The 60,948-nt window shown below is 39.4% G+C and overlaps 1 protein-coding gene across 1 annotated transcript; it reads right to left on the bottom strand.

Moving 5' to 3' along the window:
* Positions 1-1,656: 1,656 nt before the first annotated feature.
* On the bottom strand, positions 1,657-35,757 carry LOC131422898 (NXPE family member 3-like). Its single transcript, XM_058570532.1, has 5 exons — positions 35,689-35,757; positions 22,367-23,121; positions 15,545-15,624; positions 14,978-15,190; positions 1,657-2,189 (listed from the first exon to the last, which is right to left on the bottom strand). Exons 1-5 carry the CDS (start codon positions 35,755-35,757, stop codon positions 1,657-1,659), a joined length of 1,650 nt encoding a protein of 549 aa, XP_058426515.1.
* Positions 35,758-60,948: the final 25,191 nt, after the last annotated feature.

Below are 60,948 nucleotides of genomic sequence, written 5' to 3'. Positions count from 1 at the left end.
TTCTGGAATGTTCTCAGACATTATTTTTTCATACGTAGCCTCTGCCTCATTCCCTTTCTCCTCTTCTTTTTCTGGAACTTCAATCACATCTAACATCTATTTTATATTTTCCATGTATTTTTTTCTTTCTGGGATGAAATGGAATAAATTCTTCAGTTCCTACTTCCAGTTCATTAATTCTTTCTCCAACTATGTCCAGGCTTTTTAAATGTCCACTTAGTTTTTAATGAATTGTTACATTTTTCATTTTGGGAGTTCTGCTTTGCTCGTCTTCAAATATTCTTGCTTTTATCCACATTCTAAAGCCCTCTTTTCTTTTATTAAGGTGATTAAACATACTTATTTTATTTTTTTTCTGGTTATTCCAATATCTTAAGTTTTTGTAGGCTTGATTCTGCTGACTGTTTTTTCTGCTGTTTCTCACTCTTGGTGTCTTGTTTCTGGTGTGTTTCATGATTTGTAAATATGAGCAGCTCTTGTAGTATTATCTTGGAAGTATATGCTTGTATTATTATTATCCAAGTATAATCTTGTAGTATTATCCGTGGAAAATTCTTTGAGATCTGAGATAAATGTAGGTTTCTCCAGAAATCATATGTATTTTCTTCTGTAAGATGTCTAGAGGTAATGCAAATCTAGAACCACTTAACTTTGATCTAGAGATTTTTGAGCCACCCAAGTAGTGTCATGAGGACTGGCTTATGGGTATAAAGTATTAGTGGACACTTCCCTTGCCCTTTCTACATATCAATTTTCCCAAAAGTAGTTTTCACTGTGCTCCCTGGGTCTGGAGTTATAGCTCTGTATTACCCTTAGCCTGAAAATAGAGTCCTTTGAGACCCCAGTTTATCCAGGGCTCTCCTACTAGACTTGCTACTTTGGATAAACTCTTGGGCCTTGTCTTCTTCCCTTTGCAAGGCTACAAAACAGATACTAAACAATTAGACACAGGGGCCGGCCTGGTGGCATAGTGATTAAGTTCGCATGCTCTGCTTCAGCAGCCTAGGGTTCCAGGTTTGGATCCCGGGCATGGACCTACACACTGCTCATCAAGCTATGCTGTGGCAGCGTCCCATATACAAAGCAGAGGAAGATTGGCACAGATGTTAGCTCAGGGCCAATCTTCCTCACCAAAAAAAAACAAAAGAATTAGACACAAAGCTATACATGGGACAAAGTTGCATAAAACTAAATACATGCACATACAAATGAGTACAATAAAACTAGGGAAATCTGAATAAGATTGGTGGATTGTATCAATGTTAATATCCTGGTTGCAATATTGAACTATAGTTTTGCAAGATGTTACCATTGGGAGAAATTGAGTAAATGGTACAAGGGATCTCTCTGTATTATTACTTACATCTGCATAATCTACAATTAAACCAATAAAAATTTCCAAAAAAGGGAATTAAAAAGAAAGTATGTAAAATATTATCTCATTTATGTGAAATTACACATGTATACATGTGATGCATAGACAGATGTATGAACGGATGGTCACCATAATGTTAACAGTGATTAACCCTAGGAAGTAAGTCTTGGGGTAACCACTCTTCTCTGAATCATTGTTAGTTCGGGGTCCCATCGTTGCTGTGGTCCTCTTCACAGTTCTGATGGCCTCCGTCCATATAGCCTCAGGACCCGCAGAAGTGCTCAGGTGGGGCAGATGAAGGAGAGGAGGAAGTCCACCTCATTGCGGACGATGAGCCGTCCTGGGTGGATGTTGTCGGGCAGGGCCAGACTAGAGGTCATCTCCCAGGCGTCCACAAAGGCCACACGGAGGTCAGCAAAGGCAGCTCGGAGGAGCCGGTTCAGCTGAAGAGTAAACCAGTCACTGCCATACACGGACTTGTAGCCGGTGTTGGCCAGTTTGATGACCACAAGAGTGCGGGGTTCCCGGGCCAGCAGTGCAGCCACGGCTGCCCGGATCCCTGCCAGTCGTCGCACAAAGATGGACGGAGGGAAGGTGGTGAAGTGGGCACCCAGGCCCAGCACCACCACGGTGTGGGGGCCCCCGGCCAGGCCTCTCAGCTCCTGGGCCACAGAGTGCAGGGAGGCCACTGGTATGCGGAGGGAGCGCAGGGGCCAGCTGTGGGCCCGCCAGTGCAGCACGATGCCCTGAGTGGTCTCCACGGCCATCAGGGGCCCTCCCTGATATACAGCATGTAGATTCACTGGCTTCAGGGCTGTGGGGAGGATGAGAGAGGAGGCTTAGTGGTGACACAGGACTGTGTACCTATTGTCTTGTACAAATAAAAATTCTAGTCTCCACTTCCCAGGACATAAGCATTCTGTCCCTAAACCCTAATGCTTCCCCCCTAAATTTTCAAGGTTGCCAAGGATCTCACTATTATCCATCAAAACTCCTATTCAGTTTGCTTTTAATTCTCTAAGGCATTTGGCTTACCTGTGCTGGGTGACCTCTTCTGAAAACCTTCCTTTCTTGCTTTCTGTAACACTACATTATCCCATTTTTTTCTACCTTTCTGGTCATTCTTTGCTCAATAGTTGGCTTCCTATTTTCCTTGCACTCTGTAAAGGAAGGCGTTCCCTAAAATTCTGTCACTATTATCCACTTTTCTTTATCATCTACCCTTTGGGAATTTCACTTCTACCTCCTCAGTTTTTGTCTAAGAGCTGATGACTTCCTGAGCTTTGACTCTACACTTCCCACTGCCTATTCAATATTTTCTCTCTAATTTCCACCATTGCCTTGAACATTGCCTTGATAAATGAATCTATCATCTCTGCACGCATCTTTCTCTCTATGTCCTGAACTTCCCCTCACCATCCCACGTCAGTCAGCCTTTAGTCATATCTGATACCTCTCTGTGTCTTGCAAGTCCTATTCACTATTCATTTTTAAGGTTTCCTATGTCCAACTCTTGCATCCAACTTTTAGTTCATGCTGTTAATAACTCTTGGCTACATTCATCTAACAATATTCCAAACATACAAATTGGCACTGTTCTGGGTACTTTTGTATACAATGGTGAAAAAGAAATGAAAGTCTTTGCCCTCATAGAGCTTGCTGTCTCTTGGGTGAGAGAGATTTCCTGATGCAGAAGGGAGGTTGGAAATGTTGAGAAACCGAAAGGTTGGTGCTCCTGGAGCACAATGAATGGCATTAGGTGAGGTTAGAGATATAGGCAAGGTCAGGTCATGTAGTCTCTTGTAGAGCATGTTAATGATTTTCACGTTTGTCCCAAGGAAAATTAGAGTCCACTGAAGGTGAGTAACACAATCCAATTTGCATTTTAAAAAGCTCATACTTGGGCCGGCCCCGTGGCTTAGCGGTTAAGTGCACGCGCTCCGCTGCTGGCGACCTGGGTTCAGATCCCAGGCGCACACCGACGCACCGCTTCTCCGGCCATGCTGAGGCCGCGTCCCACATACAGCAACTAGAAGGATGTGCAGCTATGACATACAACTATCTACTGGGGCTTTGGGGAGAAAAAAGGAGGAGGATTGGCAATAGATGTTAGCTCAGAGCCGGTCTTCCTCAGCAAAAAGAGGAGGATTGGCATGGTTGTTAGCTCAGGGCTGATCTTACTCACAAAATAAATAAATAAAACTTAAAAAAAAAAAAAAGCTCATACTTGCTCTTTTCTGAAAACCTGCTGTGGAGGTAGGGGGACTAAGAAGTGAAATGGGAAGCCCAGTTTAAAGGACTTTACAATAGGCTTGATAATGGTCAAGGATGGAGAGAAGTAGAGATAGAGGGAAGAGAGTGGTTTCCAGATTTACATATACATATATTTTTTTCTTTTAGTAGCTAAATTTTTCCACCTTTATCGAAGTATAATTGAAAAATAAAATTGTATATATTTAAGGTGTATGACATGAAATTTTGATATACATACACATTGTGAGATGATAACCACAATTAAACTAATTAACATATCCACCACCTCACATAGTTACCTTTTTTGTGTGTATGATGAGAACGCTTAAGATCTACCCTTTTACAAATTTCAAATATGCAATAGGTATTATTAACCATAGTCACCATGCTGTACATTAGATCTCCAGAACTCATCCCAAATAACTGAAACAGGTATATTTTTGATGTAGAGTAGACAGGATTAGATAATTGGTTGGATGCTAGCATCAAAGAATAGGAGATATCAATGAGTCCCCGATTTCCAGTTTTAGCAGTTGGGAGATAATGGTACTCACTATGTTTCAGGAAGTCTGGATTACGTTTTAGTGATTGGGGGAGGAGGAAGGTGATCCAGAAGTTAGTGCTATATTGAATTTTTGGATGCTTGAGAGGCACCCACATGGAGATATCAAGTTGGCAGCTGGAGTTCAGAAGAGATGTCTGGGTGAGAAAGATAAATTTGGAATTCATTGTAATTACGCATGGTATCAGAGCCATAGGAATAAGCAAGATCACTTAGGAAGATCATGATGAGGGAGAAAAGAAGAAAGTCCAAGAATAACCTCAAAGAACTTCATTATTTAGAGGATGGGTAGAGGGGGAGACTGAGAAGGAAAGACCAGAAAAATAAGAGGATACCAAGTACAAGTAGTGATATAAAGGCAATTAAATAAATTGTTTATATTTGAATGAGTTGGATCTTTCATCTTTTCAACTGAGACAAAAATCCAAACTTCAAACAACATAGCCTGTTGAAGCTATGAGGAAGTGTAAGATGTTGGAAGTGTAAGATGGGGAATTCTGGCGATATCGAACAAATTTACATTTACATTTACTATTTGATATATGCCACTACTAGGAGTCTACCCTACAGGATCACTTGAAAAAATAACAAATACCACATGTATGAGTTTATTCATGGTGGCATTGTTTATAATAGCAAAAATTTGAAAAAGACCAGGTGCCCAGAAATGAGGGACATTCATAAAATGAGTCTTGTACAGCAATAAAAAATGTACTGATAAAGAGATATATGACAAATATATTAAGTGGGGAAAAAAGGTGCAGAATGGTCTATGCTGTAGGTTACCTTTTGCTAATGGGTGTACTATGGGATTTGGCCCAACTACCCTGATGAAGACAACAAAAAAAAGGAATAAAAAAAGTTTTAAAAAATTATCAAGAGAGAAGAAGGAAAGGATTGCAGCACAAAGAGACGGATGAGGGCTGATTCTGAACTGGGGTTATTTGTGAGTCAAGACAGCAGAGATATGAAGCTCTGCTTTTGCCATTCATTCTCAAGAGGTGGAGTGACCATGGGTCAAAGCCCTTTGGCAATCAAGGAGGAAGACTTTAGTGAAATATTTTCTGCTTTTGGCCTGAGACCCTACAAGATTGACCTGGGATCATTTACCAATCCATGCAAATTCACTGAGAGGTGGAGATGTATTTTTGGTGGCTTCATAGGCTGGCACAACGGGGGTTGGAACTTAGAATCCACCAAGGGAGAAACCCTAATGTAACATTCCCTGTACTGGGCTAGAAACTGAAGAACTTTACTCTGGATGTTGGTGTGTACTGTACTCCCAGGCATTACCTAGATGGCCCACAAAACTTCAAACCTTGTTTCTAGACTGTAAGCGCTCTTAGATGTTTGCAGGAATGAAAACTCTTCTTCAGAATAAGATTACGTTGCCTTAGGTCTTATGTATACATAAAAGTATTTTTTCAAATAAAATCCTGATTCCAACAAATCTAGTAGAAAAAGATAAACCATGCAAATGGTAACCAAAGAAAGTTAGTATAGACTTTAAGGCAAACATCATTTCTAGAAATAAGAAAGTTTTCTTGATAATGATAAAAAATTCAATTTGCCATGAATGTATGGTAATTCTAAATAGCTATGCATCTAATAATATGGCATTAAATAAATAAATAAAGCAAATTTCAAAATACACACACACAGAGAAAAAACAGACAAATTCACAGTCATTCTAGGAGGTTTTTATACATATCCCTCAGTAATTGGTAAAATAAGTAGACAAGAGGTTAGTAATGATGTAGAAGATTTCAACAATATGATTTTAAAACCATTCCTATTTATAAAGCTGTCAATTGTAGAATATACATGTGGAACATTCACAAAATTGATTGTATACTGGGCCAAAAACAAGTCTCATTAAATCTCAAAAGATTTGAATTATGTGAAATGTATTCTCAGGCAACAGTGCAATTATATTAGAAATCAATAACAAGAATAGTATTACTGGAAAGCTATATCACGTTTATATCTCAGTTGAAACCAAGTTGAACTACAAATTCAATATAATCACAATTAAAATCTCAACAGGAATTTTTTTTGAAATTCCACAAATTGATTAAAAAGATTCACATGGAGGTGCAGAAGGCCCAAAAATTGCCAAATGCCCTTTTAAAGAGGAACAAAAATGTAGGTCTTGTCCACCAGAAATCCAAAATTATTACACAACTGTAGTAATGAAGACTGGGTGGTATTGGTTCTGATATAGACAAACAGATTCACTAAACAGAATAGAGAGCCCCAAAACAGACCCACCTATGGACACTTGATTCATGGTGAGGATGCACTGCAGAGCTATGGTAAGGACTGGCTGCTCAATCAATGGTGCCAGATCAATCAGATATCCAAATATCCACAACTTAAAAAGATAAAGTGTTATCTCATAAGTGATCAGAGAAATTCCAATTAAAATCACGAGGCACTATTACACACCCATAATTTTTGCCAAATGTTTCAAAATGATTATATCAAATGCTGGCAAGAGTGTGGAACAACAACTGCTGGCGGAAGAGTCAGCAGGTAAAACCACTTTTTAAAAATTGGCAGAATCCATAAGTCTCAAGACACACCTACGCGCTGATCAGCAAAACCACTGCCAGGTGACGCCCTGCAGAAGCACAGGCTCATGGGGAGTGAAGAGTGACACACACAAGGATATCGACAGTAGCATGTTTCGTGATAGCCTTATCAACAGAAGAATGTAAAAATACGGTGTGATATAATCAGACAGTGAAATGCCATGTAACGGTGAAAATGGACAAACTACAATTACATGAAAGAATATGGATGAATCTTAAATACATAATATTGAGCAAAAGAAGTCAGACACAACAGAATTCATAGTGTATGTTTTCATTTATATGAGGTTGAAAATCTGGCAAAATTCACATATATTGTTTAGGAATGCCCAATAAGTCGGCAAAACTATAAAGATAAACAAGGGCATAAATATTATAAAAGTTAGAATAATGAGCACATCTAGAATAGTGGGAGACAGAGAAGGAGTTATAACTTGGGCGAGACATGGTATCAGCGGGGCTTCTGGAGTGAGGGTCTTGTTCTCTTTCTTATTTTGGATGGAAGTTATATGGGTAATCATTTTATGACAATTTGTTAAACTGTTTTATATGTTTTCTCTGTCTTGTTATATTTTATAATAAAAATTTAAATAAAATCATGTACACCCATTAATATATATACATGCATACATACACACAAATTCTATTTGTAGAAAGAAATATCTGATGGATAAATAAGAAATCAACAAAATACTCACCATAGATGGAAGGGAAATGGAGTTTGAGAGGAAACCTCAATTATGGAAACCTCTTTGCATAATTTTCTGTAGTTTTGACTTTTGATTCATGTACATGCAATACATATTCAAAAACTAAATCTAAAAAAAAGTGCAATCCCTGAAACTGGGAACATAAATGAAAAAAACAAACCTAAATATTTATCAAATTGCTAACAACCACACAGAGAAAGAATTTGTTTCAAGTGACTTCACAACACAGTTCTTTGTACTTACTGAGGGGGCTGCATTCTGAGGACAAAAAGAATTACAAAGGAATACTGCAGTTTGCTCAGACACAAATTTCACACACTGTGATATGGTGGCTGTGTCTCTTAAATCTGTTTCAATCTATCAGCTCCCCCACCTCCACCTGCTTCTTTTTTTTTCCAATTGCAATTATTTGTTAAGGAAACCAGGTGGTTTGTTCTGTAGTTTCCCATAGTCTGGCTTAGAACATCAATAGTGTTTAACATTTTCCTCTAACCTCTGTATTTCCTATAAACTAGCAGTTAGATCTAGAGGTTTGATCAAATTCAGATTCCACTTTGGGGGACAATGTTTTTTTTGCGAAGCAATGCTTCACAGGTAATGATTGTGTGCTTCCATTAGGAGTCACATATTGTCTGGATATCTCTACTTTTTGTGATATGAGCAGCTATTGAGGATAACTAACTCCATTAATTCACTAGGGGTTACAAAATGATGCTATTTTCTTTTTTTGTGTGTGTGTGAGGAGGACTAGCCCTGAGCTAACATCCGCTGTCAATCCTCCCCTTTTTTTTCTTGAGGAAGATTGGCCCTGGGCTAACATCTGGCCCATCTTCCTCTACTTTATATGGGACGCCGCCACAGCATGGCTTAACAAGTGGTGTGTCAGTGTGCGCCCAGGATCCGAACCTGCAAACCCCGGGCCGCCGTGGCAGAGTGCGCGTACTTAACCGCTGCACCACAGGGCCAGCCCCAAAATGATGCTATTCTAATGTTATCATTCCTTCTTTATTTATTAGCTGGATTTTTTTTTTTTTTTGCTGAGGAACATTGGCCCTGAGCTGACTTCTGTGCCAATCTTCCTCTATTTTTTGTATGTGGGTTGCTGCCACAGCGTGGTTAACAAGTGGTGTAGTTCTGCACCCAGGAACCGAACCCGGGCCACTGAAGCAGAGTGTGCCCAACTTAACCACTAGGCCACCAGCTTGGCCCCTGGAATATTTTTATAAAGAGAAATTTCCCCTCACCAACTACTTGGTTACATAGGGAAGACAGGATAAGGACTTGATTCTTTCCCTTTACTTATCAGTTTTTAAAATAATAAGTTGGTTGGCTAAAATTCTCCAAAACGTTATCATTATAAATTCATGGACTTAAACATGTCTGTTGTGTTTCAATCCACAGCAGTTTTTGTCTTCGTTGATGGTCATATGTCCTTTTTTGTGTGTGTGCAATGGACGCCTCTTCAAGTTGGCTTCTGAGTTCTTTTGACACAATCTTGTTCGTCTATAAATGGATCTTTCAACTTCACTCAGGGGTTTTATTGTTACTTGTAATAGTGGTATTGTTTCTTTGAAATTACTTTTTTTTTTAATATGATAGGATACAGCAAACAAGTAATTGTGTTTGTATTGTTAGATTTTCAGTATAAGAGAAATGAGGTACAAATTTAAATTCAAATAAGAAAATAAAACTAATTCTAAAATAAATTTGAAATATCAGTATGAATTCATGATTTTTAATCTATCTATCATCTATCTACATCTTCTCTGTCTATTGAATGGCCGAGAAAAAATGTTAACCCCATAATAATGCGCACTTACAGTGCTCAGATATTAATTTCTAATTTCCCATGAATTCCTGGAGAATCAACAAATTTCAGGTCTGGGGCAGAATAGTACAAAGTGAGCCTGCGATAACTGTCAGAAATCAAAGAATCTTTCTAATGCTGGAGGTACATCAAAAAGGACACAGGAGCCAACTTGTGATTGGGCAGAGACTGTGAAAATTGGAATATTAGAGAAAATAATGAAAGAAAATAATTAGAGAAAATAATGATTTTAGAATAAAAGGTTGGTTTGATCACACCAAATCTATAAAAATCCATGTATCCATAATGATACTCAAAAAAAGATAGTCATTTGTCACCATTTTAAGACCATTTTAAAGCCCATTACAAAGCTCTTTTCTTTGTAAATTGGTAATTAAAGGGAAATAGTTTAATTTTTTCTTGCCTTCCCAAGAGAAGCTATCTTTCAAGCTAACCTATTAGCTCCAGTTAATTAGAGAAAGCATTATTTTTGTAAAAGAAGGCCGGCTAATAGAGTAGAAAGAACAATCGAGTTAGAAAATCACCCGTTTGTAATACTTATAAAATGATTGATACAGGCAATAATTGTCAGTTGTGTTAATATCATTAGGAGAATGGTTAATGGAGATTTCTGGAATTCATACAATGCCAAAATAACACCACTCTATTCCTTTCTGGTCCCAACGGGAAAACATAACTGTACTGTAGAGGGATCACTGATGATAAATAATCAGATACTATGCATCCCCCAACGTGCTGCAAACAGAATTTACAACATCACTTATGCAAACGTTCAAGTTGAATCTATCAAGCCTTTAACTCTAAATTCCAGTCTATAGGAAATACAAGAAATAGAGGACAAACTAAATGTCACCATAGGGAAGCAATCAGAAATATCCAGAGAATGAAATATTTGACAGGACAAGTGGTCCTGACTTTTCCATAAAGAAGGGTGAAGAAAAGAAAGGACTAGCCTGGACTTAAAGAAATCAAGGGACAAAACCAGGTCTTGGAATGGATCTTGGCTTTGAAAAAACAATTGTATAGACTTTTAAAGGACAATAGAGGAAATTTGATTATCAACTGGATATTAGAGTTAAGGATTATTATTCATTTTGTTAGGTGTGATAATCTTATTTTGGTTATATATATAAAACATTCTGTTTTTAAAAGATTTATACTGAAATATTTGGGGGTGGAATGTCATGATGTCTGTAATTGACTCAAATACTTAAGAATATGAAAACAAAGTAAAAAGTCACATGTTTATATGCTGATGGGAATGTGATGGAAATAACGTTGTTGAGAGGGAAGATGATTTAGGAGGGAGAGGGGAAACTGGCAGAGAGATGTCCTTGAACAGGGAAGAGGGGTGAGATCTGGAGCTGAAGTGGACGGGCCAGCTGTAGAGAGGAGCATGGAGAGTTAATTTACAAAAACAGGTGGGAAGACAGAGAATACTAATACAGATGCTGATAGGTGAGGAAATGTGGTAGGAGGCTGTAGAATTTCATTTCCAATTGCTCATTTTGTTCAAGAAAATGTTAGGTCATCAGCTGAGTGTGAGGTTGAGGAAGCTTTCAGGAGAGAGGAGAAGCTGTGAAGTAGTCAACTAGGAGAGTGATATGGTGGGACCAGGGCAGTGGCTCTCAAACTTCAGTACACATCACAATCAACTGGAGGGCTTGTTGAAACACAGGCTGAGCTCCTTCCCAGAATTTCTGGTTCAGTAGGTCTGGGGTGGGTCGTGAGAAGTTGCGGTTCTAACAAGCTCCCAGGTGATGCTGATGAGGCGGATCTGGGGATCACATTTTGAGAACCACTGTGACTTCTGTGCAGCATTAGGGCCGCTGGAGGTTTGTGGGCATGCATTTCAAGTGACAGCAGTCAGCATGGTTGAATGTTTTTCTCCAGGTGTGTTCAGGTGAACAGGTATAGTTGTAAAAGAGGCAGAGAGTTGAATGAGCCAGAGATTATTGCCAAGATCATCACATAGCTGCCTCCTTATCATTCTGGACTCAGCCCAAATGAAACTTCCTTAGAAGCACCTTCCCTGACCATCTAATCTATCTTCCTCTTCACTATCTTGCATTTTCATACTATTTTTTTTCACAGAACTTTTCACTATCTGGAACTGTATGTATATTTATTTTGTTAGTTGTTTCTGAGTCTTTCCACTGGAGTTTATGCAGAACATAACAGGAATCTTGATTTTTTTGTTTTGTTCACTGCCATATTCCTAGAACCTGGAACAGTTCCTGGACATAACAGGTGCTCAATAAATATGTATTGATGAAAAACAAGAAAGAAAGAAAAAAGAGAGAGAGAAAGGAGGGAGGGCGAGAAGAAGGGTAGGAGGGAGGAAAAGACAAGGAAAAACAAAAGACTACGCAAGAACCTAAATCATTGTATTAGTTTTAACTATGAAGAGGAAAATACATAATTATAAGAATATAAACACAGTTCACTGATATGTCTAAAATTAATGTAAATACATTGGAAAGATGGCAATGGGAGGCTAGCTAGTTGCTCACCACCCCATTTTCTTTTCCTAAAGACTGTGTTTCCCAAATTCCTTGTTTGGACCATGACTAGATTGTGGTGATTGGAACTTGGGCAATGAAGATGTACACCACTTCCGTGCCTGGACATAAAACACCCCATACAACCCTCCACTCTCTCTCTCTCTCTTTCTCTCTCTCTTCCTATCAGTGGGATGGGTGCAGAGGATCCAGTAGTGACCTCTGGGGAGGCCCTAGGGGACAATGGAGACATAGGATGAGAGGGACCTGGGTTCCAGAGTCACAGCTTCGAGAACAGCAGTGTGGAAGGCTGCTCCCAAACACTGACTGGATTTTGGGTGATTTCAAAATAAACTTTTATTGCATCAAACCACTGAAATTGCAGGGCTATTTTTATTACTGTAAAAAAGAGAAACATCAAAAATTGATTCATTAGGAATTACTAGTGTATCAGTCAGGGTCCAATCAGGAGAAAGAAATCACACATTAATTTGAACAGGGAAAGTTAACACAAAGAGTTATTAACTATAATAAGGTAAAGAAAATTCTAAAGAATACTATAGTGCTGAGGGAGAAGACCTGAATTGTGAAAGAATTTTTTGGCTAACTAATCTGCTCTGAAGTGGTATCCATTCTATGTATTCCATCTACTGAGTGTTTTTAAAGAGTATCTCCATTTGAGATACCTAACTGGTTCTTTGTAGTATAGAAAGAACTCAAAGTAACATATACATAAAATAAAATAAAATTGACTCCAGGAGGGATCTGAGCTTCCACTCCTATCTGGCAGCAAAACAGCAGAAAAAAGTGGAGTACAGAAATGTTAGTTGGCACCGTGCTCCCTGCCCCTGTGTCAGTAGGGCAAAGTGTGGAGCTGAACTTCCACCGTCACCCAGTGGCAATGAGGCTGTGGGAGTTGCTGCTCCATTTTCACTGTGGTGGCATCAACAGGGCCCAAAAGGGAGTTGAACATACATCCACCTGGACCTGCATGCTACACCTAAACAGAGTGACTGCCTGCTGAAAAGAACAATGGTAAATAAGATCCAGAGTCTCACAGCTTAACACTCAAAATGTCCTGTAAACAATAGAAAATCATTCATCATACCAACAACCAGGACAATTACGACTTGAATGAGAAAAGACAATCATCAGGTGCCAACACCAAGATTATTCAGATGTTGGAATCATCTAATAAGGATTTTTAAAGCAGCCATCATGAAAAATGCTTGATTGGGCCATTATGAACACTACATACATATTAGTTTAGTTAAAATTTAAAAGAATCACCTTTCCAAATATGGGCAAGAATACAGAGCAACTAGAAGGTCTATCCATGATGGCGGGGACATAAAATGATACAACAAGTTTGGAGAACAGTTTGGAAGTTTCTTAAAAAGTTAAACATACACTTATCACATGATCAAGCCATTCCACTCTAAGATATTTACTCAAGAGAAATGAAAGCATATACCCATACAAAGACTTGTACACAAATGTTCATAGCAGCTTTATTTGTAATAGCTAAAAATTAGAAGCAACCCAAATGTCCATTGACCGATGAATGGATATTCAAACGATGGTATATCCACACAATGGAATACTACACAGCAATAAATAGGGAAAGAACTATTGCCACACACAGAAATGTGGATGAATCTCAAAATAATTACGCTGAGTGAAAGAAGCCACACACAAAAAAGAGTACACATCGTATGGCTCCATTTATATAAAGTTCTAGCAAATGCCAACTAAGCTAAAGAGACGGAAAGCAGATGTGTGGTTGCCCGGGAAAGGAGAGTGAGAGTGAGGGAGTGGGAGGGGTGAAAGGGAGGGATTAGGAAGGGCCATGAGGAAACTTTTCTGGATGGTGGATATGTTAATTATTTTCTTTGTGGAAATTGTTTTCTGGGTGAACATATACGTTATAACTTTACAAATTGTACACTTTAAATATGTGCTGTTTATGGTTTGTCAATCACACCTCAACAAACTGTTTAAAATAAAGGGGAACCTCAAATTAGGCCTAGTGACTGAGGGTGACAATATGGCAAATTTCTAAACTTTACAGGAAGACAGGAGTGTATCTGAAATTCCTGTCCGAGATGGGAAATAAAAGCTTAGGTGGATTTTCCTCAAAAACATGGTAAGCAAGTGATACAACTAACCAGTTGCTAACTTTACAATTAAGTTCACAGAAATTATGATCACCGAACAGCCAGCCCAGTCCGACGGGCATTCTGGCTAGCTCTTCTGTTCTACCTTCCTCCTTCTCAGATATCGAGACTTGTAATATTTTTGTACTAGGCTGGCTGTACTAATTGGCTGCTTAGGACATACTTTTATTTAAAATAACTACTATAAATGTTAAGCATTGTTTTTCTTTTCTAAATGGGAGGTAACTCACAAGTCTTGTGATGGTTTCCTGTTTTCCGTTAATCTTGACTATGTAGAAAAATGGTTCACATGGAAGATTTGGGGTTGGATTAATTTAACTTTGGAGGGGCTGAGGAAACTACAAGCATTCAGCAGAAGTCACTTGGGTTTTCGGTGCTAAGAGAACCACAGCTCTGCCAGGCACTGGTTGAGACGCAGCAGCAAAGCAGAAAATAAAGAAGGAAGGAAGGAGGGAAGGGGGAAGGGGGGAGGTAGAAAGGAAGGGGAAGAGAAGGGAAGGGAAGGGAGGGGAGGGGAGGGGAGAGAAGGGAAGGGAAGGAAGGAAGAAAGAAAAGAAAGAAAGAAAGAAAAAAAAAGAAATTGAGGTGGACTGGTGGACGAAAGTTTGAACTTTTTATCCTTCACATGTTAATTCTACTTAAGAGAGGAAATGAGGGTTTTATTTAAAAACTAAATGGGGAGTCTTTTTCTGAATTATCAGAATTTGTATTCTTTAAAAGGTTTTCTTTTTTTTTTTATGCTGTCATTTCAGCTCACTACTTAACTTCTGGTAAACTAAACTGGAAAGCCAGCTCTCTGGTAATAATTACATCCTCCTAGCTCTAACTCCTTTGCTCACTGCCCTTGGAAAAGTCCCAGCATCCTGCCCACCCTCTCCACCACAAACACAGGAGTCTTGTCTCTCAAAGCCCTCCCTGTTCACCTCTTCCTACATGAGGCCCCAGGTGTCCTGTCCTCTCCCCTCAGGGCCACTCACAGGGCACGGTGTCACGCAGATACTCCCACCACTGCCGAAGTGTGGAGTCCCCCATCATGTGGACGACGTGGCCAGCCAGGCAGCCCAGGATGCTGTCAGCAGTGGAGAAGGAGCGGGCGGAGCAGAACAGTGAGTGCCACACATCTTGGTGGTAGAAGCCAGAGGGCTTTGGGGCTGGGAGCCCAGGACGGCATGCGGGCCGTGGGGACAGGGCTACAGGAAAGGGAAAAGCAGAACAGAGCTAACATTTATAGCTTACAAAATACCGGCTACTCTTCTAGGTGCTTTACATGTATTATTTCATTTACTCTCTTACAAAAATCCATGAAGTACTATTCTCATCTCCATTTACAAGTGGGGACACTGAGGCACTGAATTGTTAAGCAATTTACCCAAAATCAAGAATAGTGATGGGGAGAGACAGCATTTGAAGCCCCTTTACAGCCCATGTTACTAACCACTATACTACACTGCCCTGGCAGGGGGCTGGGGCTAAATCCCAGTCAAGGAATAGAACCTCTAAGTCTATCACCCCCCTGCCCCCCAGCATATGCAGGCCCCACTCACCCAGGCTGCTGTTCCCTGTGGCTGCCATTCTGATCTGGATTGGAGAAATGCCCCGAGGGAGCACCTTGTCTGTCACTTTCCTAGAGAAACACCAAGAGTGAGCATTCAGGTAGGGCGACCAGTGAAAGCTTGAGTCCAATATGGGCATATGATGGTTGACTTGTAATTTCTACTCTGCCTGAGTCCAAAAAGGGTTTGAGGTAGTTACAATACAATTAGCACATTTATGATTTGACGCAATTACAATAAAGAGTTAGAAAAAATGAAGGGAGGAAGAGAAAATCTTATCAGGTATCTGGGAGAAGGACCTTCTACTATCAACCCACCCACTGGCTCTCAGTTCACTAACAGTCCAGGTGATAAAGGAACACCCAAGCTGGAGCACGTAGTTCTTCTCTGACAAATGGGAATATACAAGCATGCCAGCAGAGACCAAGCTTTCCTGGCACTAAATTCTGGAAGGAACACGGAGCAGAATCATTTTTGTTACATAAATACTCAGAGAATGGGGATCATCACCCCCTACTCCTGAGGTGTGGGCTGGACAGAGTGATGTCCAGAGAGCGCAGTGTGAGAGCAGGGCGTGCGGAGAGTGGCTTTGCAGTGAGAACCTGACAAACTCTGCCTCAGCCAGGTGACTAGGTCAACATCAACACTCGTCAATCATGGTGATAGTATGTACCCTGGAAATGATGTGATGACAATGTAACTTTAGCTCTGTGATCTTCCTCCCAAAAACGCATAATCCAATCTAATCATAAGAAAAACGTCAGACAAGTTCCAATAGAGAGGAATATTACAATATAATTAACTAACACCCCTCAAACCTGTCAAGGTCATCAAAAACAAGGAAAGTATGAGAAACCGTCTCAGCCAGGAAGAGCCTTAGGAGACATGACAACTAAATATAATGTGGTATCTGGATGAGATCCTGGAACAGAAAAAGGACATTAGGTTAAAATGAAAGAGAACTAAATAAACTATGGACTTTAGTTAATAATAATGTATCAATATTGGCTCATGTATTATAGCAAATATACCACACCAATGTAAGATGTTAATAACAGGGGAAATGGGGGTGAAAGCAGATATGGGAACTCTCTGTATGATCTACTCAGTTTCTTTGTAAATCTAAAACTGTTCTAAACAATAAAGTCTAGTAATAAAAAAATTACACACATAGTTGTTTATCTAAGAGAAATGAAAATATTTGCCTGCAAAAGTCTTATACCTCATTGTTCACAGCAGCTTTATTCATAATAGCCATAACCTGGAAACAACCCCAAATATGCATCAAGAGGTGAATGGACAAACAAACTGTGGTATATACAGTGGAACACTATTCATCAATAAGAAGAAAAAATTACTGATATACAACAACATGGATGAATCTCAAAAACATTTTACTGAGCAAAAGAAGCCAAATACAAGAGTACACACTGTATGATTCCATTTTTATGCAATTCTGGAAAAGGCAAAACTAATATGTACTTTCAGAAAGCAAATCAGTGTTTGCCTGGGGCTAGAGATGGGTGAGGGAAATTGGCTGTGAAGGGACACAAGGGAATCTTAAGGGTGATGGAAATGTTCTGTATCTTGATTGTGGTGACAGTTATATGGGTATACACATTTATCAAAACTCATTGACCTGCACTTTTGAAACAAGTATATTTCGTTATATGTAAATTATACTTCAATAAAGTAGATTTAAAACAATTTTTTTAATCAAAACAAAAAACTCAGACAATAGGATTGTGAACTGCTGAGTAGGCTATAATTAAACAAATAGCTGTTAAATAACTTAATAAATATTTGTTGCACAAATGTATGAACTGCTGTCTCTAGAATTGATGAACTCCAGTCCTGGTCAGGCTGGAAATGCTATTGGGCAAGCATTTCATATGTTTCCACCCAGATGTCTCTCCCATTCCTCACAGCTGAGATTGGGTGCTTACCTCATCTTTCTCTCTTCACATCCCAGGGTGGGAGTGAGAGGGGTGGGGGCAGCACCTCCTTATTTACAGAGGAGTTCATTAAACATTAACCCACTTACCAGAAAGTATATCAACTTCTGCACCCATCCTCACTTCCTCCTTACCCTAGTCACAAGAAGAGGTGACACTGAACCCCAATGCTATCTCCCTCTGTATCGTTTAGATGGCACCGCTTTCCTTTTTTGCACCATCTTTAACTTCTTCCCTCGAGCTCTTTCTTTCCAGAATACAAACATAATCACATCTACTCCAGTGAATAAAGCCCCTCTTCATTACCTCTTCCTGTAGCTACAACTCCATCAGGTTCCTTTCCTTCACAGGACAACTTCGTGAAAGACTTATCTGCCCTGGTTATCTGTCTTCTTCTCCTACCTCCTATGCACATTTTAAAAGTTAGTTTATTGCGTATCCAACATCCAGCTCTATCAGATCTTAACATTTTGCAAGGTTTGAATTAGATCTTTCTTTAGAAAGCAATAAATCAATAGCTAAAAAAAAAATAGTGTTAACACCAGATGTTGGGGAGGTACAGAGAAACTGGACCTCTCGGACGTAGCTGGTGGGAATGTAAAATGGTACGGACACTCTGGAAAATAGTTTGGCAGTTTCTTATAAAACTAAATATCCACCAATAGCACAACCCAGCAATTGCACTCAGGCATTTATTCCAGAGAAATGAAAACTTATGTTCACATAAAAACCCATACATGAATATTCATAGACGCTTTACTCAGTCAAAAACTGGAAACAATCTAAATGTCCTTCAAAGGGTGAACAGTTAAACAAACTTATACAATGGAATACCAGGCAGCAATAAAAAGGAATGGATTATTGATACATGCAAATAATGTGGATGGATCTCAAAGGCATTATGCTTAGTGAAAAAAGTCTATCTCAAATGGTTACACACTGTATGACTCCATATATATAATATTCTTGAAATGACAAAACTATAGAGATGGAGAACAGATTGGTAGTTACCAGGTGACAGGGACAGGAATGGGAGGGTGTGAGTGACTATAAAGGGATAGCATGAGGGATTTCTTTTATGGTAATGAAACATTTCTATATCTTGATTGTGGTTTTGGTTACATAAGCCTATATACATGGGGTAAATTTGCAAAGAACTACACATACACAGGAATGCGTATAAAAACTGGTAAAAACTGAATAAGATCTGAAGTCTAGTTAACAGAATTGTACCATTGTCAATTTTCCTGTTTTCACACTGTACTACAGATGTACGAGATGTCATCATTGGGAGAAGCTGGCTAAAGGGTTCACAAGACTCTATATACTATTTTCACAACTTCCTGTGAGTCTATAATTATTTCACAATAAAAAGTTAAAAAAAAAAAAAAAAAAAAGATGGGGCCAGCCCCGTGGCTTAGCAGTTAAGTGCGCGCGCTCCCCTGCTGGTGGCCCAGGTTCGGATCCCTGGCGCGCACCGACGCACCACTTCTCCAGCCATGCTGAGGCCGTGTCCCACATACAGCAACTAGAAGGACGTGCAACTATGATATACAACTATCTACTGGGGCTTTGGGGGAAAAAAAGGAGGAGGATTGGCAATAGATGTTAGCTCAGAGCCAGTCTTCCTCAGCAAAAGAGGAAAATTAGCATGGATGTTAGCTCAGGGCTGATCTTCCTCACAAAAAAAAAAAAAGAAGAAAGTATCTCTTGTTGAATCTTAGTGTAGTACCAAGAAGAATGTCCACGATTATCTAACAGCACTATTAAAATACTCCTCCTTTTTTTTAAAAAAAAGAAATAGATCAGTAAAGGTACCACAGAGTCGCCCTCCACACTCCTGCCTTTTCCATTCTGCTTCTGGCAAGGATGCAGTCACTATCATAAGTGTTTCTGATTTTCATCCACATTTATACATTTGATATACATTTATGTATCTAAAATATTAAATAGTATTGTTTGCAAGTTTTGAAACTTTACATAAATGGTATCATATGTGTGTACTCTTACTTTACTCATGTTTTCAATATTTATAATTATAAAATTATAAGATATAGCTGTTCTTCATTCATTTTAGCTTCTTATGATTCCATTGTTTCAATACACTGTAATTCATTTATCCATCTCCAATTGATTGTCTCTTAGACAGTTTCTAATATTTTGCTTTTACAGACAATGGCTGCAATGAACATTCTTGTACATGTCCCCTGGGTCTCATGTGAGAAAGTTTCTTGACAATTTGTAAATAGAAAGCAAATCTTTGGATTGTAGGTTATATGCGTCTTTAATTTTACTACGTATTGTTAAATCACTCTCCAAAGTTGTTATGCCAATTGACACTCCCACCAGTAGCATATGAGATATTCCATTTCTACACATCCTCATCACACTTCTTTTGTCAGATTAAAAAGTTTAGTGAATATAAAAATTATTAAATAATCATATGGTTTAATTTAAATTTCCCTGATTACTCATGAAGTTGAATATATTTTTATATTTTTTCTTCTGTGGTTCTTGTTTATGTCTTTTCCCATTTTTCTCTTGAGCTGTATAATTTTTCTTATTGTTGTGTAAGAGTTCTTGTTTTTTAGTTAAGAAAACTTTTTTTCTTGTAATGATGGACATTTAAGATTTATTCTCTTAGCAACTTTCAAATATGCAATACAGTATTATTAACAATTGTCACCAGGCTGTACGTTACATCCCCATGACTTGTTTATTTTATAACTGGAAGTTTCTACCTTTTGACCCCCTTCACCCATTTCACCCACCCCCCACTCCCCACCTCTGGCAACCACCAATCTGTTCTCTGTTATCTATGAGCTTGGTTTTTGTTTTTGTATCTTAAATTCCACATGTAAGTGAGATGATATGGTATTTGTCTTTTTCTGGGTGACTTATTTCACTTAATATAATGCCCTCAAGATCCATCCATGTTGTTGGCAAATGGCAAGATTTCATTCTTTTGTATGGCTGAATAGTATTCCTTATAAGATTTCTTCATCTATTGTAAGTACTAATCCTGTATCAATTATGTGTGTCACAGATACCATCTTCCAGTCTATACCTTGACTTAAACTATGTTTATTGGACTTTTTGTAATTGGCAAGTTTTTGATTTATATATTGCCCAATTTATGAATATTTTCTTTTACGATTTGTGCCTTTGTTATATCTAAAATAATATTTTACTAACCCAAAATCATAAAGGTGTTATCTGCTATTATCTTCTTTAAGGTTTGCTTTTTCACATTTAGGTCTTTAATCCCTCTGGCATTGATTTTTTATGTATATACTGTGAGGTTCAGATCTAATTATACTCTTTTCTGTTTATTTACAATCCATTATGTTCCCATTGGTTTGAATGCCTATTATGTTTAGATAAAGTTAGCTATGTTCATGGATCTAGTCTCTTCCATGATTTATGTAACTATGCCTAAAAAAATGCTACAATGTCATGTAAAGAGACTTGCCTAAAACTATTTCACATAGAAAATTTGAAATCTAAAGAGATGAAAAAAAGGTATACCATGAAAATACTAAGTAAATGAAAGCTGTTATAGCAATATTCATATTGTAAAAATTAGAATTTAAGACAAAAAGCATGAAAGCAAAAGGAATAATTTACCAATAACATAAAACAATCATAAAGTTGAATGTACTTAACAACATAGCCTTGAAATGTATAAAGTGAAAACTGCCTGAAATTACAAAGAGAAATTGTCAAATCTACAAATGCAGTATAATACATTTATGTCTGAAACTAAGAGATTAAGCAGACAAACTATTAGTGAAGATATACGTGTTTGGAATTAAAAAAATAACAAGCTAAATCAAATAGGTTCAGAATTCCATTCTGAAGAAACAGAAAATATGAATTATTTTCAAGGAAACATAGAATATCAACAAAAAATTAGGCATTTGCTGTGTCACAAATAAATTCTCAACAACTTTGAAAGAACCAATGTCATAGAAACCGTATTTCTAGTCATAATGCAAATATGTTAAGAAAAAACAATACAACGGTAGCCACTCCCTACTCTATATTCAGAAACTAAAAATAATTCCAGAATAACTCATGAGTTAAAGAGGAACTCACTGTAGAAATTATAAAATACGTAAAACTGAATGAAAACGAAGCTCTCATATACAAAAATTTGTAGAACACAGCTCAAGCTGTAGTCAGACGGAAATTTAGTCTTAAAACTATTTTTATTCCACATAAGGAAGATTGAAATAGATGGATTAATTGTTCTGGATCATAAAACTAGAAAAAAGAAGGAAATCCTAAAAGAAATAGAAGGAACAAATGTTAAAGATACCAGCAGAAACAAATGAAATAGAATGAGACTCCATTTTCCTAGTAATACGGCAGACCCAGGTATTCACACCAACTCTTAACGTTGAGAATGACTAAAAATTCTGGACAAAATATTTTTTAAATCTATTTAAATAATTGAAGATCTAATAAAATAATAAAGAATTTTCAGATGAAAATCTAAGTGAAGACAGGAATTTAGACAAGTGAATGAAGCACTCAAGCCACTTTTGCCCTGAAGTCATTTGCTCTATCTTGAATACCTTATCTCTTATCTTCCCTGGAGAATTCCTATTTTGCCTTTAAACGGCAGATAAATTGTAACCTTCCCTAAATGGATAGCCTGACCAGTTTACTGTAGTATATGTCTGTTTAGAAATATCTGTCAAATAATAGGTGCTCAATAAGCACATGTTGAATGAGAGTATAAATAAATGAGTGATGTAAACTGAGGGAGGAGCATTGGGTCACAGGGACAATATTTAGGAGGAAGGATGTGGCTTAGGGTTGGGGCAGACATCCTAGATTATGGGTTTCTTACCATGCCAGCAGGGCCTCATCATGTGGTGTAGTCACTTTCAGGTAACTCCCACTTGAGTGCCCAACCAAAGAGTCGCAGGGCAGGGTAGGTGGTTGAGCACAGAACCAGAGCTCACTCGAATCCACATCTCTGTACTGGCAGGTAGGCCCTTTTGCTCCAGTTGACTGGGGGTCAACATTGCAAATCACAGTCTCTTCAGCTCCCGTGGGTCCTCTGAAATACCCTCTAAAATCAACTGTGGCCCTTTTCTCTCTCCAGATTCTTCGCAGAACCCCAACTGCCTCACTGGAATGGATCAGCCGCACTTGCACCTGAGCCTGCCCAGCCCAGAGCAGGGGGAAGGACAACAGGTATGTGCCATTCTCCAGATCCTGGACATCCCCAGGGACCCCGGCCTTCAAGTCAGGACCCAGCAGCTGTGCCCGAAACAGATCCCCACCATGGGTCTTGGGCCTGCCCCGGTGGTCTCTGGCCACAAGGATGACCTCCAGGTAGCCTCCCAGGGCATAGCTGGCCTGGGTAGGACCCCTTAGGTGGTAGGTGGAGTTCTGGGGGCTGGTGGAGGCCAAAAGGTCCCCTTCATCTCCTGGGGTTGGAGGCCAGTACAGAAGATGGGTCAGGTTGGCGAGCTCCTGGGGGAGAGAGGCCAAGAGGGAGGGAGATTCTGTGGACTTGGAGGCAGATTTAGAGGCAGGGCGGGGTTTTGGGGGCCGAGGGATGGTGCTGTCAGGCAAGGAGATCTTGAAATAGATGATCTGTGGGTAAAGAAAGAGAAATCTATCAGTGGTTTATGTTTGCCTCACTTTCTTCTGGGAAGGAGATTTCCATTCACCAAAGCTAGTCCCTTCTGCCAGGTAGGACCCAGGAGGCCTGTCCTGGCTGCACCATCAGGCTGTCTGTCACTCATCAGCCTGGTGTCTGAGTCACCACCATATTTATTTGAAAGGAGCACCTCATGTGAAGGTGAAGTTATGTCTCTGGTTTAGCTCACCTCTCTCCTTATCTCAGGCTTATTCCCTCCATTACCATCTTCCCTCCCTCCCACACACACCCACAGACATATGTGCAGGCCTGTACCCAACCCTCACATCTCTAGCTTTGCTCACCCCTCACAAGTCCTGCTTCCCTCCCAGAACCTGGCATTCTGAGTAAGTGTCCCCTTTTTTCTTCTTATTCCTTCTCTCCACAACTCCACTTCCACTGTCTCCATCCCAGATTTCCAATAGAGAGTCAGGGGTGGGTAATCCCTTTACTCAATGCTACAAGGATTATAGAAGAAGGGGGTGAGAACATCTCTTAGGGAGCTCCCTCTCTAATTGGGCTAAGTTGGCCAGAAGAAGAAATTCAGCCACAGAAACCATTGGAAAAATGAGAACCTTTAGAAAGGCACAGACATAGATGCAGATTGGAAAAAGGTATGAGATACGGCAGATTATTTTCTAGGAAGACATGGTGTTTGCTATGAGAAGGAGTCCCCTCCCAGAGCCCAGAGCAATCTGGTCTCACATGCTGAGAAACACAAAGTTACAAATACAGACCAGAGAATATAAGGATCCAAATACGAAGAGTAGTAGAGAAAGCGCATGTTTTGTGTGATTGTGGTGGTGGATGTGGGAGGGAGTCTTTGCACCTGGCCTGGTTAAATTCCAACAAACTCATCATAAATTGAAAATATCGTTGTCAAAAATGCATTTAATACGCCTAACCTACCAGACATAATAGCTTAGCCTCGCCTACTTTAAATGTGCTCAGAACACTTACATTAGCCTACAGTTGGGGAAAATCATCTGACACAAGGCGTATTTTATAATAAAGTATTGAATATCTCATGTAATTTATTGAATACCATACTAAAAGTGAAAAACAGAATGATTGGATGGGTACAGAATGTTGTATCAGTTGTTTACCCTCATGATCGTGTGGCTAACTGGGAACTGCGGTTTGATGCCACTGCCCAGCATCATGAGAGAAGATCATACCACATATCTCTAGGCCAGGACAAGATCAAACTTCAAAATTCAAAGTACAGTTTCTCTTGAAAGCATATCACTTTCACGCCATCATAAAGTTGAAAAATTGTAAATCGAAGCATTGTAAGTCGGGGACTGTCTGTAATAGAGTTAGAAGTGTGAGCTTAAGAGTCATCATCTTCTGTTTAGAAGGCTGTTAGTGCAGCTATGTCCAATGTCATGAGGCACAGGGATAACAAACACCCTTTAATTGTCTTCTAAATTGGCTATTTGCTTGCATGTATGTCTCCTCTGCTATACTGTAAACTATTAGAGGGAGTACTGCATTTTCTCAAGATCTGACATAATGGTTTGCAGGGAAGCCTCAGCGACTGGCTTAGGGATGAGAATGTGGCCCCTAGTCAAAAGGCAAGACAGGCCATTAGCATGAGGGTGAGGAGCACAGACGGAGGGAAGGCCTGTTCTGTGGGGCAGAAATAGTAAAAGAGGAGCCCAAATTCACAGGTGATGAGTTAACAAGAATTCTGACTTTGATGACTACATTAAGCTATATAATGACTCTCCAAGATGTCCTTGTCCTAATCTCCAGACCTTTTGAATATGTTACCTTATATTGCAAACCAGACTTCACAGATGTGATTCAGTTAAAGATCTTGAAATGGGGAGATTATCCTAGATTATCCAGCCCTCAGTGTAATCACAAATGTCCTTATAAGAGGGAGGAAGAGGGAGATTTTACTATAGAAGATAGAAGGTGATGCGATGATAGAAGCATAGGAACAGAGAGAAGAGAGAAAGAATTGAAGAGGCTATGCTGCTGGTTTGGAGACAGAGGAAGGGGCCATATGCCAAAGGATACAAGCTGCCTCTGCAAGTTGGAAAAGGCAAGGAAAGGGATTTTCCCTTGGAAGCTTCAGAAAGAATGCAGCCTTGTGGACCCATTTTAATAACTTCTGACCTCCAGAAGTGTAAGAGAATAAACTATGTTGTTTATGCCACTGTTTGTGATAATTTGTCACAGCAGCTATAGAAAGCTAATACAATTACTACTCAACTAATGAAGTCCCGAGGAACTGAATGGACTGCCAGCCTACTGAGACTGAAATGGAGTTGTTTTATCACAGAACTCTAGAGCTGGTAATCAGAGACTGTGATCACTCATAAACTAAGGCAATTTAAGATCCTAGTAACCAAAGCAACAGAAAGGAAGGTGCAAAAATGCAACCCCAGAAGGAAGGTCACCCCCAAATCATCCCTGTCCCAGTGTTGGCCATGGAGAACAGTGGATAAGAGAGACCCCTTCCAAAAGACAAAACCAAAGCAACTCCTTGGCTGACCAGAGAATTCACTGCATTGCCCAGACCGTGACTTCTTGCAATCCTTGCCCACCAAATGAAGTTTGTGCGCTTGACCTATGACCATGTACATTGATTTTCCTTTAATTAAATTAGAGTTTAAACTGTGGTGACTTATTCCCCCTTCACCATTGTATGTTGGGTGTGTTGGTGGAGATTAAATTTATCATGTAAATAAAAATTTCAGGATTATAAGGATATACATCTATTCCTGATAAAGAGTAATCCTGGATTGAAGCTGAATACAGGATTGAATGGGACCTTTTTCTCATTTGGGGAGGTTGAGAGTTTTCTTAGTTGTACATGAGATAGTTGTTTCTTGTTGGGCTATGGAAGCACTTGCAGAGTGTGCTTGAGGCTGCAGTCTCTGTTTTGATTGCTGGAGGAGAAAACACTCACAGGATTGGCTCATCTCTGGGCTGGAGAAGAGCAGGGATCAACATTATAGAGTCTAGTGTCATATCCAGTCCTGTGTGGTTCCTGGGAATGCCTGGCTCACCCAGGCCACTAGAGTCTTGGGGGAAAGTGTACCTGGTAAGGTGTCTGGTTCTGACATGGCCTGTTCACAAGCCCTCACCCTTGGCTGGGAGAATATCAGGGAAACACTAAACTGAGAGATCACAAATCAGAATGGCTTCCTGTCCATACCTTAATAAAGGACAAAAATGTGCATGTGAACATGTCCCATGTTCTCAGGGGCAAAGACTCTTTTTTTTCCTGTCACTTGCAGCTTTGCCCCACACAAATTGTCCTGAAGATTTGAACTGACCAGCAAGAGTGGCCAAGACTTCTGGTTACAGCAAATTTAAACAGATTTGAGAGAGAAAGACCAAGAATATCTGTTCAGTACACAAAGAATTATTAGACGTGGGAGGCCACATGGATGGTTGTTTTATTACTCTTGATATGCCATATGCATTTTATATATATTCTCTGGTATGTGTGAAATACTTGATAATAAAAACAAATTAAATTCTCTCAAACCAAAGAGGTATTATAAAAAGAAAAATACAATCTATCTAGATAGAAATAAAAAGAGAAAACTTCAGGAGTAGCGTCTTTATGATGGTGGAGTAGGAAGCCCTGGATCCTCTTTCCTCCCATGAATATACAGATTTAGCAACAATTCACAGACTAATTCCGTTTGTGAGAAATACAAAAACTAATTGAAAGGCTTCTATACTCCAGCAGAACACAAAACCAGACTTATCAATGCTGGTAGGGAGATTCAGGACACTCTCTTGCCAGAATCGCTACTCCTATACAGTGACATATGGTCAGGAAGAGAACCTCAGCTCCCAGCTTCTACTAGGGGAAAGAAAGAGTTGGTCCACTTGTATAGAACCCCAATTGTTCCAGGAAGGCTCCCCAGAGGACTGGCTTCTGTCTTGCCAGTCTTGGAATGCTGACAAGACCAGCACAATCTAGCTGCCTGGGAAAGAATAAGGACTACCAGCTTAGGCTAGTAGTCACCACAGCTCCTCCTCCCAGCTCAGCACAGAGCAAGTGGACAAAAAACCCCAGCTCCCAGCTTCTCCCTGGGGAAGGAAAGAGTTGGACAGAGCATAAAATGATCCAACTTTTCTGGGGGCTACCTGAGGAACTCACCTCAGTCTCACTTGTCCCAGGGCACTGATGGGACCTGGCATACCCTAGATGTCTGGGGGCTTCAAAGAAAGCAGGCAGGTTGGACTAGCACAAAGTTTTGAGAGGTCCCAGGAATCTCTCTGGGTTAATTGGTATGGATCTTCTCTTGTACAAAGCCAGTCCATGAAGACTGGGAAAAGCGGCTGCTTTGTCTAATGCACAGACACCAATACAGAGAGTCAAGTCAGATGAAGAAACAGGAAAATATGTTTCAAACAAAGGAACAAGATAACCTTCAGAAATGGACTCTAATGAAATGGAGATTTATGACTTACTGACAAATTCAAAATAACCATTATAAAGTTACTCACCAAGGGAAGGAGAACAATGTATGGACAAAGTGAGAATTTCAACAAAGAGATAGAAAATATTTAAAAGTATCAAACAGAAATCATGGAACTGAATAATATAACTGAACTGAAAAATTCACTAGACAGATTCAACAGTAGACTAGATCAAGCAGAAGAAAGGATTAGCAAACTAAAGACAGTTTATTGGAAGTTATTCAGTCATAGAAGCAAAATGAAAAAGAGTGAAGAAAGCTTAAGAGACTTATCTTATTAAGTTCTCTTATTAAGAGAACACCATCACAGAAACCAATATTCACATTATGGGAGTCCTAGAAAGAGAAAGGAGAAAGAAAGTCTCAGAAGGCTTATTCAAAGAAATAGCAGCTGAAAACTTCCCAAATCTGGGAAAGGAAATGGACATCCAGATCCAAGAAGCCCAAAAGAACCTAAACAAGATGAATTCATAGAAACTCACACAAGTACATTACAATCAAATGATCAAAAGTCAAAGATAAAGAGAAAATTTTGAAAATGGCAAGAGAAAAGCAACTTGTCACATAAGTGTCCCCCATAAGATTATCAGCGGATTTCTCAACAGAAACCTTGCAGGCCAGAAGGGAATGGGATATATTCAATGTGCTGAAAGAAAAAAACACTGCCAACCAAGAATACTATACCCAGAAAAACTGTCCTTCAAAAATGAAACAGAGAGAAAGTTTTTCCCGGACAAACAAAAGCTGAGAGAGTTCATCACAATTAGATCTGCCCTACAAGAAATGCTAAAGAAAGTTCTTATAGTTGAAATGAAAGGACACTAAACAGCAACACAATAGCATAAGAAAGTATAAAATTCATTGGTAAAAGTAAATATGTAGACAAATATAGAAGAATATAACACTGTAATGGTGGTGGTTAAATCACTTTTAATTCTAGTATAAAAGTTAAAATACAAAAGCAGAAATAATACTATTTCTCTATTTCTTTATTATTAGAAATAACTATAACTAAAAAATATGTTAACAGATACACATACAAATAGATGTAAATTGTGACAACATTAACATAAAGTGTGTTGGGGGGAGAAGTAAAAGTGTTTGAGTGTTTTGTATGTGATTGAACTTAAGTTCTTATCAGCTTACAATAGACTGTTATAACTATAAGATATTTCAGGGCCTGCCCTGTGGCTTAGCGGTTAAGTGCGCGTGCACTGCTGCTGGCAGCCCGGGTTCGGATCCTGGGCGCACACCGACGCACTGCTTCTCCAGCCATGCTGAGGCCGCGTCCCACATACAGCAACTAGAAGGATGTGCAGCTATGACATACAACTATCTACTGGGGCTTTGGGGGAAAAGTAAATAAATAAATAAAATTATAAAAAAAAAAAGATATTTCATGTAAGCTCCACAGTAACCATAAGAAAAATACCTATAGAAGTTACACAAAAGAAAAACAAAGAAATCAAGGCATATCGATACAAAAAGTCAACAAAACACAAAGGAAGACAACAAGAGAGGAAAAGACAGACAAAAGTACTACAAGACTAATAGAAAACAATTAACAAAATGGCAATAGTAAATCCTTACCAATCAATAACTAGTTTACATGTAAATGGATTAAACTCCCCAATCAAAAGGCAGAGTTGCTGAATGGACAAAAAAAAAATGACTCAACTATATATTGTTTACAGGAAACTCATTTTAGATCTAAGGACACACATAGGTTGAAAGTAAAAGGATGGAAAAAGATATTCTATGCAAATAGTAACCAAGAGACAGCAGGGGTAGCTATACTTTAATTAGACAAAATAGACTTTAAGTCAAACACTCTCACAAGAGACAAAGAAGGACATTATATAATGATGAAAGAGTCAACTCACCAGGAAGATACAACAATTATAAATATATATGCACCCAATATCAAAGCACCTAAATATATAAAGCAAATATTAACAGATCTGAAGGGAGAAATAGACAGCAATACAATAATTGTGGGTCACTTCAATACCCCACTTGCAATAATGGATAGGACATTCAAACAGAAGATCAACAAGGAAACAGAGGCCTTGAAAAACACTATAGACCCAATGGACCTAACAAACACATACAGAACTTTCCACCCAACAGCAGCAGAATACGCATGCTTCTCAAGTGCATGCAGAACATTCTCCAGGGTTGATCATGTTAGGCCACAAAACAAGTCATAACAAATTTAATAAAATTGAAGTTATACCAAGTATCTTTTCTAACTACAATGGTATGAAACTAGAAGTGAATAGCAAAAGTAAAACTGGAAAATTCACAAATATGTGGAAATTAAACTACACAAACTTGAACAACCAAGTAGTCAAAGAATAAATCAAAAGGGAAATTAGGAAATATCTTGAGACAAACAAAAATGAAAACACACACACCAAAACTTATGGGACGCAGCAAGGCAGTACTCAGAGAGAAGTATATATTGATAAATGCCCACATTAAAAAAGAAGAAAGATCTCAAATAAACAACCTAACGTTACACCTCAAGGCAATAGAAAAAGAAGAACAAACTAAGCCCAAAGTTAGCAGAAGGAAATAATAAAGATTAGGGTTGAAATAAATAAAATAGAGAATAGGAAAAAAAATCAATAAAACAAAGAGTTGGTTTTTCAACAAGATAAACAGAATCAACAAACTCTTGGCTACACCAATAAAAAAGAGAAAAGACTCAAATAAATAAAATCAGAAATGAAGGAGGAGAATTACAATGGACGCCTCAGAAATAAAAAGGATCATAAGGGACAATTATGAACAATCGTATGCCAACAAATTGGATAACCTAGAAGAAATGGATAAATTCCTAGAAACATACAAATTACCAAAAATGAATCAAGGAGAAATAGAAAGCTTGAACAGACCAATACCAAATAAGGAGATTGAATCAATAACCAAAAACATTCCAATAAAGAAAAACCCAGGACCAGAGTACTTCATGGGTGAATTCTACCAAACATTCAGGAAAGAATTAATACCAATTCTTTCAAATAAACTCTTCCAAAAATTAGAAGTCAACCAAGAATACTTTCAAATTACTTTCAAATTTATTTTATAAGGCCAGCACCACCCTGATACCAAGGCCAGACAAAGACACCACAAAAAAGAAAACTACAGGCCAATATCCCTGATAAACATAGATGCAAAAATCCTCAATAAAATACTAGAAAACCAAATTCAACAGCACATTAAAAGGATGATTCACTATGACAAAATAAGATTTATCCCTGGGATGCAAGGATGGTTCAACATACGTAAATCAATCAATGTGATACACCACATTAACAGAATGAAATTTAAAAACCACATGATCATCTCAATAAACACAGTGAAAGCATTTGGAAAAGTTCAATATCCATTCATTATTTAAACTCTTAATAAAATAGATATGTAGAAAACTCCAAAGACTCAACAAAATAAATGTTAGAACCAATAAACAAATTCAGCAAAGTTGCAGGATACAAAATTAACATACAAAAATCAGTCATGTTTCTATACACAAATAATGAACTATTTGAAAAGGAAGTTAAGAAAACAATCCCATTCACAATAGCAACAAAAAATAAGTAAATAAAATTCTTAGGAATAAACTTAACCAAAGAGATGAAAGACTTGTACACTGAAAATTATAAAACGTTAATGAAGGAATTTAAAGAAGACACAGATAAATGGAAAGACTGCCTATGTTTATGGATTGGAAGAATTAATGTTGTTAAAATGTCCATACTACTCAAAGTGATCTACAGATTCAATGCAATCCTTATTGTTATGAGAGGTTCGGGGATTCGATCGGAGACGTAAAAGAAACTTTCCACTCCAAACAAATGGACTGAAGGTATATTTTATTATATAGAGGATAGTAAAGGCAATAGTCCGCAAACAGATCCGAATAGGTCAAATAATAAGAGGGAAAAAACACCAGCTCGACTGGAAAAGGAAAACATCCACATCGGCTCAGATAGCAGCAGATCCGAATAGGTCATATAATAAGAGGGAAAAACATCAGATCGATCCGAAAGGGAAACACCAGATCGACTGAAGGGAAATGACACAAATCAACCGGAAAGAGAAACACCAGGTTGACCGAAAAGAGAACACATCAGATCAATTACTTCATATCAAATCAATTACTTCACATCAAATCAATTACTCACAATATCCACGCCCCACTGCCGGGAGAGTCCTGTCAATCGACGCGGCTGGGCAAGGATCACACGTCCTGGGCAAGGTGTCCCTTCCACAGGTGGAACTCTTACCAGGTCTCAGTCTCCAGCAGTTTATATAAGCAGTTACAGAGTTTACAGAGCAAGCATCCAGTGTTCCCATGCACAAATGGTTATCAGTGGCGTGTGTGCATTGAGCCCCTTGGTTAACGTCCCAGCCCAGTAATTGTGTACGTGCATTGTTCTCTTCGGTTATCGTCTCAGCCCGGCACAGATGGCCAGTCCATCCCGTGCTACGACGCTCCAAGAGCCTTGAAATGTTACAACTTGCAACTCTCTCCGTGGGAGAAGGGCCAGTTCCCACCATGCAGAAAGCAGCTTTTATATTTCTTTTTGTGCTGGTGGCTGTAGGTCAATGGAGCGGCCAAACATGGCTGTACTCATGTCAAGACACTTATCAAAATCCCAATAGTATTTTTTACAGAAATAGAGAAACAATCCTAAAATTCCTACAGAACCATGAAAGACCCCAAATAGTCAAAGCAGTCTTGAGCAAAAAGAACAAAGCTGGAGGTATCACACTTCTCGATTTCAAAATATATTACAAAGATACAGTAATCAAAATAGTGTGATACTGGCATAAAAACAGACATATAGACCAACAGAATAGAATAGAGAGCCCAAATAAATCCACACATCTATATTCAACTAATATTCGACAAAGGTGCCAAGAACACATAATGGGGAAAGGATAGTTTCTTCAATAAATGGTGTTGGGAAAACTGGACATCTACATGCAGAAGAGTGAAATTGGACCCATATATCACATCATACACACAATCAACTCAAAATGGATTAAAGACTTAAACGTAAGACCTGAAATCTTACTACTAGAAGAAAACAGGGAAATAGCTACCTGACATTGGTCTGGGTGATGATTTTTTTGGATATGATACCAAAAGCATAGACAACAAAAACAAAAATAGACTAGTGGGATTGCATCAAACCAAAAAGCTTCTGCACAGCAAAAGAAACAATCAACAGAGTGAAAAGGAAACCTACAGAATGGGGGAAATATTTGCAAACCATATATCTGATAAGGACTTAGTCTCTAAAATATGTAAAAAACTTCTACAACTCAATAACAACAACAGCAACAAAACTAATAACCCAATTAGAAAATGGACTAAGGACTTGAACAGACATTTCTCCAAAGAAGACATACAAATGGCCAACAAGTATATGAAAAGATGTTCAATGTCACTAATCATCAGGAAAATACAAACCAAAACCATAGTATCACCTCACACTTGTCAGGATGGCTATTATCAAAAAAACGAAAAACAAATGTCGCAAGGATGTGGAGAAATTGGAATCCTTGACCACTGTTGGTGGGAATGAAAAATGGTGCAGCCATTATGGAAAACAGTGTGGATGTTCCCCCCAAAGTTAAAAATAAAACTACCATATGATCTAGCAATCCCACTTCCGGGTATTTATCCAAAAGAATTGAAATCAGGATCTCGAAGAGATATTACCACTCCCATGATCAATACAGCACTATTCACAATAGCCAAGATGTGGAAATATCCATCAATAGATAAATGGATAAAGAAAATGTGGTAGGTGCATACAATGAAATATTATTCTGCCTTAAAAAAAGAAGGAAATTATGCAATATGAGACAACAAGGATGAACTTTGAGGACATTATGCTAGTTGAAAGAAGCCAGTAACAGAAAGACAAATAGTGCATGATTCCACTTATGTGAAGTATCTAAAATAGTCAAATTTATATAATCAAAGAGTGGAATGGTGTTTGCCAGGGGCTGGGGAGACGGGGAAATGGAGAGTTACTAATCAATGGGCTGTAAAGTTCAGTTAAGCAAAATGAGTAAGTTCTAGAGATCTGCTGTACAACATTGTACCTAAAATACTGTGTTGTATACTTTAAAAATTAAGCGGGTAGATCTCATGTTAAGTGTTCTTATCACAATAAAATAAAATTTAAAATAAAAAATAATTTCTTTTGATCAAAATACACTATTAGAGTGAAAGGCAGGCATAACACAGAGCTGGAGAAGATATTTGCAACATACACAACAAATGAAGAGGCTTGTATCCAGAATCTATAATGAATTTCTACAAATTAAAAAGAAAAAGACAACCCAATATAAAACAGACAGAAGATACTTTAACAGGCATTTCACAATAGAAGAAATTCAAATGACCAATAAATATATGAATAGGTGCTCAACTGAATTAGTAAGAAAAGGAATGCAAATTAAAACCACAATGAAATACCTCTACATGTTCAAAGAAAGGCTAAAATTAAAAGACAGACACTACCAACGTTAGTGAGGATGTGGAGCAACTGAATCTCTCCTATTGTGCCAGTGAGAGCGTAAACTGGGAAAACCACTTTGGAAAACTGTTTGGCAGCACGTACCAAGTTTAACATAAACATATCTTAGGACCAAGCAACTTAGCTCGTTGGTATAAACCCCACAGAAAGGTATGCATATGTGCACCAGGAGACATGGATAAGAAGGTTTATAATAGAAATATTTGAAACAGGCAAAAATTGAAAACAACCTAAATGTCCATCATCAGTAGAATGGATAAACAAGTTGTCATATGTTCATACACTGGAGTACTATAATGAAATGAAAATTAACAAATAACAGCTTTATACTACAACATGGATGAATCTCACAGAAATATTGAATGAAAGAAGATACACATAAAAGAGTACACAGTGTATTATTACATTTCTATAAAATGCAAAATTAGGCAAAAATAAGCTATAATGTTCATAGTTGGAGGAAGAGAGGGTGGTAGTGACAGGGAAAGAGGCATAAGAGGAACTTCTGGGGGTACTGGTAATTTCTATTTCTTGACTGGAGTGATGATTACACAGGTATGTTATCTTTTATTTCATTGATCACTTATGATTTATATATTTATATATATATCATAGTTCAATTTTTTTTTAAAGGCTCAAAGTTTTGGCTGCTGCACCAAGAAGTCTCATTCCTTCTCACAGTGAAAGGTTACTCGGGAAATGAAATCAACACTTTCTTTGGACCTGATTGTTAAGCAGTTAGGGTTTCCCTGCCAAACTCCTTCACGCTCTTAGAAAAAAGACCAATTTATTGAACCCATCTTGCCAGATCAACCACTTAAGAGAAACCAGAAATCAATATTTTCATGTGAAATCTCCTACTGTTTAAATATTAACCACCTATTCAACTGTTTTAAACAGGCCACAGAAAATCTACCTGTAGCTACATTAAGCCCCAAAACTCCAGTTTTGACCTATAGACAACAGGGAAATGCCTTCTTCTGGAGGTATTCTTAGCTTCATGCCATATGCAACTTCCCAAAAGACACAACAAAGGTCACTCCAGGCGACTGTCTACTCTCTTTCCAGACAGGGATTTTTTTTTTCCTGAATCCCTGCCTCTCTTTCTTCTGCTGAAAAGCAGGACTGAACATCATAGAGTTTACCTCTTTCTCTTACACTGGGGCAGAAGGGAAAACACCTTTGAAGGGCGAGAGAACTAAGAACAATGGCAATTACTTTCTTTTCTCCGTTGGGATTTCCCTGGGACAATCTCTTCTGGATTTGTGTTTTGAATTCCCTAGTAAACCCCTAACACCCAACCACTCACCCTTCTCCTAAGGATGACGTCCCACCCTACGATTGTTGCTCCTGCAGCCACACAGGGGTGGAGGTAAGGAGATGGAGAGCTTCCCTCAGTCTGCTCTGCCATATTAAGGTAGAAACTAATCCAAACCTGAGGTTGCACAAGGAGAGAACAAATGAGCCAGCGATCAGAAGGAGCAGAAGTAAGGGTAGTACTTACCCAAGCCAGAAAAACCAGTGCCACAATCAGATTCTTGTACCCCTTGAATTGCTCCATGAAGGGACCCATGGCAGCTTAGATTTTTCTCTGAAATATCCAGCATGAGCCAAGGACCCAGGTAGAACATAAAGCAATAAAAGTTTAACAGACCCTTGCAACAAAACAGAATGTGTTAACTCTGGCAACTTTCCATGAGAGGATGTGGAAATTGCTATGTGGCATATGTACGTGTTCTGCCTGATACTGCATACTCTTCCCGTCCCTGTGTCTCTCAAAATCCACCTTTCTAAGTCCTAGTTTTCCCCCAGAATTCTAGAGTCTCACTTTCTGGCCTTTGGAACCAATGCAGCTTCCCGTAAGCAGGCAGATTTCATTCTGGGGTGCCAAGGACATCCCTGGGTCTTTGCACTTAGACTGGCTTACACATCTGAGAAATTACCTCTTTCGCAACTGTTTTAAATAATAATTAACCGTATCCAAAAGCCATCAGTGAGAGAACTTCCATTTTGTCATTCATTTGTAAATTTTCATAAAATGTATTTGGTGTTTATTAGTTTTTTATTGATATATTGTGACCTAAAATGGGAGGACTTTGACGGGAGAAATTCCCATCATGGGGAGAGGGCATCTACCTGAGAGTTTCAGTGTGAATTATTCCAGAGGATCACGGAGAAGTTACTTAGGTCTGCGAGAGTCAGGGTGGGATTTAGTGTGTGTTGGTGCCCACTGTCCTGAAATATATAAGATGAAATAATAATAAGGTAGAATAGCGAGCTAGAATATCAAATCTAAAGAAAAAGAATACAAATATGCCAAAACAATGATCAACATCATTATTGTTGATTGTGGTTCAAATTTGATTCTGACACTGAATCAGCTGGAGTGAAAAGGGACAGCGCAAATGGTATCAGGATTTCCCACCCCCCGGTCATGCGCTAGGAATTTCACATGATTTTGTCATATCCATATTCTGTCTACAAAATTTTTTACTTAAAATTTTTCCCTAAACGTACTCATTGTAAAAATTCAAAGACATTCATTTTGAAGAGAAAAGCAATGATATCTACAAAGGTAAAGGTAAAGGTATCCATTATCTTTATGAAAATTTCACACCTACAGGGAAGTGTAAGAAAACAACTAAGTCTTGGTGTGCCCACCATCCAGCTCTATCAAATTGCAGCGGATTGCTATACACACCTCAAATTTGTGTGAAGAAATAGAATACTTCCTCAATTGCTTTCCTTTCATTCTCTCCCAGATAACCATTATGATGTTTATGATTTCCATAAAACTTTCATATCCTTGATAAAAGAAAGAGATAAGAATGAGGCCAGAGTGGACATGACGGTTACCATGACCACCTCAAGGCTGAACTATGGGCATGTCATTGCCAAATAGGGGTCCTCTATTCGTCACAAAGACAAGCCAATAGTCCAGAGGCAAGGTGGTAAGAGAGAAAGGGTCTTTTATTATTATTACAGCTTGCTAGCAAGGGGGAAGATGGCGGACTAGTGTCCATAAAGAACCATCTTAAAACTACAAACTTTTGAAACAGTTACATAGGGCAAATGGGCTGAAAGTGGGTTTTGGAATGTGACCATCTGGTGTTGTAGTCCTTGAGACGCCGGCTCTTGTCACTGGCGATGGATACCAGTGTGGGAGATCAAGATTTGGCCATCCTAAAATATATCTCTTTACCTTGATTGTTTTCTCTGAGGGACATTTGACCTCCCCCACTAACTGCCTAAAGAATTTGACATGGTGGCTCCTTCCTAGAACAGATCTTCTATCATGATGGCTGTAAAGATAATGTAGGATAAATGTTACAATAGGAAAGGCACCAACAAGCCCATCTTATCAGAAGTTCTGTCTCTCTGGCCACATTCTCTGGATGGCCCTGCAAGAAGTTGCCAGACAAACATTTACATTTATAAGGGAAATCTCCATTTGTAAAGGTATCTCCCTCTCTGTTTTGGGAAGAGGGGGGATGGCCTCATTTCTAGAGACTTATCAATGTGGAAGGTGAGGTCTTAAATCTGCATAATAACCTTACTCTTGTTTACTGTGCTTTAGTGGTAATCTCCTGTAACTGACCCCCCCACCCCCAACATCCTCCTTTGTCGTTGGCTGAACATGGTATTTAAGATGAGAATTTCTGCTATTGTGTTGAGAAACGCAGTGTCCCTGCTTTCTCCCATGTATACATGTTATAAAACTTGGTATTATTTTCTCCTGCTAACCTGTCTTGTTAATTATTTGGCCAGCCATAAGAACCTTAAGGAAAAGGGCAGAGGGAGATTCTCCCTCTTCCCCCGACACCAGCATAGGGGGTCCTTTCTGAAGGTCATTACATTCCTGGGAAAACTTAAAGAACAAAAAGTTACTGTCATCACAATAAGGAGGTCTATGTGTAAGCTAAGGCTGAGAAAGTAGCAGAGCATGTGATGGTGTTCAGGGCAAGCTACCCCAGGAAGCACCACTCTGGTATGCGGATTATTTCGAGCTGAAGACAATAAGGACTCAGAGAACTCAAGAAAAATATTTGAGTTTCCCCTCCCAACTGCCTAAAAAATTTAAAACAAAAGGTCTGTTTCAGGAAGGAGTTATTATCATGACTGCTATAAAGATAATGTAGGATAGAGGTTACAATAGAAAAGGCACCAACAAGCCCATCTTATCGGAAGTTCTGTCTCTCTGGCCACATGCTCTGGATGGCCCTGTGAGGAGTTACCAGACAATCATGTACAAGGGAAGTCTCCATTTGTAAAGGTATCTCCCTCTCTGTATTGAGAAGAGGGGGGATGACCACATTTCTAGAGACTTATCAATGTGAAAGGTGAGGCCTTAAAACTGCATAATAAACCTTATTCTTGTTTACAGTGCTTTAGTGATAATCTCCTGTAACTGACACCCCCACCCCCAACATCCTCCTTGTCTTTGGTTGGACATGGTATTTAAGACGAAAATTTCTGCTATTGTGTTGAGAAACACAGTGTCCCTGCTTTCTCCCATGTATACATGTTATTAAACTTGGTATTTTTTTCTCCTGCTAACCTGTCTTGTTAATTATTTGGCCAGCCATAAAAACCTTAAAAAAAAAGGGCAGAGGGAGATTCTCCCTCTTCTCCAGACACATGCATATTGCTCACAAGCAGGTGTGGACTTATCCAGGCTACGTGTAAACTAAAGCACTGCAGACTCAACAAAGGGGTGCCTTGTGGATCAGGGTTATTTATAGCTCCAACATGATTCCCTTCTACAAGATGGCTTCCCTTATGCTAACTTATGCTAACCTGTGACTACATATCTATCATAGCAATTTAAGCAACACTAACAGGTAGAAATAAGAAATTACATTTTAACCTTGACTGTCTCCAGATGGCTGGAGAACAATGCAGTAGTCTTTCCCTGCGGTTAGGACGTTTAGAAAGACCCAAACACAAGATACACTGTATCGGAACTAGACTCAGCCTCAGCCTTGCAAACTCCGCACTTTTTGCCTTTAAAAACCAGCCACCCAAAGACCAAGGGCGGGGCTCACTTATCAACTTGTGGGTTGAGGTGTACTTCCTCCGTTTGCAAACTTTTTACTAAAGCCTCTTTTCTTTAGAACTTATCTTTACCTCATAAAGCTGCTCACTTCGGTTAACATTTTCCATAAAATATATCCATAAAAAAATATATATAAGTGAATAAATAAATATATATATAACGGTATTTGGCTGATCTCAACATGTATAGAAATGGAAGCTGTATGTCTCCTTCTGTTACTTGCTTTTTTCCTTAATATTTTTGAGATTTAGTCTTGTTGACACACATAGTTCTGATTTATTCATTTAACAAACTGAATCATATTCTGTTGTATGAATATGACAAAATTTATTTATACTTTCTCTTGTCCATAGGCATTTAGCTTGTTTCCAATTTTTCATACTTATGAAACCAGCAAACAGCCATTGATGATTAAGCACCTAGTAACTATGGGGGATTGAAATTTGCCAACTCAAAATATGTCTCTGCCTGAATGACATTTTGACTCCCACTAACTGACGAAAGGAGTTTGGGATGGGAGGCCTGCCCCCAGAAAAGGCCGTTACTATAGACATCTCCGGGTACCTGGGTGGATCATGCTAAGCCCATTCTTAGTTCTAGTTACCCTTTATGAGAGACATTTACATTTGTAAAGAAAATCTCCATTTGTAAAGGTATCTTCTTCCCTGCACCAGGAAGAAAGGGGGCTGACCTTACCTAGAAACTTATCAGAATGGAAGGCGAGGGACTTAAATCTGCATGATAAACTTACTCACTGTTAACTGTGCTGTCTGGGCAATATGCTATCTGACTCCCACTAGGTTCCTATAGATGACATCTCCCTGGAGCCTGGGTCACCATGGTAATGGATGTTTAAGCTATTTTTTTCAGAACTGAACCCCTTGTCCACTTGGGGCCGGACTGAGACCACCAACCCATCAACTGGGCCCTATGACGGCAAGAGGTTGGAACTCCACCCTCAGGGCAGGCTAATGCCTCCATTCTGTGAACATGTGTCCTACGAAGAGACATGAAGCCTGACTATGCTTGCGCAGATCATCAATTACCTCATCTCTCCTCACCTCCAATCATTTCAGACCACCTTGCCCCCTTCCCCATAAATACCCCTGAGTCCCTATTTTTGAGGAGGTGGATTTGAGACTTGTTCTCCCGTTTTCCTCACTTGGCTGCCTTGTGATTAAACCCTTTCTCTCTGCAATCTCATCGGCTCAGTGATTGGCTTTCTGGGCAGTGGGCAAAAACGGACCTGGTGCGGTAACACTTAGGAAAAAAGCTGCAACTCGCATACTTATACTAGTCTGCTTGTGGGCGAGAATGATGACTTCTCTAGAGCAATGCTTCACAAACTCTCCATGCTGAAGGACCAGGCTGATTTTCTTTCCATTTGTAAAATATATTAAAAATAAATTGCCAGAAAAAATAAATGAAAAAAGCCAGACAAGCATTTCTTCATATTTTATCATACAAATATGTATCAGTAAATAATTATAGTAATAATAATAATTGTATGTTATCAACATTATATAAAAGATACCATTCTACAACTTGCTGTGTTCCCTCAATTTAATTATTTTTGAGATTTGTGCATATTGGTACATATAGCTCTAATATATTCATTTTAACTGCTGTTTAGTAAATGACTGAGTGAATAATGTATAGTTAATTGATTCATTCTCCTAGTGCTGCATATTTAACTTGCCTCCAATTATTCACTCTTGTAAATAATGTTGAAATGAATACTCATACATGTCTCCTTGTGCACAAGGTTTTAAGAGTTTTTCTACAGTTTATACCAGGGAGTAAAATTGCTGAGCTTCATAAGGTATATGCATCTTCAGCTTTACTAGGTATGGATAAATTGCTTTCCAAAGTGGTTGTACTGTTTATACGCTCATCAGTAATTGTGAATTCCTTTGCACCACATCTTTACCAGTATTATCAGACTTGCTAAGTTTTGCCAGCCCAATGAATTTCAATGGTACCTCACTGTGGTTTTAATTAGCAGTTCTCTGATTACTAATGAAGTTCATTATGTTTTCACATGTTTATGAAAATTTTCTCTTCTATAAATTTCTAGTTCATGTATCTTACTCATTTTACCATTGGGTATTTTTCTATTTTTTAGCTGGTATTTTAGTCTGGGTCCAATCAAGAGAGAGAAACCACACAGTAATTTGAACAGGAAAATTTAATATGAAGAATTGTTAACTATAGCAGGGGATTGAAGCAATTAGAGATTAGCAATGGAAGAATTATTATTATTATCTACAGGAATATTATTATTATTTGCAAGAATAGCAGATATAAGGGGCAGCCTCTACTCTGAGGGCTGAGATCCATACCTTTTGGAGAGGACTAGGTCATGGTCCACCAAATGGCAAAGTCACTGTGGTGTCAAAGTAGTAGAACTTACCGTAAATCTGCCCTCTGGAACCTTTGGTGTCAACTTAAAAGCAAATTTGCCTGCTCTTTTATCTCAAAATGAGTTTATTTGGGAGTAAAGCCAAAAGAATCCCAATTCGGGATACGTGTGCTATGGCAAACCATAAGCAAATCTGCAAAACAACAGAGGGGTGCCACTTTTATAGAGAAAAAGGGAAGTAGGGAGGGGCTGTTCTAAATGAAATTCCATCCTGGGAAAGTAACGGTTCAGGGCAGCAACGACTTCTCATTGGCTGAGCTGTGTATTTCTCATTGGGTGGCCTGTTGCCAGGTGAGAAGAGAAATCTTCCTTCAGTAGTAAAGTAGTTTTACTTCCTGTGGAAAATGCAAGCCTTTCTCTCTTCCTGTTTGGTGTAATTGATGATGTGGATACGTGTGAGAGCTTCCCCTACAGGCCTTCCCAACTCCAATTCAGTTAAAATTTCTTTTATTAATTTCCACACTGGAAATCAGTGCTTTAGGGTGCTAGTGAAAGATGTTCAAGGGGAACACCAGGTGAATGCAAAAAACAGTACCCAGCTGAACCCAACCACTTACAAATACACAAAACGCACAATGCACTCACCTTAAACATCTGCCAGCTACCTCAGTTCACTGAATGTGTCAGGAGCCACACCCATCCAGATGTGGTATCACAACTTTCTGTTCAGTTTTGGATATCCTCCTCCCACTACTTCACAATAATTCTCGAGCTACAACTTTTCCAATGCCCACTTCCACAAGCAAACTTTGGATCTTTCTCAATACAAAGGGCCATATCTATTGTAGTATTTATGTAGTTCATATATGGGTAAGATATATAAAACTATGCTATTGTTTTATTAGGTCCCTATCTTTTTTTTTAATGTGTCACTCACATAAAGTTTTTGAGTATTAAACCCCTAATTCTATTTATCCCATAAGTCTTGTGGTTTTCACTGTATGATTTTGGTGATTTTTAGGAATACTATGTTATAGCAGAATTGATTGTATACACAACTCCAGACTAAAACATTTTAAAATCTTGGTGAAATAGGTGATTTTATAGGAAATTTCCAAAATTGATTTAAGAAGAAGCTAAAATCCTATACTGATAAAAATCACAAATAAGACTTTTTAAAAGTTATCAACAGTATACTACCAAAAAATATGTCAGACTTAATAGGCTTTGAGGATAAATTCTTTCAAATGTTTTAGAAATAAATCATTTCCATATTGTATAAACTGCTGCAGATCATTGGAATAGATGGAATATTTCCCAGTTCATTTTACAAAACTAGCAACAACCTGGACACCAAACCTGGCCAAGATACACAACACAGAAAAAAATAAAACCTCGTATCAATCTCATTTAAAAATATAGATGTAGTGATCATAAATAAAATATAAACAAATCAAATTCAACAACATTTTTAAAGGATCATAATGATACTGGGATCGATTTGGATTTATTACAGGAGAATAGGACTAGTGAAATATTAGGAAATCTACTAATATAATTTATTGTATAAATAAGAGAAAGAACAATTCAAATAGATGCAAAAGCAATTTTCTGTAAATTAAACATTTAATCCTTATTTTAACAAACAGAAGCTCTAGAAAAGTAGAAATAGAGGAATACTTCTACATCATGAAATAATTTTTTAAACCTGCCTCAAATCAACAGCTAACATCAAAAGGTAAAACACCAAAAAGTTTCCTATTAAAAAATACAGTATTATTATTATAACACTAGTGTTATGAAGTGCTTACTGTGTACCAGCCAATATCCTAAGAATTTTACCTTCATTACTTAAATCCTCAGAACAAATCCATGATGGAACTATGCCCAAGATCACACAGTTAGTAACGCATAAACGAAGTTTCTGTTATTTGTAGATGATATCATTACCTACAAACCCAAGATAAGCACCTGAAAAACTATTAGAATTAATTATAATTCAGTGAAGTGGCTGGTTATAAAGTATTTAAACAAAAATCAATAGCTTTTCCATATACTTTCCCATAGATTAGCAATAACTGGTCATCAAAGTTTCAACAGAAACAAAAATTTTTAATTTCCTGGGTGTAAAGTGATAAAAGTATAATACATACATGAATTCAACTTCAAAACTTGACTAAATGACATAGAAGAAGAGTGAAATAGAGAGACGTATGTTCTTAGACAGAAATATACAATATTGTAAATATGTTAATTCTCTCAAAGTTAATTTATAAATTTAATGCAATTATGAGTGAAACTCCAAAGTAGTATTTTTCGTGCGTGTGTGGAAGATTAGTCCTGAGCTAACATCCGTTGCCAATCCTCTTCTTTTTGCTGAGGAAGATTGGCCCTGGGCTAACATCCGTGCCCATCTTCCCCTATTTTATATGGGATGCTGCCAAAGCATGGCTTGACAAGCGCTGCGTTTGTGTGAGCCTGGGATCTGAACCTGTGAACCCCAGGGCCGCCAAAGCAGAGCGCGTGCACTTAACTGCTATGCCACTGGGCCAGCCCCCAAAGTAGTATTTTTTTTTTCTTTTTGTGAGGAACATCAGCCCTGAGCTAACATCAGATGCCAATCCTCCTCTTTTTTGCTGAGGAAGATTGGCCCTGGGCTAACATCTGTGCCCATCTTCCTCTGCTTTATATGTGAAATGCCGCCACAGCATGGCTTGACAAGCGGTGCGTCGTGCACACCTGGGATCTGAACCTGCGAACCGGTGCAGACACAGTGGAGCGTGCGCGCTTAACCGCTGCGCCACCGGGCCAGCCCTGCAAAGTAGTATTTTTAACTTAACAAAATAATCATTGCGTTCATCTGGGGGAAAAAATGTGCAAAAATTGCCAAGAAAATGCTTAAACAGTAATGAGAGATACTTTGATCTTAAATTGTGCTTTAAACTAAAATGTGCTATGGTAGATACAAACCATATTATACTAGTAACAGACTAGACAGACTAATAAAACTACATAATCCAACCATATGCTGAAGAGAAAGCCTAGACTCAGACCAAGCATAGTAGTTACCATGTGATAGAGGTGGCATTTCAAACTGGTGCAGAATAAAGACACTGCCCAATAAGTGGTGTTGTGATAATTAGGGTGACATTTTTTGATTAAAGAGTTAAAATTTTAATAATAAAACCAAGAACCATTATTTTTGAAAATAAAGGTTTATATAATCTTGCATTGGAAAAGACTTTATTGTGGTAAAATACAAATAACACAAAATTTATCATTTTAATGTTTTAAAGTGTACAATTCGGTGACATTAAGTACATTTCCGATATTTTGCAACCATCACCAGTAACTAGTTCCAGAATTTTTATATCACCTCAAAGGGAAACCCGATATCTATTAAGCAGTCACTCCTCATTCCCCCCTCCTTCCCCCTGGCAAACACTAATCTACTTTCTGTCTCTATGGATTTGCCTCTTCTAAACATTTTGTGTAAATGTAAACATAAGATAAGTGGCCTTTTGTTTCTGGTTTCTTTCGCTTCATGTAATGTTTTCAAATTCATCCATGTTTTAGCATGCATCAGTACTTCATTATTTTTAATGGCTGAATGATATTCCATTGTACGGGCAATACTACATTTGTTTATCCTTTCATCAGTTGGTGGACATTTGGGTTATTTCCACCTTTTGGCCATTGTGAATAGAGCTGCTACAGACATGTGTATACAAGTTTTTGTGTGAACACATGTTTTGAATTCTCTGGCGATATATCTAGGAGTGGAATTGCTCGGTCATATGGTAACTCTAATTTTAACTTCCTGAGGAACTTCCAAACTCTTATCCACAGTGGTTGCACCATTTTACATTGCCACTAGTAACACATGAAGGTTCCAATTTCTTTACCTTCTTGTCAACACGCTATTTTCCTTTTTTTTTTTTTTAAATTATGGCCATTCTAGTGGCTATGATTTGCATTTCCTAAAGACTATGATATTGAGCATCTTTTAACATGCTTGTTCATCATGCATATATATTCTTTGGATAAATGTCTATTCAAGTCTTTTGGCCATGTTTTAATTGGGCTGTCTTTTTCTTGTTGAGTTGAAGGAGTTCTTTATATATTCTAGATATTAGGCCCTTATCAGGTATATGCTTTGCAAATATTTTCTCCCATTCTGTCAGTTGTCTTTTCACACTCTTGCTAGTGAACTTTGATGGCCAAAATTTTTTATGTTGATGTACAATTTATATATTTTATATTTTCTGTTTGTGCTTTTGGTGTCATATCTAAGAAACCATCACTTAATCCAAGGTCAGGAAAATTTACCCTCATATTTTCTTCTAGGAGTTTTATACTTTTAGCTGTTATATTTAGGTCTTTGATCCACTTTGAGTTCATTTTTAGAGGGTGTGAGGTAATTATCCAACCTCATTCTTTTACATGTGGATATCCAATTGTACCAACACCATCTTCTTTCCCCATTGAAGGCTCTTGGCATCCTTGTTGAAAACCACTTCACCATGGACTCTCAATTCTAGTTCATTGATCTGTATATCTATCCTTATGACAGTACCACAATGTTTTGATTACTCTGGCTTTGTAGTAAGCTTTGAAATAGGGACATGTGAGTTCTTAAACTTTGTTCTTTTTCAAGATTGTTTGGCTATTCAAGGTCCTTTGCAATTCCATATGAATTTTAGGAGTGACTTCTATTTCTGCAAAAAAGCCCTTTGGGATTGTATAGATTGCATTGAATCTGTAGATTGCTTTGGATGGTATTGCCATCTTAACAATATTAAGTCTTCAAATCCATGAATAGGGATGTCTTTCCATTTATTTAGATCTTCTTTAATTTCTTTCAGCAATGTTTTGTAGTTTTCAGTGTACAAGTCTTGCGCCTCCTTGGATAACTTTATTTCTAAATATTTTGTTCTTTTTGATGCTATTGTAAATGAAATTTTTTTTAAATGTCCTTTTTGGATTGTTAATTGCCAATGAATATAAATACAACTGATTTTGTTTGTTGATCTTGTACCCTGCAACTTTGCTGAATCAATTTATTATCTCTAGTAGTGTTTTTGTTGATTCTTTGGAATATTCTATATATAAAATTATGTCATCTTCAAATAGAGATAGTTTTACTTCTTCGTTTCCAATTTGGATAACTTTTGGTTTTTTTCCTTGCATAACTGCTCTGGCTAGAACTTCCAATACAATGTTGAATAGAAGGGTGAAAGCAGGCATCCTTGTCTTGTTCTTTTTTTATTCTTATTTTTTATTTTTTTATTATTATTTTTTTTGTGAGGAAGATCAGCCTTGAGCTAACATCCATGCCAATCCTCCTCTTTTTGCTGAGGAAGACTGGCCCTGGGCTAACATCTGTGCCCACCTTCCTCCACTTTATATGGGACGCCGCCACAGCATGGCCTGACAAGCAGTGCATCAGTGCACACCCGGGATCCGAACCCGGGCCACCAGCAGTGGAGCACGCGCACTTAACCGCTATGCCACAAGGCCGGCCCCTTGTCTTGTTCTTGAAAGTTTTTAGTATTTCACCATTGAGTATGATGTTAGCTGTGGGTTTTTCATAAATACCCTTTTGCATGTTGAGGAAGTTCCCTTCTATTCCTAGTTTCTTGAGTGTTTTTGTCATGAAAGGATGTTGGATTTTGTCAAATGTTTTTTTATGCATCGAGATCACTATGTGGGGATTTTTTTCCTTCATTCTATTATTGTGGTGTATTACATTGACTGATTTTTGTAGATTGAACCATCTTTGCCTTCCTGGAATAACTCCCACTTGGTCTTGGTGTATAATCCCTTTAATATGCTGCTGGATCCAGTTTCCTAAAGCTTTGTTGAGAATTTGCATCTGTATTCGTAAAGGATGCTAGTCTGCAGTTTTCTTTCCTTGTAATGTACTTTTCTGGCTTTGGTATAAAGCTAATGCTGGACTAATGGAATGAATTAGGAAGTATTCCTTCCTTTTCTATTTTTTGGAAGAGTTTGAGAAGAATTGGTGTTCATACTTCTTTAAATGGTTGGTAGAATTTTTCACTGAATGACACCAGTGAAGCCATCTGGTCCTGGACTTTTCTTTCTTGGGAGGTTTTTGATTATTGATTCAATCTCCTAACTTCTTATTCGTCTATTCAGGTTTTCTATTTCTTCTTGAGTCAGTTTTGGCACATTGTGTGTTTCTAGGAATTTGTCCATTTCACCTAGATTGTCTAATTTGTTGGCCTACAACTGCTAATATTATTCTTTTGCAATCCTTTTTTCCAGTAAGGTCAGTAGTAATGTCATCACTTTCATTTCTGGTTTTATTAATTTGAGTCTTCTCTCTTTTTTTTCTTAGTCTGGCTAACAGTTTGTCAATTTTGTTGATCTTTTCAAGGAACCAACTTTTGGTTTAATTGATTTTCTCTATTATTTTTATATTCTCTACTTTGCTCATCTCCTCTCTAATTTTTATTATTTCTTTCCTTATACTATCTTTGGGTTTAGTTTGCTCTTCTTTCTCTAGTGGTGTGTGTATGTGGGGGAGGTACTTTACAAGCCTGACACCACAGAACAAAATCATAAAGAAAAAACTTAACAGCATAATCACAAGAAAAAATTTTTTTAACTTCTGTTCATCAAAAAACCACATGAATAAATTAAAAGGCAAAAAGCAAACTGGGAAAGTATTTGAAATGTTTATCAGACAAAGGTTAACATTCTAAGACCTTCTGCAAATCAATAAAATGAACACACTAGTAAAAAAGTATGCAATAGACAGGTCTTAGAAAAAGAATGTGGGCCGGCCTGGTGGTGCAAGCGGTTAAGTGCGTGTGCTCCGCTGCAGCGGCCCGGAGTTTGCCTGTTTGGATCCCGGGTGCACATCGACACACTGCTTGGCAAGCCATGTTGTGGCAGTGTCCCATATAAAGTGGAGGAAGATGGGCACAGATGTTAGCCCAGGGCCAGTCTTCCTCAGCAAAAAAAGAGGAGGATTGGGCAGATGTTAGCACAGGGCTGATTTCCTCACACACACACAAAAAAAAATGAAAGAAAAATCATTCTAATGACCACTAAACATATAATTAAATCCTCAATCACAACTTGTAAATAAAGAAATTAAAATAAAAGACATAATATGTTTCTAGGTTAATTTTTTTTTTTTTTGGTGAGGAAGATAAACCCCGAGCTAACATCCATGCTAACCCTCCTCTTTTTGCTGAGGAAGACCAGCTATGAGCTAACATCTATTGCCAATCCTCCTCCTTTTTTTCCCCCCAAAGCCCCAGTAGATAGTTGTATGTCATAGTTGCACATCCTTCTAGTTGCTGTGAGTGGGACATGGCCTCAGCATGGTTGGAGAAGCAGTGCATTGGTGCGCGCCCGGGATCCGAACCCGGGCCGCCAGTAGCAGAGCACGCGCACTTAACCGCTAAGCCACGGGGCCGCCCCTCTAGGTTAATTTTTTATTGGAGTGAAATTCACAACATAAAATTAATCATTTTAAAATGCACAATTCAGTGGCATTTAGTACATTTACAGTGTTATATAACCACCACATCCATCTAATTCCAAAACATTTGCATCACCCCAAAAGGAAACCTACTATCTATTTAGCACTAACTCCACATTTCCCCTCCTCCCAGTTGGCACCACTGATCTATTTTTTTCCATCAAAGAGGAATTAAAGCAGTGAAAATCAACCCAGTTGTACATCAGAATCATCTGGGAAGCCTCAAAAATTCCAATGCCCAAGGTCAGATCCCAGACAAATTAAATCAGAATCTTTGGGTATGGGACCTGGGTATTGTTGCCATGCAAAGGGCATCATCCGCTCACAGCAAGACAAAAGCCAATCCATCAAGAGACAAGATGGTGGGAGAGAAAGGGGTTTTATTAAGCGAAAAGCCAGCTAATTGGAAGATGGTGGACTTGCGTCCTAAAAAAACGTCTTAAAGAGAATATAGAATCTTGAAGCAGTTATGTAGGGCTAGTGGGCTAGAGAGGAGGGGGTCCAGAATGTTGACCACCTGGCACTGCAGACTGGGGGTTGCCACACCATCTGGTGCTGTACACTGGGCGGACGCCACACCAGACCTTTCAGGTGTTATTGATGATGTATGCCAGTATAGAATCTCTCTCCAGCGGTCACTGGAGGAGTCAAGAATGTTGTCCATCTGGCACCATAAACTGGAGGTCGCTACCTTTCTAAGGAACTCAAAAGAACAAAGTTACTGTCTTATTGCAGCTGGGATGTATAAAGCTAAGCAGGGGTCATAAGTCATAATGCCTGCAGTTTTCTATACGTTTCAGTGATTTATTATCTAGCTTACATGCAAGCCAGAGTACGTCCAGCTGGGTTAACTACTTAGAGGTTATCCATAGTTGAAGGCACACTTGATATTTTTCATTAAAACCTCGACATAGTTGGATGGATCTATACTTTGAAGATATTTTTGTACATCTTTCATTGACCAGAGGGTAAGAGATAGGAAGTGAGGGGCTAAGGTCATCAATTAAACAGGTAAGTTCAGGTTGTCCATCACCATCTGTTAGGTTTTTATGATTATAGGACCACTCATCTTTACATCTTTTTCCAGAATACATTAGAGGCTGTTTTGTGGGGAGTGTTATAAACAAACAGGGGACAGGAGATCCCCTGTCGGTTGACCCTCTAGGTTACATCTGGAGGTTCTATATCATATAGTATAGTAAAATCAGGGATATCTGAGAAATTGACTGCTGGCATTACTATAAGGTTACCATGATCATGTACTGAGTAGGGCTTTAGGTGACAAATGCAGCAGTCAGTTGCTTTGGTAGAAGAAGCTATAGCTTGGGAAATCCGTATCAGGGAGTTATCTTCCCACCTCCTGATGACTGGTACAAAGACTAGTATGTATAGGTTAAATAGACTTATGAAATACATATGTTAAATCCTTTATGGGCTCGCATGTCCACGTACAGGTTTCAGACGGCTTTGGCACTTCTACTGATGGGGCTTGCTTTATTCGGGTATGATGTATCCATGGCTTGACTCCTGCAAGCTTGACAGACGAGCAGGTGGTCAGTAGTACATCAAAGGGACCCGTCCACTTGGAGGTCAGTTGATTTTCTGGTCCTTGTTCTCTCCAGGTCTTTAGTAGGACTTGGTCACCAGGATGGAAAGGGTGCAAGGGCACATCGGGTGGGTAGGCTGACCTTATAGTAACCTTATAGGCAAACTCATTAACAGAAGTTAGTATAGAACTTAAGGATTTAACATAAGTTGTAATTGCGATATCTTTTAGAGTCTCAAGAGATTTCCCTGCGAAAGATGAAGCCTGAAATGGCCTGTCGTATAAAATTTCAAAGGGGATTAACTTTAATCCATAACAGGGCAATGGGTAAAGCCTTATCCCAGGTTAATGCTTTTTTTGACATATTTTTGCAATGTTCCTTTTTTTTTTTGGTAGTGAGGAAGATTAGCCCTGAGCTAACATCTGTTGCCAATCCTCCTCTTTTTGCTGAGGAAGATTGGCCCTCGGCTCACACCTGGGCCCATCTTCCTCTACGTTATACGTGGGATGCCTGCCAGACCATGGCCTAATAAGCAGTGCGTAGGTCCATGCTGGGGAACCGAACCTGTGGACTCCAGGACGCCAAAGCGGAGCGCTGGAACTTAACCACTACGCCACTGGGCTGGCCCCTGCAATGTTCTTTTTTAAGGTTTGGTTCACCTTCTCCTTTTTTTCTGGTTGATTGGCGTCTCCATGTCGAATGCAACTTCCATTTGATGCCCAGTACCTTAGATACCTGTTCTGTGATTTGAGAAATAAAGGCAGGTCCATCGTCACTTTCTAGAGTGTTAGGCAAGCCAAATCTAGGCATAATTTCTTTTTTATTATACTTTTTTTTTTTTTTTTGGCGAGGAAGATTAGCCCTGAGCTAACATCCAATGCCAATCCTCCTCCTTTTTGCTAAGGAAGATCAGCCCTGGGCTAACATCTGTGCCCATCTTCCTCTACTTTATATGGGATGCTGTCACAGCATGGCTTGACAAGTGGTGCATCAGTGTGCGCCTGGGATCCGAACCCAGGAACCCTGGGCTGCCAAAATGGAGCGGGAGAACTTAACCGCTAAGCCAGCAGGCCGGCCCCTAGGAATAATTTCTTTTAATAAAATCCAGACTACTTCTGATGCTCTTTCATCCTGGTGGGAAAGGCCTCTACCCACCCAGAGAAGGTGTCTACAAACACCAGTAAGTATCCAAGTTTCCACTTATTCATGGCATTTGTGTAAAGTCTATTTGCCAATGCAATCTTCAATACGCCAGTCCCCTTTATGTTGGGTTCCCATGTGAGGGAGTCCTGGAGTTGTTTTAGGGTTGTTTTTTACACAAGTCATGCAATTTTTACTCACTTATATGGTTTTCTGCAAATGAGGTCCCACGATGTACTTCTGGACCCACTGTAAGGTAGCATCTCTCCCATAATGAGTGCTCTCATGTACACATTTTAAAATTGGGTACAGAAGGGCCTCAGGAATTAAAATTATTCCCTGGGCATTACGTTTCCAGCCCATGGAATGTTCAGAGACAAAGCCCCATTCTTTTGCCCGACTCAGGTCCTTTTCTGAGTCCGTTGGCTGCTACCCCGGTAAATCCACCTGGGGGAGCAAGGAGCCGGTCATAGCCGGGGCTCCTGATTTTGCTGCCTTTTTCGCTGCTTGGTCAGCCAGTCCTTCACTACGAAAGTTTCACCCTTTTGGTGGCCAGGGCAGTGCATTACAAACACCTGAGAGGGTTCATCAATTGCCTCTAATAATTGTAATATCTCTGGAGCATGTTTAATTTCTTTTTAGTCAGCAGCAAGAAGCTGCCTTTATTTCTAGATTGTTCCATGGGCATGGACCACTGAAAATGCATATCAGGAATCCGTATAGATATTCACCCTTTTTCCTCGTGATAAAACTAGGGCTCTAGGGCCGCCCCGTGCCTTAGCAGTTAAGTGCGCGCGCTCCGCTGCTGGCGGCCCGGGTTCCGATCCTGGGCACGCACCGACACACTGCTTCTCCAGGCATGCTGAGGCCGCGTCCCACATACAGCAACTAGAAGGATGTGCAACTATGACATACAACTATCTACTGGGGCTTTGGGGGGAAAAATAAATAATAAAAATAAAAAAAATAAAGATAAATAAAAACTAGGGCTCTGGTGAGAGCGATGATTTCAGCCTTCTGCAATCAAGTCCCTGGGGGTAATGCCTTGCCTTCTAGGGCTTTCAGTAAGGTTACAGCTGCTTACCCAGTACACGTCTTAACTTGGTCCATGAAGCTACTACCATCTGTGAAAAGTTCCAGTTCAGGTTCTTCTTCTGGCTGGTCTTTCAGGTCTGCCCGGCTAGAATAAATTGTTTCTATAACCTGTAAGCAGTCATGCTCCAAACTTGTGAGGTTTCATTGGGAAGCAAGGTGGCCGGGTTTAGAGTTGAAGTGACTTGTAACCTGACATTTGGATTGTTCAGAAGGATGGTTTGGCATTTACCCATCCTTCCTGAGGGGAGCCAGTATCCCCCTTTTTGTTCCAGTTATGTGAGGATGTGGTGGGGTACATATACTGTGGTGGGTTGGCCTAGAGTAAACTTCTCAGCCTCTTGAAGAATGTCACATGTGGCTGCTACTGCCCGGAGGCCAGGGGGCCATCCCTTCACCGTTTGATCCAATTGTTTAGAGAAATAGGCCACTGGCCTAGAGGCTGTTCCCAATTTTTGAGTTAATACCCCTAGATTTATGCTTTGTCTCTCATGCACACAGAGGCTAAAGGGTTTGTCCAGGTTTGGCAGTCCTAAGGCCGGGGCTGGGGTCAGCTTGGCCTTAATAGTGTCAAATGCTAGCTGGCACTCTTTAGTCCAATCCAAAGGTTCTGAATCTAAACCTGTCAGAGCCTCATACAGAGGTTTTACTATGAGCCCATAATTAGGAATCCAAATTAGGCAGAAGCCTGCCATTCCTAAAAAGCCTTACAATTGTTGGCGAGTTTTGGGGGGACTCAAGCAGGCTATTGCCTTCTTCCAATCTGGCAACAACTCTCTGTGTCCATTGGATATGGTACATCCCAGATATGTGACCTTTTGTTTACAAATCTGGGCTTTCTTCTGGGAGACTTTATATCGGCATTCTGCTAAGTAATTTAAAGTTTTAATTGTGTTGGCCAGACACTGTTCATAAGTGGTGCTTGCTATTAGCAAGTCATCCACATATTGTAATGACAGTCCCTCCTGGAGTCTTTGATGACTTAAATCTCTGGCCAATGCTTCCCCAAATAAAGTGGGAGAGTTCTTAAACCTCTGGGGGAGGACAGTCCAACAATATTATTGAGTTGTCTGAGTGTCTAGATCGTACTATTCAAAGGCAAACAACTATTGGGCCTCTTCTGCTAATGGTATGCAAAAAAACGCATCCTTTAAGTCCAATGCTGAAAACCAACCATATTCTCCTGGTATATTTGTTAATATGGTATAAGGACTGGGCACCACAGGGTGAAAATCTTGAACCACCTCATTTATGGCACGCGGATCTTGAACGAAGCGATATTCGTTACAATTTGGCTTCTTCACTGGGAGAATAGGAGTGTTACATGGAGACTGACAGGGTCTGATTAATCCTGCCTCTAAAAACGTTTTACAAATAGGCTGTATGCCCCCTTTGAGCTCCTGTTTTAGCAGATATTTTTTCAGATTGGGCTTTATCTTCTTTTCCTTTAAGGGTATCCGTACTGGCTGGGCATTCCTTGCTTTCCCCAGAGTCCCGTTTGCCCATACGAGCCTTACCTTCTCGTAGATTTCAGGCAGTAATAGTTTCAGTTCTGACTCCAAGATTCCCAGCAAGGCCATTTGCAAACTTAGGGACTGCTCTGGAGGAACTCACATATCAAGTTGTCCTGGAGCAAAGGTTATTTGTTCATTCAATTTACAAAGCAGATCTCCATCCAGAAGTGGGATGGGGCCTTCCGGCATATACAGAAAACTGTGTTTCGGGATTAGATCCCCCACCTGGCACTCTAGGGTTGTAGAAATGAACGATCTTGGATTTCACCAGGTACTCCAGTGTCTGGGGTCAATCTTGACGTTTTCTTTGCTAATTTAGTGTTCAGAACAGAATAGGTGGCACCAGTGTCAACTAAGAAGTCAATCAGCTTGTTCCCCACTGTCATTTGTACCTGGGACTCCCGTGGGGCTCTGGATGGAGTGTTTTAAGTCTAGAGGAGCCCAGGGCCTCTTCAACCCTCATCAGAATAGTCCTCCCTCTCGACCATCTGGGCAGCTTCTTTTCTTGTACTGTTAGTACTTTCCTTTCCTTTGTTGGGGCATTCCTTTTTCCAATGTCCTTCCTCTTTGCAATAAGCATGTTGGTTTTTCCCCAGGGGACGCTTATCTCCCTTTGGCTGGCCTGGTTTTCCTTTCAGATGGTTTGAATTCCACCTGCTCAAGGCAGCAGCTAGGAAAGCAACATTCCTTTTTGCATCTTCTTGCTTCGTCTGACGTTCCCTGTTGTTGTACACCTTAAAGGCGATAGCTATAAGCTGGGAAAGATTCATCCCTAATGCTCTGTCTAGTTTTTGTAACTTTTTTTTGATATCTGGGGCAGTTGGTCCTATAAAAGTCATGTTAACCATTCTAAGATTTTCAGCAGTTTCCGGATCTGCATCCTTATAGTGCCTATAAGCTTGATAAATCCTCTCTAGGAACTCAGAGGGGTCTTCATCTGATTTTTGCTGAATTTCTTGGATTTTATTTAGGCTCTTTTACTTAGGGATCCCGGTTCTCAGGCCTGTCAAGATACATCTCTTGTAGTGTTCTAGTCTGACTCTCCCTGCAGCCTCATTAGGATCCCAGACTGGCTCAACTAATGGGACAGTTGTGTTAGCCTCAAGTGTACCAGCAGGGTCCTCTAGATGGAGCCAGTGAGCTTCTTCTCTGGCTTTGTCTATTATCAATCTCTTTTGGTCTCCCATTAGGAGTACATTCATTAAATGACCAGTGATAGGTGTCAAAGATGGAAGAGAACAGTTCTGTCATCTGCAGGGGATCCTCCCAGTGAGGTGCATTTTTATTTTTCCAATTAAATAAATCAGGGATAGAGAAGGGCCTATGTATCCATATGAATCCGGCAGGTTGTCCTTGGGCATTAACCCCTACTGGATACTGTCATAACGGATATTGCCCTGCTCTGGCGGGGGTCCCTGGCCAAATTGGGCTCCCTGTCTAGTACAGGAGGGTGAAATCCCGAGACTCTTGGGCCCATTTCAGTTCTCCCCTCATAGGAGGGTGGAGCGTCTGCCTCCGGCACCGAGGGTGCCTCCAGGGGTGGTGGCACAGGGTCAGAGGGGACCTGCAAGGGCTGGTGCCTGTGCAACAGAGGGGTTAAGAGTTTGTAACACCGTTACATCATCATCATCTTCTCTAACGTCCTGTATGACAGACCCCTTTTGTTCCTTCTCTGCTCTCTGTACCATAAGGAAATCCTTCCCTTCTCTTTTTCATCTTGGTACAGCAACAGAAAGGCTTGTAAATAAAGAACTTCCTCATATTTCCCAGTTTTTTTACAAAACAATTCTAGCTGCAAGATGGTATAATAATCCAGTGAGCCGTTAACTGGTCAGTGCTCACTGGATTCTAAAGAATACTGTTGCCATGCAGTATTACAGTAGAAAATCATCTTTTTCTTAGACATAGGCTCATAACTCTAATTAGACCATTTATTCAGAATCATCCTCAAGGGGCTCTGCTTGGGGACAGATGATGCATTCCCCGTTCTGACACACAGAGATGGACAGACATAGACACACACAAAAAAACCAGACACCAGTGAACTGGTTCCCAGATTCTGGGTAAAGTCTCACAACTATTCCCCACTCCAGCGGGCACCCTATCAAGCAGATGATCCTTCCTCTCAAAGAGGGGAGGACCCTAGATGGAGGTGGAAGGGAGTTTTCAGTTGTACACACTGAGGTGACTTACCCTACTCCAGATGTGAGTCCACCGACTCATGTAAAGAAGTCATTTCTCTTTCCACCACGGAGAGTGTTGAAGGCAGCCAGCAGCAGAGGGAAGCCAACAGGGGGCCGTCCCTGAGACAACGAGAGCCTCGGCCGCTGCTAGGGACTTTCCCAAGAATGAATTTCCCCTGATGTCAGCTAGCCACGGGCAGACCCATAGGTCCCTTCATGGTTGCCAATTTCTGTTGCCATGCAAAGGGCACTATCTGCTCGCTGCAAGACAAAAGCCAATCCGTCAAGAGGCAAGACAGTGGTAGAGAAAGGACTTTTATTAAGCAAAATGCCAGCTAATGAGGAGTTGGTGGACTCATGTCCTAAAGAACCATCCTAAAGAGAATACAGAATCTTGAAGCAGTTATTTAGGAATAGTGGGCTATAGAGGAGGGGGTCCAGAATGTTGACCATCTGGCGTCATAAACTGGGGGTCGCTACATTTCTAAGGAACTCAAAAGAACAAAGTTACTGTCTTATCACAGCTGGGATGTATAAAGCTAAGCAGGGGTCATAAGTCATAATGCCTACAGTTTTCTTTATGTTTCAGTTACTTGTTATCTAGCTTACATGCGAGCCAGAGTATGTCCCGCTGAGTTACTCACTTAGAGGTTATCTACAGTTACAATATGGCTCCCTTTCTACAAAAATGTCTTCCCTTATGTCAAGCTTGTGTTGAGCGGGTATCAGTGTTAGTATTTTTTAAGGCTCCCCATGTGATTCCAATGTGCAGTCAAGGTTGAGAATCACTAATTTATTTTATTTATTTTTTAATTTTATTTATTTATTTCCCCCCAAAGCCCCAGTAGATAGTTGTAGGTCATAGCTGCACGTCCTTCTAGTTGCTGTATGTGGGACGCGGCCTCAGCATGGCCGGAGAAGCGGTGCGTCGGTGCGCGCCCGGGATCGAACCCGGGCCGCCAGCAGCGGAGCACACGCACTTAACCGCTAAGCCACGGGGCCGGCCCGAGAATCACTAATTTAAAAGAGTAATAATATCTAATATTAATTCAAGTGAGAGTGCATCCTGGTATAGGGTGCTCTGTAATTTGTACAGCTTTATGAAAGAGCTGTCTGGCAAATAATAGTTCACCTGTATTGAGCTTTTATCATGTACCAGACACTATGCTAAGTGTCTTACTAATTTTTTTAATCCTCACAACAGTGTTAGAGAGTAGTGTGATATCACCCTTGTAGGGGAGGAAGAGAATTCCTCTACCCATCTAGGTCCTTCTGGCTGGTCTACAAATTAAATTGACATGAGACAGAATAACAGGAGAAAATCAAACAAAGCTTTATAACATGTATACATGGGAGAAACCCAGAAAAACTGAGTAACTCAGCCAGAATGGCTGAAGCTGTCAACTTAAATACCATTTTCAGCTAAAGACAAAGGAGGATGTTGGGGGTAGTGGTTTGGGGCTTCAAAGGAGAGGCAGGCAATTCACATGGAGATGGAAAAGCAAATGTTTGGTAGATAAGAATGGGCTTAGCAAGGACCCTCACAGTCTACCAATACCCAGAGTTATCTATGGTGATGGCCTGTCCTGGGGACAGGCCTTTTATCTTAAATTCTTTTAGGCAGTTGGGGGGAGGTCAAAGTTTCTTTCAGAGTCTTTTGTTCTTAAGAATAATCAAGGCAAAGAGACACATTTTGTAGTGGCCAGTTCTGATCCCCCACACTCGTTTTACAGATGTGGAAACAGAGACACAGAGAGATTAAATGACTTAACTAAGTTACACAGCAAATAAGTGCTTTTAACCTATGCTTTTAGCCACTACTCTACATTGTGTGCTGGCATCCTTTAAAATGCTCCTTCTGGGATGTTATTCCAAGGAAATCACCCTGGATGTGCACAAGAATTCTCAGTGCATGTGTTTAAAAATGAAAATTGGAAACAATTTAATAACCCAGATGTAAAGTAGGAAATGATTAAATTGTGTAAATTATATGACTGAATAGTAGGTAGCTATTTTAAATGTGTAGTTAAAAATATACGTATATATGCATGGGACAATGGTTGAATTACTGTTAAGCCAAAAAACTTATAAAATAGTATGCACAATATGTGTGTATATATGTCTGGTAGAATATATTCCAAATGCTAATTGGTATCTGTGAGTGATAGATTGTGGGTAACTTTTATTTTCTTCCTTTTGCTTACACATATTTCCCAATTTTTTTTTAAATGCTCATGTATTATTTGGTTTTTAAAATGTTAACTGCTGGGGCCAGCCTGGTGGCATAGTGGTTAAGTTTGCATGCTCTGCTTTGGTGGCCTGGGGTTTGTGGGTTCAGATCCCAGGTGTGGATCTACATATCGCTTGTCAAGCCATGCTGTGGCAGCAACCCACATAAAAAATAGTGGAAGATTGGCACAGATGTTAGCTCAGGGACAATCTTCCTCACCAAAAAATAAAAAAAATAAAACGTTAACTGCCTTCATTAACAAACCTCCTCCATCCTTTTGCCCTCAGGATAGAGTTGTAGGGGAGAAAGACAAATCCTCTACCCTCTTGGTCCTTTTAACTATGAATTAAATTGACATGAGACAGAATAATAGGAGAAAATCAAACAAAGCTTTATAACATGTATACATGGGAGAAACCCAAGAAAACTGAGCAACTCCCCAGAATGGCTGAGGTTGTCACCTTAAATACGATCTTTAGTTAAAGACAAAGGAGGATGTTGGGGGTCGGGGAAGTCAGTTTTGCGAGATTACGAGAAAAAGCATAGTAAACAAGACTAAGGTTATTATGCAGATTTAAGTCTTTGCCTTCCCCATTGATAAGAGTTTCTAGAGATAAGGTCAGCCTCCTCTTCCTGGTACAGAGAGGGAGACATCGTTACAAATGGAGATTTCCCTTGCAATGTAAATGTCTCTTACGAAAGGTAAATTTTACTTGGTTTTCAGAGCTTTTCCTCTGTCTGCAGTTTCTTAAAAGTAACCAGCCCAAAATAATCCTCATGCCAAAGAGACACATCTTGAGGTGGCAAATTCTGTTTCCCTACACAGTTTACCCTGTGTAGAGACCCTACACAAAACCTATCATGCTCTCATCTGTTTCCCCTTTCCATTTTGCACCTTTTGGGTTCCAGTCTGTACTATCCCAAGCTGTCTCTAGTCCAGATGACAAAAGAATGAGATGTCACTATTTTCTTTAACACCAAGACTCAACTTGTTTCCTTTCCCCCTTACACACCTCCTCTGCCTTCATTTCTCCAAACCAAATAACTGCAACTCCTTCCTCTAGTGTTGTATGGTTGAGGAGCTAAATGTGACTATTGACTCAAGAGAAAAGCATAGAAATAAAACCTACCCCACCCCTACCCAAATATTTTTCTCCATCTTTTCTTTTTTTGGGGGTGGGGGAGGGTCTTCTCCTTTCACTTCATCTTTTTTTTTCTCTTTTCCCTGAAAAGAAATATATAATGCATCACCACCGCTCCCCCCAAAAATCATTCTGGATTCAGGTCATATTCACTGTTAGTATCTAGCTACTTACTACATATCTTGCATAAGTTGCTTAACCTGTTTCTTCTGTAAGTAAATTAATCCTATCTACCTTATTCACATTACAAAGTAGTTGTATTGATAAATATAATCTGTGAATGCTCTAAAGACATAAAATGCACTTTATGAATTCTGAATGAGGCGTGATTTTTTCCTCCCTAATTTCTTTTTTGACTCTCCTGCCTCCTTGACTACTTGTTAGGTTTTCTTCCTTTTCTGCTCTTTCTCCTTTTCATTTTCTCTTTCCTCACCTATCTCTTTTTATTTATTCATTCTGCAAACATGGATCAACAACTGGGTCAGACATGCTGCTCGGATGCTTTGAAGAGCTCACAATAAAAGTGGGGAACCCCATCTCATAGACTAATAGCTGTAGTATGATGTCGTAAGTACTAGAACAGCACAGAAGACCCTGAGATTAAATCTGGGCACAGGGAAATCTTCACAGAGGAAGTGGTGGTTTGAAGAGGGCCTTGAAGGATGAAATAGTGCACAGATAGACAGAGGAGGCAAGAGCATCCACATAGAAGTACCATATACAGAGAGAGAAAGATGGGTAATCCCAGGGTGGCAGATGCAGAAGATGCAGTTAGAATGGAAGGTTACAGCCAGATCATGAAGGGTTTTTTTAAAATCTGACTAAAGACTTCAGACTTAAAACCCAATTCAGGGTTTCCTGGTTTTGTTTTTGCTATGGTCTTGGGAGAGAGCTGGCAGGATCATTGAAGAGTCTCCCTACCTAGGAGGGAGGGGTGTGCATGGTACCAGCTGTGTGGAAAGACTTAGCATCTTCTCATCCC

This window comes from Diceros bicornis, chromosome 26 (assembly GCF_020826845.1).
Source record: "Diceros bicornis minor isolate mBicDic1 chromosome 26, mDicBic1.mat.cur, whole genome shotgun sequence".
Classification (NCBI taxonomy): Eukaryota; Metazoa; Chordata; class Mammalia; order Perissodactyla; family Rhinocerotidae; genus Diceros; species Diceros bicornis.
Note: the sequence above shows the minus strand (reverse complement) of the source record. Positions and strands in the feature narration are given on the sequence as shown.

What these genes read in the sequence shown, in the direction of transcription:
- LOC131422898 (XM_058570532.1), bottom strand. Translation starts at nt 35,757, where the DNA reads ATGGGTCCCTTCATGGAGCAATTCAAGGGGTACAAGAATCTGATTGTG. An exon ending in GATGAGGCCCTGCTGGCATG is followed by an intron (nt 15,625 to 22,366) that starts GTAAGAAACCCA and finishes GTGTTTCTCTAG; the next exon opens with GAAAGTGACAGACAAGGTGC. An exon ending in CACAGGGAACAGCAGCCTGG is followed by an intron (nt 15,191 to 15,544) that starts GTGAGTGGGGCC and finishes CCTTTCCTGTAG; the next exon opens with CCCTGTCCCCACGGCCCGCA.